The following is a 60,948-nucleotide window of genomic DNA, read 5'->3' as shown; positions in this document are numbered from 1 at the left end:
AGCAGCAAACAGAAAATTGAGGCACAGCCATGGAATCTGAACGTTGTTATTCCAAATAAGTAGAATTAGTTTGTTCACCTATGATGGAAGTAAGTTGAAGCTCCCATCTAAAATCAAAGTGGATTTTATCTCACAAAAACTTCATTTTAACATTTTCACGTAGGTATCATTCATCCCGTAGAAATCTCCACTGATTTATTTTCTTAAAGATTCATACACTTATAATCATGCAAGGAATGTTTGGAAAAGTGAGAAAACGTTCTATCACCCTACTAGGAATGATGATGAGCAATGATTGTTGAAATTCAATTACCGTATGAATCCATATGTGACTTCCCCGTCATGTTTCCGCTTTTTAACCATACTATCTTTTCTATCAGGTACTCAGATGAGTAAATCTAAATGCGACCTCGATATTTGGTAACAAACTTCGTATCACAACTCACTATCAGGGTTCTCAGGAGTCCACTCTATTCCATGATTGAATGAATTATTAAATGGATGAACCGAAATTCTAATACCACAGGCTCCTCAAGAGGAAAAATTTCAAGAGCGAATCTTCATCCACTGTGGAGTGAATAATAGATCGCAATCAAGCTTTAGTATCTAAAAGAACGATAACCTTGAAATCTGGAAGATCACTCAACAGATTGTCAGACAATTTGTGAAGTTTCTCGAATCGTGGATCAATTTCTATTGATATCGATCAGTTTGGACTCTGATTTCGATTCATCCTCTTTCATTTGTGCAGTCTCGTTCCAAACAATATTATTACCTCAAACAAAAGTCAAGAGTGGAATGATTGAGTTGAGATTTATGTCCTCAGTCTTGAATACTGATTTGGGTGAGTGTAAATTGTTCACATAAAAAGCGTGTATAAGGGGGTGAAGAGAAGGAAGATAAGGAAGAGAAGGAAGAGAAGGAAGAGAAGGAAGAGAAGGAAGAGAAGAAGAGAAGGAAGAGAAGGAAGAGAAGGAAGAGAAGGAAGAGAAGGAAGAGAAGGAAGAGAAGATCTATAAAGGGACTGAAGAAGAAATGGACGAGAGCAGAGAAGGTATGAATGAGAAGATTGTGGACAAAGAGGTGGAATCAAAGATCTGCTTAATTGAGAGAGCTCGATCGGGGTTAGCATTGAATTCGCTGTCACCGATAAGAACTATTAGGAATATCACGGAAAAAGAACAAACTAATCGAAACCAGTCCTACCATTAGCAGACTGAGCGCTCAAAATGGCGTGATCATTCTTCACACATAAATAGCGTATGGACTGAAAACATTCGCAAAAATGTCTCTGTTGATGTTCAGAACTTTTATCTCTTAGTAGCTGTTAAACTAATGTCATTTTGCCAGGCATGTCTTATCTTTTATTACCGCATTCAGAATAGATTTCAAATGTAAAAGCCATCCAGATCACCCTTAATTGAGACCTGCAGATGGAATTTTATTGCAATATTATGACATTAAAGCATATTACATCAGAAGATGAACAGATACGTTTTTGCAAGAGCTGATTGGATCATTGATCTTTAATGAAGCTCCAATCGTCTTTTATAGTAAAGTTTTTTTTCAAAATAGAAGAATTCGAGCATACAATAAAGTTATAATTTTCTACTTCTGCTCCAATACGGCTTGTTGGGTTGGCAACTAGAAGCTTTTATCATTAGGCTAATCTTAATTTAAACGATCATCAGTATTGAATTCTCATGTCAATTTTTCACGAGCAAAATGACGGATTATGATTACGGATAAATTTGATAGATCTATGAATTCTACTCCGATATTCTGAATCATTCATTATGAACCTCATTCTGGATCAAGAAAATGATTCTTTATCATAATTATCTTATACTCGTCTTATCAGACGATTAGCTCGGCTTTACATATTATACTTTATTCAATAAGCTGCATGAATCAAATGGGATTTCTCAATTCCACTAACTCTATTATTTTCAACAGGGACATATCTAATGTAAATTATTTGAATGTAACTGATAAATCCAGTACTGTTTTTTGAGAATAATTTCACCCAAATGACAGAAATAAGGTTCAAAATGACGAGAAGGTTAATTGTAGCATACTGAAATTGGAGCATGCGTCTTGAGTGCTATACAGTACTCAAATAGAAGCATGGTCATCAGCAATTCAAAAGTCTCACTGACACGAAAATTAAGATTAATATTCTTTTTCCAAGGTATTTCAGCGCTATTATATGCATGCAACATAACTAGGCTATTCATATTACTCACGTTTGCGTATTGGTCAATAAATACAGTCGTGTTTTGGCGTATTGTAACGGAAACAACAAATTCACCATGACATTTGGCTAGCACATGATACACCTCGCATGAACAAACTTTGAAATATAACTCGTAATTCGGAAATTATTCGGCCTCCAACTCGTTCAAGTCATTCAGACACTTCTAGTAGTTAAGTTTATATTAACTTTGAATTAAATTGATCAATCTAGCTCGAGGTTTTGAATTGCATCATTATTTTTTTTCGTCATTCTTCATGAATACCTTACTTCCCAGTCACTTCTTCAAGACTCTTCAAGTGTAAATTATAAGTGTAATTGACCGAGCGAAGTGAGGTCTAAGATTCAAGTCGACGGATTTGCATTTCTCTTTATGTTTATATGTTCCACATTTACAGCGAAACGCGGCAATATAGATTTTCATGGAATTTGACAGGTATGTTCCTTTTTGAATTTCGCGTCGACGTATATTATAAGGTTTTTTGAAATTTTGCATTTTAAGGATAATACAAAAGGAGAAGGAGTCTCCTTCTAACGCCAATATCACCGTAAAAACACCGACACGACATAAAGACAGGATTTACTCTTATGGACAGTATAAGAGGAGGCTGTGATTTATAACTGTGCGAGGTCTACTGTTCACAGAACTACTAGTAGTCTCCCAACAATAGACTATCAATTAATGTTCAATTTTTATAATAATTCATAATTGATCATAAATCAATTTTGGATTGAATATTGTGAAAAAATCATTAATCCTGACTTATTAAATCTTGCAGGCCTTCCAATTAGATTTATAGTAGCCCCTTTGCCTATCAAACGTCTTCTATAACGAATCAAATATGAGATGACAAGCTGACAATAATACTAAGATAGGATATAATAAACGCTTTGCAGTGCTAAAATAAACCTAGATTGCGAGCAATGTGCTACATACAAAAATAGTTATGAGGAAGGAATCAATAAACTCATCTGAAGAAAATATAATGCGCAATTGAAATAAGCAGGCTCACATGAATATGAGCCTATTCCTGTTTGAAATAAGCGGCCCAGTGTCCAACAACGCTGTTCATAGCTTTTGAGTTTGTTGTTCATTGAATAGACGGCGTATCAAATCACAGCAGCTTCACATGACTGACACAAGATGCCTTCCGTGAATGGACCTGACATGATATGCCGTGACAAGATATGAAATAAGAATTAGGTATGAGACAGAGAGATAAATAGAGGCGAAGTTAAAAAAGATAGGTCAACAGAAGCTGCTGTCCTTGTCATTAAGAATCCTTCTATAAACGCAACTATCGCTTCACTTAATAAATATTATTATACATAATTATAGGGCTTGAATTCGTGCTGCCCTTTTGATCACAGAAACTGCTTTGCTTTTCTGGCTTCTACATTTATTTTACGAACTGCTTCCCTCTGGCTCGAGTCTTCATCCTCTCACTCGTGTATTCAACCATATTTTTTACGCGTCTTGGTCTAGTTTGAAGAAGTGAAGCTACTCATTTTCCAGAAATGGAGTTACTTATCATGAGATGAATTTATTATTAACCACACTCATAGTGTATCAATCATATGAGTACATTATTATAAGGGAGTTGTTTATTCATTTAAATTAAGAAACTCTTGGTAGGGCACAACAGGATTATCTCCAGAAATTAGGCTAACTATATGAATTCATACAATAGTCAAAATTCAGGTTCTGTGTCACATTTTATCCTTTCAAATGACCAATTCATTGATTGACCATTTTTGTCTCCAAATTATTTTCTTACTTCTCACTAGAGCTTACTTATCAAATGTTGATTATTCATCCATTCTATTATTCGAGCTAATATAAGGTATCATCAACCAGGACTCCCTACCCATACACTATAGGAGGTCCTGTATTAACTCACTTACTCTTCAACTTAAACTTGATCCTCATTGATCTTGTAGAAGATTACTAACGAAGAAGACTCACTTAACTGAAAATTTATTATATTCTCTCGATTAGGAGCTTTGACTAATGGAGAGCTCCGGTCCTTGAATGCTCACTAGATGAATAATGAGATATTATCTATCTTAAACTGGAAATTCATCACATAACTCACAATTATTTTCATCATTACTTCATTGCACATACTTTATCGCTCAGCCCTGTTTATGTTATTTGAAATAATCTCTTTTCTTCCCCCTATCTTACAATCCTAAAATGATATCAATATACGAGGGTGAATCAAATAAAAACCTTAAAAGTGCTGTAAAGTTCCGAAAAGTTGTAGGATTGATCCGGTAGTTGGCAGGGATGCTCGTTGAAGCTCACAAAATGACTACCCGGTGCATCAGTGACCTTGCTACACACAACTGGCGGTGACTTCAGTTACAATATGGCCGCCCTAGTATCAATATGCACCGCGTTAGAACGGCTATCAGTCATTCGTTTCTTGGTCATTGAAGGTGTCAAACCAATGGAAATTCATTGCAGGATGACAGTACAGTATGGTTATTTATTTTTGTCCAGAAAAAAACATTACCATGAACCAGAAACAAAAAGAGCAAGCGAGGAATGGCGCCATAGCTCATCGCCAAAATCCCCGAAAAATCTAAACTCAGCGATCAGCAGGAAAACTCTTGCTGACTCCCTTCTGTGATGTAAACGGAGTAATTTTGGAGCATTACATTGACAGGGTAATGACAGTAAATAGTACTTATCATTGAAAAATCAACTTTGGCCAAAAATCAGAAGTAAACGGCGAGTACTTCTCACTTCAGGTGTGTTGTTACAGCATGACAATGCCAGACCACATACGGGCCCGTTTCTCAGTTCAAACTATACAGAATATCAAATTTGAATGCCTCCTTCACCCACCTTATTATCCAGACCTCGCTCCTATTGACTTTCATGTGTTTGGGAAGCTTAAAGATGCAATGGGAGGCAAGCATTTCCAAAGTGATGAAGAAGTGAAAACCGCGGTGCGCGAGTGGCTACAGGCACAACCAAGAAAATTATCGAAACGTTGTATTCATGCACCTCCAAAAAGGTGGAATACTTGCATAACAAGTCAAGGAGACTATGTCGAGTTTTAAGGTTTTCATTTGATTCACCCTCGTAGATATGGATATAGAGTAATCGAGTTATAGAGGTGAAGTGGATGAGAAAAGTATTGAGTAATCCAATCCAATATGTAATCTGACTATTCCAGATTAGTTGATGAGCTATGTGAAGTTCAATACGGTGGAGTGTGTTATTACCTATGATAACTGGCTGATAAAACCTGCAAAATGTTCTAAAAAGCTATGCATTAATTGTGAAAAGAGACTCTTCCTCGATAAATTCATGGGCTATTACTACTGGTTAATTATAAACCTTTACAATTCTTATGTCTAGTGTACACTACTTTGTAAGTTAGTACACAACTTTGAACCAAATTATTATCCTGTGACCTAAACTACACCTACTAAACCTTGCTAGTATAATTTATGCTCGGCCCCAAAAGAATGATGAGAGCCTGTTCTACTGTCTCGGTTGATAATAACAATGACAATATTGATAACTCTCATACCATTTCTGTATAATTATACTGAGATTCACTGGCCTCGACCAGAATTCAGTGTCTCAGCCGAACATTGGGAAGGTGTAATTTGGACTTACTGGTTGAAATTCAATTATTATTACATTTCATTTCAATTCCAGTATCATATACATATTTCAGTATTCATTGGGAACTTCACTCTTTTAGATGATGGTCTAATGTTGATAGAATGATCAATTTATTTTATATAAATAGTTAGAGTTCAATATTACGAATGTGTACTGTACAACTGTACCAGACCTTGAGACATAGAGTTGTATTTATTACTTAGCCGGAAGCACGACTTGGCTCCGAAATACAAAAATATCTTGAGTATTACTAAGATACCGAAAAAGCCTGGGCGAATAAGATATTCTCGTACTCAGCAGTATATAAGCAATAGAGGCGTGCTTTTCATTGAATTACATTCATGAATAGACCCCTAATTGGAGCTGAAAACTGAAGGTCACGTAACTCTTCAACAATCACATTCCTGAAAAATTTTGTATTTATCATCTTCCAACGTTTCTGCAGTTGGTTTGTATCAAGGATTATTGTTCGTATTGAACTAATATCATGATCGGTAGGGGAAGGATGAGATTTCATGAGAAGACAATGATGATATAAACGAATCTTTTATTAATTTACAAGTGTCGTGCATAAAGCTTTTTACTTATCACCTAATTTTGTACAATTCAACATAATCACCAAGGACACAAAAATCGTTGGAAAAGGTTTATTCCAGAAATAAATAATTTGTAAATCATTCTGTACAGAGAAATTTTTCCCGCCCAAATGTGACTCCAATAATAGTTTTAATTACAGAATTGATGAATATACAGATAAAGTTGGAGGAATTTCAATTATTTTACACTATGTTCAATAAATTCTATTCAAAATGTGACTTTATACAATGAGTTTGGAACTAACAGTGCTTTTGAATTTCATAGAAGATGTGAAATTTGAGATTCATAAGAGAATATTTTGAGAAAATCATTGAAATTTTGAGAATTTATACATCACTTTATCAACAAACAATCTTCACCTTATTAACGCAGCTTATATGAATATACTACAAAATTGAGTACTCCTCGAAGAACATGCATTTTATACTTTGAACCCAACGACAATATCAGTTGATGAGTAACGATTTTCTCATTAATACAATTCAACTTTCAATTGAGATGATAATTGAATTTATTTATTACATTCACTTTTGAATAGAGTTCTCAATGGAATATGGTTGAAAAATTGTATATTGTAGAGGTTTTGTCATCTTATAAATTCTCGGACATAATAATGTTTTAATAGTTTGAGAAAACCACAAGAACACTGCATCATTCAAACTTTTAAATTCATAGTATATTTCCTAATAAATTCCTGCTACTGTAGTGGGTAGATGACGTTAGTTCTTACTGACTTACATCAGTAAGTAAGGGTGCCTTACATTGAATTTATTTGATATGTACATAATTGCTTAATTGTTGTGAACATTGACCGCTTTTCCGAGTTTTTAACGTGAAGTTTGAGTTTCAGCGGCTTGTGCGACGATTGAAGCAACCGACGGGAGATCGAGAGAGGGGCGCAAGTATCCGGTAGGGGCGTAGAGAGGGTTGTCCGGCGGTGTCCGGAGGTGCGGCTGGGCCGGGAGTCACAACCGGTCCGGGTCGTATTTGGTGAGTTGGAGGGGCTGTTGTCCGGTAAGGGCGGCCGGCGGCCACGTCCGTACAACGGGAGCCGACGATCCGGACGCCCGGAAGCAGTCTTCGTCCTCATCCTCGGTGGTGACGTTGATCTCCTCGGAAGTGTCCGACGACGCATAGCCCGAGGGAGGTCGGTCGGCCAACGCCTTGAAAGCACTATGTTCGCCGCCCCACCGGCCTCCGCTTCCCGCTCCTGCCGCCTCCTGGTGGTCGCCGCCCCCACTAGTCTCGCTGCCTCCGGCCGCCTGCGCTCGCCGAGATTTCAGCAGGTTCATGCGCTGATGCCGCCTCCACTTGGCGCGTCTGTTAGAAAACCACACCTGAGAGGTCAACAATATATTATAATCAACATTATAAAATTAGCTAACATATCATATATTCTTAACACAACTCAGTTATCAATCAATGAAACAAAATTGAATAACGTTAATATTATATTATATTTATTACGTTTCGATAATATTATTCAAGTTCAGTCGAATCTCATTTTCTTTACAGTAATTTTCAATAACTGTTTAATTACATATAATGATTAGTTCATAAAATCTTTGGTTAAAGTAAGACTGCTGTTAATTTTTTCATAATTTAATCTCATGTTCAGACTTGATCTACTACTAAACTCATAATCCTACTACTCTGTAATAGTTGGCTATTTATAATATTTTTCAATTATTTCTCTCCATGATTCCATTTAATGTGTTAGAATTATCCACAGTTTCCATGAATCAATCAATAATAGAATGTAATATAGAATGGTAGGTTCTTTTGAAAGTAGTTTTATCACATTTTTCGATTGAAATGAAACTCTCTGTGTTACTCGATATGATGTTCAAAATTACAAATTAATTAACCAAATTGTAGTTTTGATCTGTTCATCACTTGATTGGAAAAACGAACTGCTACAAATTTAATGATTTAAACGGAACGTACATAGTTTATTATGGTGAACGAATCAATTATTCTCTAATTATTGTTTATGGATAATTAGCTTAGATATTATTGGGATGCGTGTTGGAAGGAATGCGGAGAGAAAATACAAACCTGAACTCTGGCTTCGGAAAGACTCGTTTTGGCCGCGAGTCGTTCTCTCGTGGCGACGCACGGATAATGACTCTTGTCAAACTCTTTCTCCAACTCATCCAGCTGATCTGGACTGAACGTTGTTCGGTTGCGTCTGAACTTGGGCGTCTCGCCACTTTCTCCCCCACTCTCATCGTCTTTCGAATCATCTAAAGGTAAAATCATTACAAGTTCCATAAGTAAAATTATATTGATGAAAAATAAAAAATCGTCATTGATAGCAGCATCATGGAACGTCAGGAAAATTGGGAATTATTTTTCAACGCATCAATAAAAGGTTTTTCTCAGATGAAATCGTTCTCTGGAATCTTCTATTCTGAGGGCGGTAATTTCCAGTAATGATCTTAGCGGAGCAGATATCAATACTGGTAACTGGTTCAACAATTTATTCGGATTGGCTATTAAAGCTCTGTTGGATAAGGGCATTTGGGTGAAACCTATCTCAACGGGGGCATGGATCGAACAAGGGAAAACAATATAACTGCGAGACCCTTTGGCAGGTAGATTTAGAACATTTCTGATCCTTCAGCAATGAAGCGTTGCCCCCTATCCGAAGTGACTTTAATCGGGGATTTCCATTTCCGTGGTCTGTAGAGGTCCGTTAGTTAATTTTGAAGTTTTTATATTGTATTTTAACAAAGTTCGAATATTTTAAATGAGATCATGATCAGGTTTTTTTTAATGATTATTGATTTTTCTATGTAGCTCTTACATAACAGTTATTTTTTACTTTCCTTGCCCTATTACCATAGGTAAGGAAAGGATTGCTTTCCAAAAAAAATTAAGGTACCCTTATTTCAAGTTTTCTATACGTTTCAAGGTCCCCTGAGTCCAAAAACATGGTTTTTGGGTATTGGTCTGTGTGTGTGTGTGTGTGTGTGTGTGTGTGTGTGTGTGTGTGTGTGTGTGTGTGTGTGTGTGTGTGTGTGTGTGTGTGTGTGTGTGTGTGTGTGTGTGTGTGTGTGTTGTGTGTGTGTGTGTGTGTGTGTGTGTGTGTGTGTGTGTGTGTGTGTGTGTGTATGTGTGTGTGTGTGTATGTCTGTGAACACGATATCTCCATTCCTAATTAACCGATTGACTTGAAATTCTAAACTTAAGGTCCTTATACGACGAGGATCCGACAACAAGAAATTCAATAAAATTCAGTCCAAAATGGCGGAAAAAAATGGCGGATAATTACTAATAAACCATGTTTTTCACGGTTTTCTCGAAAACGGCTCTAACGATTTTCTTCAAATTTATACCATGGATAGCTATTTATAAGTCCTATCAACTGACATGAGTCTCATTTCTGAGAAAATTGCAGGAGCTCCGTAATATTTTTGAGAAAAATGGCGGATAATCACTAAAAAACCATGTTTTTCACGGTTTTCTCGAAAACGGCTCTAACGATTTTCTTCAAATTTATTAAATGGATAGCTTTTTATAAGCTCTATCAACTGGCATGATTCTCCTCTCTGGGAAACTAATGAGGGGTCCACCCCATCCTTGAGAAATGGACTTAGTAACCTCCTTCTCGTGCATGAGGTAGGTAGGTAGCGCAGTTCATAAAAAGAACACATAGTCGAGATATTTCATCTGTAGAACAGCTGTTTTGACGACTTTAAAAAAATTACGACTAAAAAAATAATCGAATTTCACAATTTACACTAAGGAAAAAGTACTCTGAAAACAATAATTATATATACACATATACAGAAGTTTGATCGTAGTTTCAAATATGAGCAAGGAAAGTTGTGTGAGTGTACCACACCAGATTTTTTCTATTGGTCAATACTATCAATAGCCATCTAGTCTAAAGACTAATGAGCTATTTTTTCTATCCTAAAATACTACTTGGAAAATTGAACTGTGAATTTCTCATTAGAAACTCTTACTGGTATTGTTCAATTAATAGTCTATGTACAATTATTGACTGCACTATAGAAGCTAGTTTCACTCATTCACTGCTCTGCTCCTTCACTGGGCACTACATGAACAAGTTCAAAAAATTTAGCCTCCATTTATTACAGTACTTGATAAGTATTGCTTTTCTAGAACGTTCTATTTGTTGATTTTGTTGTTAGTCTATATTCTTGCATTACAGATAGTTGGTTGTAAGGCAGATAGTTGGTTTTAGATAGCAGATAGCTTACCGAGAAGTCGAGGAACCAGATCACCGGGCGAGCGAGGAGCCCGCCCCTGTGGGCCACCGGGATGTGCCTGCAAAGGCCAGAGTCCGGGTGCCGGCCAAGGAAAGGAGGCGTACGGATGCAGCCCGTAGCCGGCAGCCCTGGCAAACTCGGCTGCTGCCCTTTCAGCTGCTCTGTTCCTCAGAATTCGATTGATACTGCTCACAGAGGGCGCTGTTCCATTTGTGCATACACCTGAAAGCAATAAGAAAATACATTTCACATGAGATCCAACTGAAGAAAAGTATTGGACTTAAAATTTTGAGAAAATCACCATAGTATTTGTTCACTGCGGTGGCGGGAGGGGAGCCAACTGTACACGCCTGACTGCTGTGTTCCTAATATAAAATTACGACATGCTTGCTGGATACAAATCAGCTGGATGATCAAATGTTATTGCTACGCATAGTAGCAGAGAAAACTTAAGATTGTTCTAGTCTAAGATAGTAGCGTCCTAAAAAGTAAATTCGTATGGCTTTTAGCGTCCTTATGTTGTGGAAGGGTTAAATCGACCCAGAGATCTTCTTTCCAGTCCGCGACTGTATGTACAGTCAGTTTGCAAAGAGAATCTTTTTAACAGAGAGAATACTCTGTACTAGGAGTTGTATCGAGGAGCTCAGAGTATTCAATTAAAAGTATTTATACTTCTCTCTAATGAAATACACCTCTCTTCCCAAGTTCCCAATGACTCAAGAAGGATTGAACAGGTATTTGAGATTCCTATATATTGAAGGAGATTTAGTGAGTATAAGATAGAATTTGTACGTCCAATGAACGGATGTCTTCCAACTTATCAAGCTATGATCAAAAGTTTTAAGATATTATATAATTATCAAATGTCATTCCCCTATCAAACCAATCCTCCTTGGACCGTTCATCAATGTGATAATTTGATGTATGTATAATCAAAATCAAAGGATTATTTAATTCAATGTCTTGGATTGAACAAGATAGGTCTCTTAAAACTTAAAATAATAATTATTGGAGTGATTTTAAGTATTACTACTAGATCTGAGTTAACCTTGACCAACTATTCTATCATGAAACTATCAGGGTTAGGAGAAGCTATATCATTAATGAATTATATATTGCTTTTATTTAGTGTAACTGGGAACTGAGTGTTTAGGTTTTGGATGAGAAACTCAATGTAATGTGTCTCATTCAGAGAAGACGGACGGCAGTCATTGCATTGCATTGTGTTGTAGGTGGCCACTGGTCAGCCAACGTGTGCCTTGGTCGGCACAGATGTCTTTTGTTCGATATCTAGTAATCGATTTCATCTGAGCGCGTGACTCTCGATTTGACACAGAGGCTTGGACTCTTCTTTTGCCGGTTTTTCTATTTTTCGGCAGCGAAAATGCTTTTTTCGAATCAAATAACAAAGGAAGTGCCGTCATAACTTGAGCTCAGCACCGGAACAGTCGTTCGTGTTGTTTTCGATTGAATTCTTACCCATGGCGGCGATTACTCGATCCAAATCAATTGACCGTCGGCGGTGGAGTAAAGGGGCAGAGGGAAGAGGCTCCAGTGACAGTCGACTGCTGCCTCCTGTCAAATCCAACGCCCCCACCCACCGCTCACACTTACAAGCAACCTTCAACGAACTCGCATCACTTCCATTCACCAGCACAACGTCTCTTCAACAACATCAGGGTCATTTAACCTATATCCTTATCAAAGAAAAAAATCATTCCTGGGGAATTATCAGGCTACTTATAAAATACTTATAGGTGGTACTCCCTCATCCTTGACCACACGTTTAATAGCCCTCTGCTCAGTAGAATTGTTCAATTTACCTTCAAATTTATATTATTCGTATATCAACAACAATCATGACTTGTTCTCATTTGAGATCAGTGGCATGAATAGGTTAAATTGGAATTGATAAACTTGTGCTTATTATGAATGTTTTTCTCTTCTTTGAAATCTTTTTAGTCGATTGGGAAAGTTTGGAAGTTTTAAAGGGTATTTTGAATTAGGTGTGAGTCTCTATTAATATATATTATAGTTCCTAGAATTTCTGAAATCAACATTTTTGGACTCTGAATTGTGCATGAATGAGAAAAGAGTACACAACCTTATCTATTAAGTAGTTTTTGTTATTCGCCTAAATTGGAGATAAAAAAGGTACAAGTTCGTCTGTCTTCCCATCTCTAATCATATTAATGATTATTCCTCTCAATGGATATAATTCTATTCTGGAACAATTATTGCTACTTACACAATTTGAATTGCCACTTGAAAACAACTCAAATGATATTACCTGTATAACTTTCGTGATCTCTTATTATTTGAAAACTTGAAGAGATTGTTACTGCTGGTTTAACTCTTTTTCTAACTGAATCTCTACTGATTTAGAATATTTTTGAGTAGAGAATGATTACTGTTAGCTGTTTAGTATAAATAAGACTCTTCAAAACAAATAATAACAACTTAGATAGTGGAATTAACTATTTTATTAGCTATAATGCAATGGAACGTTAGCCCTAAATGTAAGTGAAGACATAAGATCAACCTCATTATTTCAGAAGGAATATTCAGAAACTCACATAGCATTTTATTGTTTTGAAGGCTAATAAGGACATTCCATTTATTTCCCATTCGTCTCTCAAAGTATGTAGTAATAGACCAATCTCCTCCAATATTTTAGCGTTTTTTCAATGACAAGAATTCGAATAAAAAATTCACAAGCTCTTTCCGTTTCAGTTTGTTATTGCTTTGGAAATAGTATTTATATGTTATTATTTGCTTTTCTGCAGCGATGGACTAATGTTTGCTTTGTGCGACTACTCTATTATGGCGAGAGAAATGGCAAGCGTGGCCCAATGCAATGCAATGCTATACAAGGGTGCCAGAGTTGGTAACTGCATTACCGCTGAAAAGGAGCTGTTATCTAGTTGCTTACCAGTTAGCACTCGGCATCCACAAGAAGGTGTTAAGGTCTCAGATTTATTGGCCGGAGAAGCTATTATCCGCCTAGTCCGTACACAACATTACTGGAGAGTCCTCGCAAAAAATGCACAGATAGATCCGAAGCATGACGCTATGCTTTTTTAACTTATTGTCCGGTTTTATTGGGCATAAATCTGCTTCGAGCCGAGGTGTGTCGGTAGCAGAGTATATAAATTACACTTGACAAGCTGATAAGTGCTTTAGGAGCCATTCTGCACAACCAAAGATAGCCTCTCTTTCTACCAATAGTAGTTGAGGGATTTCTGGAATCGAACAAACCTGACTTTTCCCCCCTAATCGTGCAGTGAGTACTTGCAATGTTGGCGCATCCTGTTCGACTCCAATACGCATCCACTTTGCGTGGGAAGCATGTACGCCTGTGCAGTGCAGACTGCAGTTCACTGCATACACTAGCTAAATAATAAACCCTCGCGTACGCTGTTCGCCATTATTGATATATAGACTTCTACAAAGAGAGGTCTCACACGGGTACATGGCCTCTCATTGAACATGTAAATAAATGTTCCACTTATTATCCACGTCTTTTGGAGTTGAAGTAGTAAACAAGTTACTTGGAAAAGAGCATGAATTTGGAAGCAGAATGTGTCTTGTTTTGTCCAGATCTAACAGAAATAGTTGGGATGAAAATGTGGAAGATTGTTTGTTTTGTTTCTTCGAGTATCAATGATATGGACAGGTGCCTCAGAAGTTGAAACTGAATCATTTTTCAAAGATCACGAATCAAATGGAAAAAGAACTAAATTTCAATAACTTGTAGGCCTAGGGTACAACTGAATGTGAATCGGATGATTTATAAAAAGTATACTTATATCGCTACTCTCTCTAATAATCAGAAATTCCAATTAATCATTTTGAATTGTTGCTGAATTTTTTAGTCATTTTGAGTCGTGTGTGCAAAATTCTCTCCAGTTTGTGGGAAAGTCAGTTTGTAAGGGTTTCGGTTTCACGATTTGAATAACAAAATTGATAGTGATTGATGTTGTGGAGTAATACAATACAATAAACCATATTATCATTTGATAAGATAGAAATCTTCATACTCAATAGTTATAATTTCCATATTCATTGAAGAAATCAGGCTATTTGCCATGTAATAGAAGAATATCCATTTACCTTCTGAAATCAGCCTTTCTCTAATCTCCCAGGCGAAAATCGTTGGGTTTTCTCTTTTGTATTGTTCAATCTTGGAGACAACAGCAGGTGTTGCAACTTTCGGTTTACTGCCTCCAATGAGCCCAGGAGGTCTCAAGGTACCTGTAAAGTAGGATTATGGTTAGAATATCAATCACCAAGTAATAGAGGATGAGATATTAGTTTGTAACTCTGCAAAAAAGGATACTGTTGATTAATTATATTGAGAATACGAACGAAGCATTCTTTTACACATGAAAGCACGAATGTGAGTGTTAAACCTCGAAGAAGGCGACATCATACTCTCACAGTGTCAAAATATAGACTATGTACTTACATCTACTGCGTTCAATTGATTCGATCGAATTTCTTTAGCAATAAATAATTATTTGAGAAAACACTTGTTAAAAATGGAGATGATTATACAATTATTAATTATTCTCTTCTCCATTTCAATCCATATTTTACCTCGTATACAATATCATAAGTTACTTAATTCAACTTGATACTGAGAGGAATAATATATGGAAAGGAGAGAACAGATCACACAATTGGACTCAAAACTGATATTTCATGTGTAACACTCTTATCATCAAGAAGTATTGTTTATTTTTCTTATCATAAATAGTAATGGAAACAGCGCATGGATCTGATACATGATTTTTAATGTTTCATCATCATTAGCTAATAATATATCTTGTATATTACTAATTATCAATTGAACCAACAAACTATCAGGTTTAGAAAGAGGCCATATTAGTAGTCTACTGGATCCAACCAAGCCTTGTACAAATTGGCCTGGTGTTGTCAGATTTGATATTGGAGTATGACTGCTTATGAAACTAATAATTGCTGTAATGCGGATTGGAGTGAAAAAACTTTCGAAAAACCAGTTTCTGACAGTTGAATTACAAAATTAAATCAGAAATAATTGTAAAAAGGAGAGGGGAAATTGTAGACATCCGTTCGAAGCGAATAAATATAGGTAGCCTGGCAATAAAAGCGGCCAAAATAATGAATATGATGAGCCCGATAATTAGTTTTAATTGGATATCGTTGTTTGCGCAGCTAGTTGCGACTGGCTAGTGGCTGTTGGTTTGTGCTTGGCCGCTGAACATGCAGCAACTCGTAATCCAGCTCGATTCATTATTCGAAACCGCAGTCTCAAAGTCCGTAACGCTAAGTAGCTTTGTGTGACTCGACGCAAACAATAATTAATATATCCTGAAGACAAAGCTAGTGTATGATTAATTTATTAGGTATTGTAAAAGATCCAATTAGTGGAAAAGGAAAATTACGGTAATCTTTGCGACAGTAATAATTATTGTATGGACAAGCTCCAAGCATGAAACTTGCATAAGAGAGAAACTGGGAAAACAAAGTGCTACAAGTGTCTTGCTGCAGTTTCCTGTCAACTGGAGTGATTGAGAGGTTCTGGGACTGTGATGTAGATTTACGGTAGAAAAATTGATCGTCATCACAAATTGAATGAATTCAAGCATACTGAACCGTTACATATTTCATGATTTATAATTTTTAAAGGAAACAGTTGAAAGTTTCTGAAAAGTTGAAGAGGAATTCATCTTCAACTTTAAATAATCAATTCCAGCTCATTCAGTTAGTTATATTGTGAACTGGAGCTACCCCAAACTAATTTTCACAAGACTCTAGATCACACTCTCCAAAATAACATTTTTCCTCAACATAATGTTGCATACAAGTGATAATGCCTCAATAACTCTCACTCAGTCGTGAAGGATGAACTGCATACTTCCCAAATGTTGTTTCAATACGGCCCAAAAGTGAGAAAATTGTATGTGATTATTAGTTCCATGATGATATTGATTCATTTTGAAACTTGACTTTGGCCTTATGTGTCGGAACATAAATATGTCGTCCTAAAAATACTAATGAAAGGGTACTAGTTGAACCATTGAGAACCTAAGAAGATACAGTACATATAAGTTGAAGATAATATTAGCTCATTTCCAGTTGGACTGCGTTCATATCTATCCCATTCTATCTATCACCTTATTAATATCCCCTTTGTTTGACCGAGGTTAATGTATTTATTGGAACTAAATCAAACTCAACGTCATAGTAAATATTTGGTTATATTACGAGGTGATAGAACGTTAATAAGCGGTAGAACGGATCGAGTCTTATGAATTCATCTCTCGATGAACTAATACGTGATCAAAATAATATAGAAAGTTCAAGATTTTTATAACAATTTGCTATTCCAAACATTCGCCGACGTTTCGCAAGTTTGAAAAGATTTAGCAGCTGTAGGCCTATTTGGCGCACGTTACTGCAGGTTCCAGTGACAGGTGCTTATTTAGCTGTTGACAAGAAAAACTCTCGCAAGACAGAAAAAGAATGATCAAACAGTTGGCCAACCGTGAAGTTATTAGCAAAGCGAAACAATTACGAGTAATCCATCAAGTTCGAAAACGAGTCGTTCACAGAATTCATGATAAGAGCAACAGGTGAAATCCCTAACAGGAAGTGCCGGTGTGAGGAATAGAAACCGAGAGAATCGGTATCAATATTATACTGAAAAGATAACGGAAAATATTCTCACGTCTCACTTTTCAAGAACAATGCTAACTTTTGTGAAACGGTGTATTGTTTTTTAGTGTGTTGAGTTTATGGTGTGGTCTACAGAGCATAATCCGAGGTGTACAGCAGTCTTCAGTCCATTGAATATCAAATGCATAACTCATCGTTACAATGACTGAATTGATTCTATATGAGGATACTGGTTCTCGTTTCACAATATCAAACTGTACATCACATGTATGTAAACTATGTAGCGTTGAATTATTTTGGATGACGAATACATGAGAATAACAAAGAATATTTCAAGTGTTGTTTTTTCACTCTTATCACTTCAATATTTGCCGCATATGAGACAACTGAAGATTGTCCAACTTAAAACTCACAGCCTATTCTCTCATTTTCCTGTTATATTCAGTTAGATTCTACAGGGGTGTCCACCCAACCACAATCATATGGACATACTCCCACCTGAAATTAGAAAAATCCAGCTAATAAAATTTGTCCAACCTCCCCTCTCCCCTACCATGAATTGGGAATCCAAATAGTAACTATCACCACCGATTCACCGTAATTTGTTAACTTGAACGTTGATATGTATCTATAAGATATTCTCTCATTCACGAGACTTGACAATTCAGAATGATGTAAGTTGATAAATACATCAAAAATGGAAGAAAAAAAACTTTCAGAAAATCTGTTGTGAAGGAACTTTACTCATTGCAGGTGAAATATTGTGTGTGTTTCAATAGAATCCTTGATCATAATTATCGCAAATTACAAAGGAAATTTGATGCACTGAAGCTCCTAGTGACAAGTTTCCCATAGATGTATCAAAATGTCATTGGTCATTGAATGAAAATTTTCTTTGATCACTTTATTGCTTGATTCCATGGATCCTTGAAAGGTCGTTATTCGTCGAGTTACAGATGGATTTACAGCTTGGTTCATACTCAATTTCAGTCCATATTTCATAGAGACACCAGTTCAATGTTAGTGGAAGTCCTTTATTTATCTGAATTGACGATCAAGACAAAAATATGTGGGTGTTCACTATATGCCTACATTATTACATGCTTGCATGATGGGGCAATTATATATAACAAAAAGCTGTTTGAAACAGAATAGGAGGCTTTCTCAATTTCAAAAGACATCTGTCAGACTGACAACACGATGTTTATTGTTGGCTTGCGTGACAAACTGAACTTATTTCAGTTTTTGTGTTCAACAATATCCAGAGATCACTCAGAGATTTCCATCAACTAATGAAAGCATGAGAGAAATCACCAAGATAGCTAATGTATCTTCAACTTTGTATCACAATTCAAGTCTCTTTTTCACTATGAAAAACTTTTGGATGGTTGAAGTAGGAGTCAATTGTGTTTGTCAATATGAGTTATGATGTAGACTAGCGTAAATTATTTTATTATTATTGTTTCTAAAAAGGCATGCATAGAATAATATTGATTATTTATAATTTTTCTAATTAGTTCATTAGCATTTGAATAATTGCAATATCTTAGTAATTTCCATCTGTAGAATAATATTGTTTTCGCACATGGAATTATATAGCGAATTGAAAAAGATTAAGAAAGGGCTGAAATTATTCATATTTGATGATACTGATCATGATCATTAGAAGGAGGGATCAAATAATATCAACAGAAAATATCAGGAAATTATTCCTATATTCTTATAATTCATACATTAGAAATAATAACAAGGAAAAATTAATTTATTAAGGGCTCTGGAAAAAAATGGTGTCTTTTCGAATTGGATATGGATACATCTAAACACGTTTGTCTGACCTGACGAGAGTCTGTGTAAGAATAATGTCAATGGCACAGACCAAAGCTAATTGGGGAGTGAACTCTTAGAATATGTCATTGCCTGTATCTGCATGATAAAGAATATTTTGGAGTAGTAATTGTCACTCAACAAACCAATATCCAAGATAAACCACAAGCGATTAATAAAACCTACTTAGTAGTTTCAAACTAACTTTATAATGTATGATTGCAGCCATCAAATTCAATTTAATCGATGACTCTCAAATAATTATAGCGTACCAAACTTCTCAATTGATGAATTAGAGAAGTACATTTGAGTTACTAATGACAATTTCCAACTCGATTATTAGTCTATTGTTTGAGGAGGGAGTGAGAGAGAGAGAGAGTTCTATGGAATAGTAATTTATTGAAACAGTAAGACTGTTCATGTTTTTCTTTGTGACTTGTCTCTTTTCGAATTTTGAATAATTTGCCAGGGTCTTGTTTGCAGACAGAGTTTGAGAGGCGAAGTTGGTGCTTGTGCTTGTTTAGCGATTGGTTGTTTGCTTGGAAAGTCGTCAATGGCCGCCCCAGCTTGGTATTGGAATACGTGATTCGAGTGAATAGCAAAGGCCGTCCAATGGAAGTTACCCTGTGTTTATAAATTGATTATGCCGACCCTGGCCAAGCCCGAGTCGACTCGTAGCCATCTTGAAAATTATCCATTGAATTATTCAGAACAAAATTGCTCCCTACCAAAAATGGCTGCCAGACTACTAATGGCCTGTGTCCTGTCCCCTTGTCGACACGCGATGCTACCCTCTCAAATTGGGGTGGAAACCCCTGCACAATACACCCTCTTGCCACCAAATTTCATGTATTGTTGAAGCACTCGATGGCTCGCTGGCAGGATACCACGATTTTCTCAGCGCCTCTCCACCGGTCTGGCTCATTGTTCATCAACCACACTTCTTTTGAATAACTCACCGACTCTTAAAAAAATTAACCACTTAAAATATCACTATTACTTCCTCCCTCACGCATCTCCGTGATTCATATTTTCTAATACATAGTGGAATGTTCCTTTTCAACATCACCTCATAATCTTCTTCTTTAGCTTCAATCATTCGATTGATGGCAGCTTTTCATCGTTCTCTGGTCCAGAGCTGTAGGTCTTCTTTTCAATTGGATGTAGCTATGGATCCCTAGATCTTTGGGAGCCTTCATAATACATTCCCTTATTCATTCGGAGTAGTTGAAAAAAGCATACATTCAGTAGAAAAGGTGTGTAGGCTATACTGCAAACTGTAGTGATTACATTGGCCTATTCTGTGGATAATAATGGATGGAGAGAAAGAAGATCTTTTTGTGTATCATGATCTTATTCTGTAACTGTGGAAAACGTATATCACAAATAGCAGTGTTAACCGATGACCAAAAACGTACGGAAATGTTGTTGAAGTGATTATCGAATCTTTTCTTAATATCTCATTCTTCTTATCTTAAGAGAAATTCTATTGAATCAGTTTTAGGTTTTCCACAAAAATTTGGCATGTTTCGATGAAATTATATGAAAATTATCATATTTCAACCTTTTCGTATACAAAAATCAAACTCGTCTCCTCCCTCCTTGTCACTGTTATGAGATTTGAAGTTCATAATCAGCATGATTTATTCAATGATCTTTGAGAAGTTATGAGGAAACATTCGGCAAATGACAGGGATTTTTGAGCTTTCATATTTTACGGGATAATCATGTACGTAAGACGCATAGTTTTCAAAATATTATGTGAAAAATGATAAAATTATCTCTTCAAACCCTCGAATTCCACACCCACATAGCATGAGGAGTAGGGATGAGGATTTGTTTTTGTCCACTGCAATCCTATCATCAATAACTGCTCAAATAAGGGTGAATGATTCAAATTATCATGATGTATGGATCGGAATCCCATATTAAAAAATTGCGGGCTGTAATATTATTGAATATTTATATCATCATCCATATACGATGTCATATAAGATTTTTCTTCCATATTGGAACATTTGAATAATTTCAAAGAGAAAAAACCAATAGTCTCTGAACCTCTAATCTGTGAATGATTTATCTTTTCTCTTTGTGAAAACAGGAGGGAGTGACTTCTTTGAATCGATTCAATTTCACGGCATAATTAACAAGTTTCACGATGGAATAGCATAGGACAGCGCCGTTAGCGGTGTCACCGGAAAGTAAACGGTGAAACTGGATATTGGAGCAGAACATAATCTCAAGTGTAACTTACAGTCAACATTGTTACGATCGATCTAAGTGGAATCAATATTTGCCACTAATGTTATTCTATCATTATCGTTTGTCACAATATCGATTGATATCTTGAAGATTTTCCAGTCTTTGGGTCAGATTTTGGTCAGCATAAGGTCAAGGGGTAACAATTATGACAAAAACATTGGAATTCAAGTATATAGAGAAAGTACATTGAATAAAAATTTGTTTAGCATGAGGTCATAGGGAAGAATGTAAACATAATTATGGTTCAAATGTTTGGAAAATTACATCAATCGATTGCAACGACTGGAAACTTGATTTGAAAGTCAATAAATGATCACACATGCGACAACAAGAGCTCACTTCACTAGAAAAGATATTATTATTTTCAAGTTCTTGGTGGTTCCCCACCCTTCACCGTGGTTCGGTACTCACCTAAAGCTGTTGGTCCTATCTCTCAACATCATCTTTCTTCCTATTACTTAAGCACAAGCCTGCAGCTTATGTGGGTACTCTCAGCAACAATGTTTAATGGTATAATCATTCATATTCATTGTTTCAAAAGCTATTACATTTATAAAATATTGATGGATCATTTCGAATGCAATTCATCCAAAAAGACGATTGAATTAGATCTGATCTGATCTCTGAACTGATCAAAACTTCTATTCATTTTAGAACTCCTCAGTTCATTGCACTTATACTTTGCAGATAAAATACCATGTCCCTATCCTTTAAACGTACTTTTAATACATTCTTCGATGGGGAATTCCAGTAATTATGAAGTAATCAATAAGTGGAGAATTTATTAGTCATCAACTTCATCTTACAGAAGAGTGCATCAATAAATTGAACATGTTCAAGCACAAATAACTATACTCAGTAATATTGCTGTTCATTATTTTTTTGTTCGTTACATCCACTAGCCAATAATAACGAAAGAAGAGCGAGCACAATGTAAAGATTGGAAAATCAGATGAGTTTCTTTCCTCCTATGCTGATATAAAATCACTGGCTCACAATGTTTTAAACGTCTTTTCATCTCGTCTGGTAAAGTGGAGTCGTCATTATGACATTATAATTTATCAAGACAATAAAGTTGGTGGTCATTAAAGTAACATTATTTGCGTGTGAATGAAGTGAGACAGATAATAAATTGATTGTGTGAGGAAGGGAAAGAACCTATAAAAGAGAGGTAATCGTGCGATTTCTTCTTTTTGACTTCCACTGTTGACTTTTTTCAAAGCACAACGCAAGGATTAAGTTGTTGAGAGGATTGCTGGAACGGCGGATGCCGGCTCACAAATTGAAATATATTGTATAGCATTCGGTCGAGTGCCTTCGACTACCTTCAAGTCGAACGAGCGCCGTCCGACGTTGGTTGTTTTGTTCTTTTACGTCTCCGACGACTGAAAAGTAACATCGTCTTCTTCCACTTTGCGATTCTTGTTATTTGAGTGCGGAAAAAGCAATAAGGGAGTGGTGTATTGCCGTATTGCCGAGTGGTGACCGCCTCTAATGACAGTTTAAGGGCAACGGCTACAGTGACGAGCCGAGCGAGCACAGCTCCAAGCACTAGCCTACAATCTCTCCACTACAATTACACAGTTTTTACGGGTTCGACAGCACGTCATAAAAACCATCGAGCTCCCAGTTTACGGCCGCAGTTATGACGCCTTAACTGTAATGGCTCAGGCAATGCGCACTGCGACTTATATTCTAGTTCGCTATCCTCACCAACCTCAACCAAGATGATCTATCACGACATTTCAATACTCTTGGCTCTCGAAACAATAACTTACGACCCGCGGCGAGTGCTTATTAAATTCCACTATGTAAACTTGTTTACTCGCCAAACCTCAACTCTTCAAACCATAACACTGAATGCTTCGTCTGAAATAACTCAATTATCCGCACGGTTTATAGCCAAGCTTGTAGTGGAATACATTTTCTCATGTTTTCTCACAACTCCCTTTACAGTGTAGTACTGTATCTGGAAACGCATGAGAACTTGAATATTGTTGCGTGGTTTATTGTTCAATTACACCATAACCCGAGAAGAAGCAAAATGCCTCACTATAAATCTTACAGTTGAAGTTTGTTTATCCAACGTAGCAACATGTTAGTGTATTTAACGACAAACCTAACGTTTCTTCATCATTCACCATTTTCAAGTTTGACAATCCTTTCCACAGTATGTCTTTTAATTGTTTCTGCTCTTTTCTGATTGATTTTGAAGGACCAAATTACTTCTATGTATAGTATTTTTCCTCAATATCCTGTCTTGAGTAACTCTTGATGATCATGAAGATAGGATTCAATTCCTTAAAACCCAACTGATTCGAATTCAGTTTATCATTTTTATAATTCTTTTATAATTCCGGAATTCCGGATAAGCATCATTATTCCCTCGATTTAATAAGATCACGAATAATTATCAGTGTCAGCTTTCTTTCTTGAAGAGAGATGTAACAATATTGTAATTTTCTACCAGTGAGTTGATTCGATAAGAGACTGGAGAATTCTATATGTGTAAAACTCCTTCCTCTTCCAAAAACACGGAAGTCAGCAACCGAACATACTTCAAGCAGATCACAATTTACTCATCATGAAACTGGACTTCCAATTGAAGTTTTAATAGGAATGATGCATCAAGTAGAGTAGATTGACTGACTCGTATAGTCTCGTATGACTCGTATGACTCTTGGTAGTTTAGAGTATAATTTGATAAACTACAGTGTCACTGTAGTTTAGTGTCACAGTATCGAAAACGTAACCGAGATGTTGTGATGTGGTTGAGACTCACCTAGTAGTTTAGTGACAGCACCCTGTTGGTGGGAAAGCAAGTCGAAATGCCTGAACCTGGAGAGTTCGAGCAGCCGTTGCTGCTGCTGGGTGACGAGAGTCGCCAGCGGCTGTTGACTGGCTGCCAGTGCGTACAACTCACGCAATGTCGAAGGAGCAGCTCCTCTTTCTGAAATTACAACCAAATAAGATGTTAGCAAACAACTCTTGGATGAAAAGTGTCCAATTCAAATCCAATGTTACTGATAATAAATCATTGCGCAGATCAGCTGTTATGTGAGTGCGCCACTCCAGATTCGAGATCAAGCACGATTCCAGTGATGTTCAACGTTAGTCGTGTAAGCACTACTGAATGGGATCTACAACACTGTATAGTATTTATTTCAAATATCCAATGAAAACTATATGAATAGAATCAAGGGCTTTTGCTACTGCAATTATTGACGAAAAAACTAGATGCCAAAAGCAAATTTGAAGGAAGTTCTATTTATATAGCTTACATTGGATGTTTGAAATAATTATTATACAGTAATAATATTCCAGCAGTTCGATAACTGCAATTTCTATTGGGATCTTCCATCTTTGAATCTACAATACTTTGGTGCATCATGTTCTCTCTTTATGTGTAATCATTGTCAAGAAATTGTAGGAATTGAGTTGCTTTATTGGACCCTCTCACAACGTTCTAAAATGAAAATTGGAAATCAAAGATATAACTTGGAAACAACACTTCCAAGACACAACTTGTGTCTCTCAACACTTAGAAAACATTTCAGTCCTGGAGAAGTGAAGGATAATCAGCATTTGAAGAGGAGTTCAAGAGACTCGTATAATTGAAGGATTATTTTTATTAATGCGACATTTCTACAGTAGAGAGTAGTGAAGTCTGATCCAGGATTGATAAAAAAGAATTCAATTCCTCAGTTCTGGATGTTTTGTAGAATACGGTATGCGAAATAGATTCTATAGAATGTTAGTGCGAGCTAATTCATAAAACTATCCGAAGTATCCATAACAAAGCCTCACTCATCATAACTGTGCAACCTGGATAGTATTATTGTTAGGGGATCAGATTCAGGATCTGGATGTGACTGTTAATCAATAAGTACGGCGGAAAGAGCAGGTATCCAGATGATATGCATTGTATCCCGTTTACATTTGAATGACTGTGGTACATGATGAGGTAGTGATTCTGATATGATTACGTTTTCACGGCGAGAGGAGACGTCCTGCGCTGGGTGGGTACTGAGTAGCCAGATTTGTTCCGGATTGTAATTGATTGCCAGTTCTTCCGGTGGTCCCACGGCCTCCGAAACACGAAAATTGTTTTGTTGGTCGCTATGGGGCGTCCCATTATGGAAATGGGAGTCTCGAAGACAGCATCATCCTCGGAGAGGAGCATCCTCGCGGTGGGGCGTCCCATCTCACTTTGCATGCCTCGCCGTCTCCAGCCTTCCGTTACACACGTCCCATGATAACGCAACGCATGCCGGGTAGTTCACCTCACTTGCAATATCTGCCACCATTAGTCGATGGCACAACCAGACACCGTTCACCACAACTCCAGTGGTTCCGTTACCTGTCAAACGGCAGCCAGTGATTGCGACATCAATTTGCTAGACTATCATACTTGCATTATTTATAATATCAGCCCTCCCGATTGGCACCAATGATTCAAATGGAGCAAGATGTGGCCAATTGAATCAGAGTTAGACCGAAGATACTAATCCAAATTTTTTCATACCAAAGTTACCAATTTATGACACAGCATAAATGAATGACATTACATTTTCTAGCAGAGGAATATGACGATTCAAATAGAAAAAATATTTATCTTTTGTGATTTATGTCTCTGTGAGTTAAGGGCCTTCTTGCTCGTATAGTTGAACCGTTTGTAGAAGAGACAAAACTTATCAAAGGAAAAGTAATATATTAGCTTTTGGAAATAATATTTCAAATAATTTGACGATATGAAAATTTTTCTATCAGGTATACAGAAGTCATCAGTAGTTTCTGGAAATTGAGAGCTAGGGTCTTGAACTCAGGTGTGGAATAGAGTTCCTGTCATGGATGTAACTAGAGTTCATTTCTCTAGACTGACAACTGTTACAAAGAAGATATAATCCACACTTTTGCACAGCTCAATCATCCAAATTCTTTTCACAACAATAACTAAGAACTATTGCCGAGGGTTGAATAATAGCGCTTATCAAACTATGTCCTCTTGCTGAAGAAGTAGAAAATTTACCGTTTGGCTGTGTTATGTAAGTAAGTTTTCTCGCCAAAAAATAAACATATACGAGTGAACTTTCTGACCATATGAAGGAACGAAGAAAACGGTCAGGTCGATGTCCAGTGAAGGTCGCGATCGGATCGACCTTCTTAAAACACAAGCATATTGTGAAACAAGTACTGTTAAGTCTTGATTTCCGTTCAGCAAGATGACATTCAAATGTTTAATCATCAAGAGCGGATTAGTATCATCGATCGGAACCGAAATCTATTCCGGTGCTCACTCGTTCTGAAGTCACTATACTACACTACCTAACTATGTGCTGTGCTTCTCATCGATAGGTTGGTTCAATGTCCCCCTCGAATATTCCCGAGGACGGAAGTGATCGATACAGTTGCAGAAGAGACGTCAATTTTGTCAAAGCAGATCAAAATCAATTAGGCCGAAGTCAGTGGCAGTTGTTGAAAAGCTTTCGTCTCTTTTCATTGTCCAGCGATTATTATTGGGATCGATGATATTATTGCGGGTAGGAGAGGGTGGGAGAGGATAGGATGGCCGTGACCAAGAAGCAGGCAAAAGGCCGGTGGAGAGGGCAAGCGGAGACACTGGACCCTGGACCTGAGCAGCGGGATATTGCACGCTCGGCTGCTGCGATGCGATCTGCGCGGATATGTGCCGGCTATCGATGCGGCATGTTTACCGGAATCGCTGTAAAATAGCCGCGGATCACAATCGATATGACTTATTACCGATTAGACTCGTCACGTCCAAATCTAATGACGAACGCCTTTGTCGTTGTCCATGTGAAATAATCCAGTTGCCATTCGATTTGGTAGTCAGTCGGTGCTCCAGATGGGAAGAAGCAGCTACTGTAGTAGAGATCAAGCAGCCGAATAAGCTAACGACCGCACCGCGACCCATTCGCACTCTTGATCTGCGCTCAGCTCAGGAATGTCGCAACACCTCGACAATCACTTGACTTCTTCCTGTCACCTCACCCCTCTCTCATACTTCAAAGCCATATTGATCGGATTTGACCGTGCTATTCATACGTTATTGTGTGGTGTCTTCCTGTACTACTGTCTCTTCAGGCCTCAAGATTTTCACTGCCGTGGATTTAAAATTCTCATAGTATAGTTATGAAATATAAATAATGGTTGTAAATAATCAATTTAAAAAAAAGGGTACTTAGATTTTTTCCCTTTCTATAGTTATAAAATATTATTTTCTGTAAACATAGGCCTAATATACGACAAATAGTTGTAACATGAAAATCAAAAGATCTTATTATATTGGGATTTACTGTTTAAATTATATAGCTATTGTTGCTACAGTAATGAGTTTGAATCATCTACTGTCACGAGTCAAAGCACTTATTGTGATATAGTCAAAATTATTTTACGAGGATTTTGTAATAGTATCTCACGTCACAAGGACGGGAAGGGGCCTTTTTCAGGCGAGAATGATGTTTCTAGTCGAGGCGTCAGCCGAGACTGAAATTTTTTCCGAGCACTGCAAAAGACATTAACGTCCAAGTAGCGTACACTATTTCTCGTCATAATAATCTGAAGAAGAATAATTGAGAAATAGAAAAAATTAGCTGCTTGTGTTGAACTTACTACATGCATTCTATAAACATATTAACCTAGTTTACAAATTCCAAATCAGGAATTTTGTGGAAGTTGACAAAACATCCACCTGGAGCGCTGAAGGTATTTTTTGTAGCAGTTTTGCTGTTCCTATTTCGGAACTAAGAAACATACTCGACTGTAAAGAAAACATATATGGTTTCATTACAGTAGAGTATGCTGTAATGAGTATCATTTATGTTTATTTGCTCTGCAAACAGCTGTTTACCGGCTTTATTTCATGCATGGAAAACAGCTGAGATTGAATGATTGACAAAAAGTTTTGACTTGTTTCTGGATACTCCACTACTGGATTAAAGAGAATGACTCAATTGCAATGTGATTAACCATTAGCTTCAAATACAGACTTGAATTTCCAAATTCCCATTCATTTGGGATTATACCTTCTTGTACTACTTATCAATCATTATAAGAGAATGTCTAAATGTTCACCGTGATAAACACCATGATTTCCAATCTATAACACGATTAACACCTTGATTGAATTTCCTTCAATTAAATAAAATGCCTTTCTTATTTCCAGCATAGGATATGGAGATAACATTGCACAACCATACTATAATCTGTTCATCGGTAGGAGAGACTAAACATAAAGTTTTTGCTTTTGTAAGTATAATTTAATTACTCAGATCAGCTCATTTCTTGCTTAATAAGATGATATAAGTCATTACTATTATACTTTATTCTTTAATAATAATTATTTATTCTTTTTTGATTCATACAACAAGTACATCATCAAAAATGATAGGGAGAGAAAAATAAGGTAACCTTGTGATATTCCTCTCCCAAATTTAGATAAGGTTTCACATAGTCCGAAATAGGTTAAGAAAAGTTGTTCACTCGACAAAATTTTCAGTTCTTAATTATTTTCACAAAGAAGATTTTTAAATTTAGATGCTTCAAAACCAAACATAGAATAACAAACATAGAAGACAAATTTCACATTATCACTAGAATAGGAAATATTCACATATAAAGAAATAATTTTGAAGGACCAAAAGAACAAACTCAATTCTAAAAGCACAGCAACAACAAATAATAATAATAATAATACTTACTCGATAACAGACTTCATGTTTTGTCCCTCCTTTGTACAGACTATAATAATTATAGATATCGATGATAATATCACATCTTAATCGTTCAAATAAACAAGAGTCGAGACAATCTAGTTCATGATTACCAGAAATCATTGTTTTTCTTTATGCTTTCATTATACTTTAATATTCCGACTGCATGATTATCAGCACCAAGTACCCACATGATTGGATTCAACTAGCCAGAATAGCCTATCACAAGCTTTGACCTGAGCAGAAATATGCAAATGAGGCAACAGAGCTGTGGTCCCCAGTAGCCGCTAGATGCATTGAACCAGTGTACTGAGTTCGGTTCGTATGGCAACCAGTTTCTTCCCCCATCAGAAAAGAAACCAACCTTGGTGGAAAAAACGCCAAGTCTGAGGAAGTTTGTCTCGTCGGTTAGTGTATTTCTTAGCTGGAGCTTAGCTCTCCTCGAATAGGTCCAAGTTAATGTGATGGAAAGGAATGGATGTAAGCTTCATCGATGGAGATAGCTCCTACTATCTGACTAGAATCGAGCTATAACAGCTCCATTCAAGCTTAGTCCATCAGTATTCTCTCTTTGTGATTGTAATGTTATATCAATTATTATTTATTCATGTACAATAAAGTTCTTCTACAAATACTTAACACAAAAATATTGATTTATAAAAAGAACTTATTCATAGGGATTGATTCATACCAAATATTTATTACGTAGACCCATTAGGTATAAAATCTCTCTTGAAATAAATTAATGAGAGAACTAATATTGATAGCCTGAAACAATATTACAAAAATGCGACTTTATTCATTCACGACAATATGATATAGTACATCAGTAGACTATTATGTAAGTGAACAGCATTACTTTAGTTAATACTAGCCAAAGCTACGTTTTGGCCCGACGGTGAGTTGCGATGGGTCCAGTAACTCAGTAATGCAGTGCATCATTGAAAAATATTGCCCAAAGTGATTTGTTTGTTTATTGGTTGATTTATCAAGTTTGAAGTTCTATATTGTTTGGGAAGGTTTGGAAAATAAGCAGGGATACATAAATTCATTTCAACTTTCAGCTTTGTTGAAATTTAATTCAACAACTAATTACACAGGTAGTTCTCTCCAGTAAAGATGCTTGAGAAATTTAAGCGACTGACTTTAAGGATAAATGTGGATCAGTTGATGAATCATTTAATAAGGATTCTCCATTAATACTGGAAAAATCTGGCTACTCATGGAGAAATTCTATTATTCTCGCATTCTGGGAAGGTATGAAATGGAGAACACCATAAAGTGTGAGCGTTTGTAATCCAGTCTTTCACCAAATTTGAAAAGCTGAGAAAATGTTTTGAAAACATGAAAGTTTGTTTTATCAGAACATCATCAAATATGGAACGACCTTAATGATAAGTTGCAAGAAAATATATGAAATATATACTACAATGTCCATGAACCACAACTAGCGTTCAATTATACTCTGATTATGTTTTATGTTTTGAATTAATTACATCTAATCTGTGATCGAATCAAGAATCAGCATCCCCTTCAATAGAATGTGGAGAACGTATTACATTCTGATGTACTGAATGCTAAAACTTAATTCTTCGTGTACATAAGGCACTATCTTATCAACAATATTAATAATGGCAAACTAATAAGCACTAGCCATATTGTAACTAAAAAAGTGTAGAATATCTAGAATATTGTTTTCCCTGCATAAATATGGAAGGTGTTCAATAAAACATGATATCGTGATTGAGTAGACATTACTGTCCTTACTTCGCTACGTCAACAAATAAAAACGTCATTTTATTGTAATCTATATCGATGATTTCTTCCAACTCTATCAGAATTCTTAATAATGTTTAATTCCCTATCAAATCGTATTGAGAAAAGCAATAAACTGAGATGAACACATTTAATGATAGAGGATTCAACACGAGTCCGATTCTAACCCCACCCACACATTCAAATCGCACTCCAATATGGGAAAAGTATGCAAATCGGTCCTCTTTAGCAAATCATTCGTATTCATTGCGGTGAGTAATTGGAAGCGTGTGTCAGATACTAAAACTTTTATCACACCATAAAATTTCCAACTCACTTAACACTTAAGATTATTATTATTATCATAGCATGGAGCAGATTTATTGAATTTGGATATGAAACGTTGAACTTCCACACACTATGAATGTGCGCGGGCTGTTTTTTTAACGAATCCTCATGGGACATAACACTATTTTCATCGATGCGGTGATGTGGGAATAACATATTTACAGATTTTATTGGATTTTATTGAACTAATATTTTGAATGAAATGAATATACTGTAGTAAATACTGATCGAGAGTTGTGTAATCAGATTCTGAGCGAGGGTTGCATAACAAGAAAAACAGTCGCATCCAGCTATTGAAAGATAATTTAATAGAAAATAAGGAAATTTGAAGGCTAGAGAATAATGAAGTCCAATGATGATTGATAAGTGTTATTCATACTCGCATTCTAGAAAAAGGGAGGAACGAGTTTATACTCGATTTAAGATATATTGGGATATTGAAGTGAATGTAGATCTTTTCAAAATGGACATAGAAACTTCAATAAATTTAAAATTGAACATTACCCTGATTTGAACTTAATCGAAAATAATAATATCAATGAAGTTTATTCATATTATCATGGCTCCCAGGTTCGTCCAAGATCCAGTGAATCAGTGGATCAATATACATCATAATCTAGAATGTGATCTTACATTCATGCAAATGAGAGGATTTACCTCTTGTGAAACTCCAGATTACACTTAAGTCGTGAGAATCCATCGACTCTAGTTTGCTGCTTGTAGCTCATTTTTCATAAGTTCTTGTGAGTTCATTTTTCTTCCTACGTCATGTGGCAACATCTGTACTACTCTTGTATAGATTGAGAAGTAGTATTTTTCTCAAAATTTAGGAGTTCTACGAGGTGTTCCGGTGAACTGAAAGTTCGAAAGAGAAGCTGAAAAAATGAGCTAGCATCAGTAGGTGGGCGTTGTTGTTGAGTCTGAGTGTACCTGAGCAGTGGAACAGTGCACAGTACAACGGCAGACAACATAGAATCCGGCCGGGAGAAGTCACGCCTTTTGAGCGCATGTACTTATCATAATTCAACAATTGAGGAAACGGGATAGGAGCATACGCGCATTCATAGTACAATGCTCTCCACCAATGCTCAACAACCAGCATCCATCCATCCGGCGTGCCATGGTTGGGGGGTGGGAACTGAAGAATGGTCACAAAATACTCCGGAATTCCATTTTTGACGTGAACTGGGAGATGGTGTAGGCACTGGCAGCTCATTATCTTTCCTACGTGAATCATTATCATGGTATGGATATGGATAACTTGTTAGCTGTCATTTGAATGAGGGATATTTGCAGTGTTATATTGCTTTGTCGCTACTCATAGAATGTAAACTACCTATCTATTAGAGAGTTGAACACGGTTCAAAATTTATATCTATGTGATCGATATTCGGACTTCTTATCATAATCGTAAAGACCTATCAACAATAAATCTTTACCATACCGAACATCAATATTTGAGACTCCAATGACAAAGTTTGTGTAACTCACACGATTGTTCATTTTTAATGTTTTTTTCATATCCAAAATAAATAATTTTACCCTTTTCACTTAAATAGTATATCACTGAACGCTTCGAACGTTCAACAGTAGATAAGAGCTTGTTAATTTACGTAAGTCCGACTATATCACTCAAAATAATGTCCTACATACTGCGACCCATACTATTTTAATCTTATCTATATATCTGATCATTCGAATATCACTTATAGGAAAATAATTATAATGATAGTATTTAAATAATTATTTTGTTAGGCCTTAATATTCTCTCAAATCTTCATTTTGGAAGTAGCTTTCCTGAACAAAGACAGGGAATCATTTCAAGAGCTAATGAATTCTAACACTTCGGTCCTGATGAGATCGCACGTGGCTGGAAACAACATTCTTTATGAAACATGATATCAAATTCAAAGCAAAATACTACTACATGATATACGGACACAAATGACAACTTTCAGCTCATTTACCCTAAAAATTTGAGAATTTTCATTACATAGATGCTATATAACTTAAAGTATTATTATACGATTTCTTATCAAGGAAGATGGTGCTGATAATCTTCATAGCAATAATTTATTGATTGGATTGTGTCTTAGAATAATATTATTGATACTTACATCACTAGGAGTATTTCCGTCTCATCAACGAAATTTTTAAATCAAGATTCGTTTTTACTGAGATTTATTGTTGAATTATTATGATCTCCGCGAATTCAGCTGTGAATGAACTTTTGATAACCCTTCTCAACGGGTCAATACAGCAATATTAGTTAACAGAATCATATTTCCAGGTAGCTGCCGTTCAACCAAGATGAACAATATAAATCTGAATGATGAATTTGCAATGAACTTTGTAAATCGATTCATTCATGAACATCATTAAATTTGTGAGAATTACACATTGAGATAGACTGAAGGAAGTTCTGTTTAGATATGCCATCTGGAGACAGCCATATCAGCCTCACAAGAAGTAGAACTCTTCAGTAGCGTTACTACTGAACCCCAAAAATCGATTTACATTAATTAGGTGTCGACTTGCTGCATTTTTAGTTTTGTGAGCGATAATTGTTTTATTGTTGCCAGCCCTGCAAGCAAGAGACAATCGGCTGGGTTTAAAGAGAGAGAGGACAAGAGAGGTCATTATTATAACAAGGAGCGAACTAATAGAAAAAAGAGCAAAGTGTTGAAAATTGAAGCATTTGAGCGGCGCAGGAGCGGTCGAAGAAGCGCGAACTATTACAGAGGCGTGAAATGAGGCAGGTGAATATTTATGCAATGCCACTAATGTGTTGCAAATTACAAGAGAAAGAGTTCGTTTTATGAACTTGTGCTTGAAGGAGTCGAGTTTTATGGATGTGAGCGACTCTTTCTCCACGAGTCGTCGCCACAGCCAGGACGCTGCCTGCCTGTTCACAGTCCACTAATGAGAGTAATTTGTCTGTCCTGTCTGTTGTGTTGTGCTCTTGTTTAGGATGATGGCTGATGGCTGATGGCTGATGTTACACTTTCTCGTTGCCATTGCCACTCCTTGAGTAGCTCAGCCATCCAATGTGTTTGTGCAATATCTCCAAGCAAACAGATATTATTGCTAGCGAGTATTATTGAACTTTTTGGAGCTCAGATTGGAAGTATTCTCGGTGGAGTTCAAATATTATAAGGAGTCTGATCAAACTACATATTTGAGAATGTTCGAATATCAATTGGTCAAGAAATCACTTATTACAATTTGTATTTGAAACTGAGAAATTATAGGATCATATGGAGACAATATCATGCAACATGTTACATCATGACATACCATGGAAGCAGAAATATGAGATACAGTACCATACTGGTTGAGGAGATGAAAGATGATTTGGTGCGAAAACAATTATTCTCGAATCAATCAACCGGTTGCAAGACGATCAGTAAGCAATCGGTTGTCCTAGAGCGAGCCACGTGGGCAGAAATTAAAATCTTGTTAGCGGATCGTTGGTCATCGCCCATCATAATCTCGTTTCCGGCAAGCTTATAGATCATAGAGAAAGTCTAACGTGTTATTGAAACGATGTTCGTAGCCATTAAGCATGTTCCAGATCATAGAGTTCACAAATAAAGCACGAACTGAAACTGTTTTTCAATGTCTTCTACTCCCATTCATCCATTCAGTCGGATCATTGGGTTCACAAACGAACTCGTCCTCTGTTGATTCAATGAACGTGCATTCACGATTCTCGTTTGTGAATTACGTGAGGTGTTTCAATTCAATAATTTTTCTTCTGTTCATAGCTTATTGGTTACAGCTTAGCCTGAATTCTACCTCAAGGAGTCACTGTCAAGAATTTTGTGCAGCAACTTCATTACATTATTTTGCATTATTTCGATGACATAACCACACTCTCAAGAGCTTGAAAAATAATGTATTGAGCTCTTTTAATAGCATTGTGGAAATCTCTATCGTTTCCAATAGAATTTCAAAACATCTATCAATCTATCCGTTCTCTCGTATCAACTAACAATGAAAAAAATTTAATATAAATGTACTGATTCAAGTTCGAATATGTTCATTGTCAGTAGAAACAATTTTCTACAGAGTTAATGAATTGAATAAATCGAGAGAAGGATTCCGATCCCCCTTGCATTATCAAAACTGCAACCTAAAAGACGTGTTGATGGAATCCGAACATGCTTGAATCCCAGACTCAGATCAGTATCAATAATTTGAATAAAAGAATCTGTACAATTTTTCGTAAACCCATAACCAAATGCGTAGCTATTTGATATTATGCCACACGTTAGATTAGTCCAAATGCCATGAGCCAACCAACTGGTAGCTGGCTATTGGCGACGCTTATCTACGTGATCAATCGAAGCGAGCAGATTGAGAGTCGGCCGCACTCCCTTACTTGCGGTAGAGGCGCCCGCCTTCTCTGCCCATCACAACCCAGTTGGGTGGCGTTACAATCCAAGAAAGAAGGTGGCCGCCGCTCACATTCAATAATAAAGGGCAATAAGCAATTAATTAAGGAGCCGGATTTAATGCCTGCTGCTGTATTTAAATTGTTCATATCGAGTAATCCACCGTGCCGTAATAAACTGTGGCGTCCGGTAATTGCATTCCTCCGACTGGTGTAGGAGAAACAAGGATCGCGCGCATTTCATAGCAACCTATTGATTCCTATACATTGAACACGTATATATTCAAACAGTAATATTAAATGTATATACAGAAGTCTATCACATCCACCACCAATTCAGCAACGATTTCAAGTCGCTGATAAACAACGAAAGCTACCGGCTGACTTTTACCCACCAATTGCCTTATTCCCAGCTAGCCTAGCTCTATTAATTCGTGTGAAATTAATGAAATAACTGCCGCCAATCCTTGTGTGCTTTTCTGCCGCCCATCAGGCAATATGAGCTTCACGAGCTAAATCTGTTTGATCGCCCGCTTCGCATCGATTCATCGTTTTAATTGTTGATTGAACTTTTCTGATATCACTTACCGATGAACTATCTCGACTTTCAATCCAGTATCATATAAAGAAATGAATAGAAAACAATGCTCAACTGTGTGTTGAACTAAAAGAATATTCCTCAGGCGCACACAAGGAATCTTCCTTCTGTTCTGTGTTTTTTGTACTGTACTGGTACGAGCATGATAATTATTACAGACCATAGTAACTATGGACCATAGTAACTGTTACTGTTAGTAGGATAATTAAATCTGGATTCCTTATTCCTCTGTTCACAGCTCATCTACATTGATTGATTAAGGAAGGATCAATGAAGTGTATATTTGGGAGGTGAAGACCATCTATTGACAGCAATCAACAACACTATGAAAACATTAAATTCATCTTTGGAACACTGGTTTAACCTACCGGTATCTACTTTTTTTACTGATAGATATTACTACCAATTGATTGAGAAGAATATGTTTTCGGAATAATAAATGCTGCATGACTAAGCACAAAGGAAGTCCGTATTGAGATGTAAATAAATAATAATATCGAGTGACCTGGCTGGCTCAGGTCTGGTGTCAGAGTTTTCAGGTCGCAACTGATCAATTTCAGGGCCTCTGACATGACCTAACGACTGCTTTTTAGGCAGCCGGGACCGACGGCTTAACGTGTCCATCCGAAACACGGGAGTGGCTCGAGATAAATATCTTGCCCGGGCCGGGATTTGAACCCGGGCCTCTGAATCATAAAGCCAGCATCTGATCCACTCGACTACGGCCACTCCAGATGTAAATGAAAATATTGATTGTCAGATAGATTTCATGATTCACCAAATAAAGTCAAGTGTGACATGAGATACATTGACTTTTTGGCGGTACGAAGTTCGCCGGGTAAGCTAGTGAGTTATAAAAAGACGACGATTGAAGGGGTTATGATAAATGGAGCTGATAATGTGGAGAGTTTCGTTTGATAAGGTTGATTCTGATGTTTCACATGAAAATTAGAATAAACTCCTAAAATCGAATTTCATTAACTGGAAATATCAATTTCGAATACTTCTGCAAATAATAGGTTCAATCACATAATCCCTGGTTCTCTTTACAATAATGACTATTGATTTTTTTTAAGTCGTGTTTCGGAAAGGTTGATCACGGAGATGAAAGAATTGGAAGGACTCACAAAAAACAGCTTTATCTCTCAAACTTTTTAGCTACTTTGAAGGACGCTTATGATCCTTAGTACTGATATGGATCTCTATACTCGGAAGCAAGAATCAAATAAAATTTAATTAACAATAATAATATTTTTCGTCATTATACGGAATTAATTCAATATAAGTGTAAAACTTTTTTACTGGAAAGTTGATTTACAAACATGAACTGTTTCTACAGTATCATATTAGTGTTAAATTAGTCATTGTACTCTAATTATTTCTTTGGAATTGAAACTGAGTTTAGCTTCTAAAATCCGAATTTCATTCAGTTTACAATTCATTGTATCCAGTTTCAATTCTCTTCAAGCTCCAGCTTCCAGTTTGCTATTTTATGGAAGTATTATATGATTCTTATATTCTGTACAGCACTACAGCACAATTAATTTCTACAGCGCATTCGTCTAAGTGCATTCTTGGAGGAGTTTCAGTGACTCTATGAATGTAAAGTAGAATAATTCTGCTTTGAGTTTTAATTTTCACATCGTAATGAAAATCTTTCAAAAAATCAATATTTGTGATCTGAGTTCGTCCATCATTTAAAGCCGTCCTCAACCACTCCATTCTGCCATACACTGATCAGGCACTTATCGGTGTTTGATAATATTCTTACTAATATTAATAATATTCTAGACTCTATGCTCTTTGATAATATCCTATTATTATTCTCTGCACAAAATTGTTAACCATTGTAAGAAAGGGACAGCGACAGAGAAGACAGAGACTGCACAGAAAGACAATCAAACTGTTAATACAAGGTATGTGGAGAAGGAATCTTACTGGCTGCTAGTAAACAATCTATGTTTGATGGCCATGTTTAATGACAAAATCTGTCTGGATAGATTTTATCATAGAGAAACAATATCGTAAGTAGATATCCCATGGTATAGGGCGTTTATGTCGCAACTTTTACTGTTATCTCAAGCCGATTACTGTCGATTGTTGTCGATTTCTACTGTTTTGTTGGGGTGAGAGTGTATGAACGGCACAATATGAGAGACTACCAGTGTCACACAGCTTCACGGAAAAGAATTACATGAACTGTCGGCTTGAGATAACAGTAAAAGTTGCGACATTAACGCAATATACCATGGGATATCTACTTATGCTATTGTCTCTCTATGATTATATCAAACATCTGCTGATGTTTGATATATGAGAATTTTGGATGGCAATAGCTTGGCGTATCTACTTTCCTCGTCAGTAATCAATCATTCACAATTGTCATAGTAAGAGTAATCATGGATTATAATCTAATCTATGCTGAATCAAATACTTGATTTGGTTACAGAGAAATAATTTTATCGAAAGTGGATGAAAATGTTGACTGACCTGTGTGAGTGGGCTGCTGTGTGGGGGCAGTGACGGCGGGAGGTGGAGGCAGCGGGTCGAGCCTCCAGTTGCTGCCTCCGACCACCACAGCAGGACTGTCCTCGCTGTCAGAGGCGGCTGACTTCAGGTCTTTCACCAGGCTGGACACGGAGAAGTCGCTGCACTTTCCCGACATTCTCTGTTCTGTCAGCATCCTCTATACATCATATGTATCTGTTGACACAAGTGAGCATTGTAATAAGAGCAAAGCACCAGAAACAGATGTGATTTGGATTAGTTATAGTACAGACCACGGATACTAGAATACATTATTCTAGTATCCGTGGTACAGGCGATGGCTTAAGCACCGCACACACGTATAGATTTTTGTTCGTACGGTATTTTTCCATCCTTATAAATTCTATCAGATTAAACAGATGATGTTTGTCAAGTACCGTTCAATCTGATTGAATTCATAAGGACAGCAAAATATCGAACGAACAAAAATCTATGTTTGTGTGCGGGGCATTTCATTGAGCATACTTGAGAGAGACAAAGAATTTGACTTCAAATTATTGCCAGGGAGTATTTAGTGTATATGAAACATGATGTCGTAACGTCCCAGGGTGGTCGACAGATTAATGGGAGGGTGCTAAGTTGTAAAAAACGCGCGCTCATAAAATCGCACTGTCCTGCAGTTACTATTCATAGTACAGCTTCGACTTTTTTTCAATATTATATTTTATAAATGATATAACATGGAGTATCACCATCAATGGACTTTTTTCCATATTTTCAATGTTTTTCATGTTCAATAAATATCTCTGATATGGGTTACATTACAGAGAGAAAAAAATAATGAATTTGTATGAATAAACATTGATAGATCTCTATTGTATTGGTTTCATGATTTGCATATTTCCTAATATTTTCAAGATTTTTTTCCAATTTTAAAGATTAGAATGAATTGATTATATCTCTATCATTCACTCATGAAACATATATTATTATTATTGAGAATTGATATCTCATGGAGAATAACGGTATTGTAAACTTCTATTCTAATGCGAGTATTGATATTATAGTATCAAAATTGAAAATTGTATTGGATATATATTAGTATTTTCCAATTCATCAACGTATTTCAATTATCAATATTATGAAGATATCTGTGTTCCCAGCTGCAGTCAATAGAATCCAAATTGCATTGATGATCGCCAATCTCCGTCGCGGAGCCGGCATATAGAAGAAGATGGAGATATAAACGATATTGATCAGTTACGAAAATATCACAATTATTGATAATCATAAATATCGGGGGACCGAGCTTTGCTCTGGAGTGTAAAAGCACAGAAAATTTGTAACGAAAGATTGAAATTATAGTTTATATTTATTTATTCATTTTCTCAGTCGTACAATTATTTTTTACAGTTATAATATGAGGAGGCACAACACAGGCTTATGCCCAAAACTGTCCCTTTTCAAATTATACTACAGTTCGAACCAAAATCTAAGTTAAGCTAACATCACTCATCAAAATAACAATTTATTCACACTTTAAAAAGCAAACACATCATCAATTACAAAAATAGATATATGTACTATGAATTGGATTTAGAATGATATACTATGTTTGCTACAATATTTGTTGATATTATACTATGTACTATTCTACACTAACAGCATCTAGTTACTATTTTGGACTTTCTGAAGTGAACATGTTTTCTAAAAAAAGATAAATAAACGAAAATGAGTTGCTGAATTTTTCTTCTCGTAAGATCAGCTGGATGATCCAACACATGCACTCGTCCACACTCTTCCATTACGGTTTCAACAGACGATAAAATTTCCAGTTTTTTTCCCAAGGACGTATTTATCCTTTCAACGTTCTTCAGCGAGTTATCCCTGGAATGAGACCTAGTGCAATCAAATCTTCATATCATAAACGTACTATGTTCCAAATTTGGTAAATCGTTTTCGATATCCGTTGAACATAAATATATACCCATATAGCCATATAACCATATAAATATATATATTTATATATACTATATAAATATATAAATTATATATATATATATATATATACAGAAATCGCTCGCTTTATATAATGGGATATAATATTCGTTTGTCTTCTATAGGTGGGAAGTCAACCACAATAGTCCACCAGACATAAATATATTTTCTAGTCGAAAATGGACTTCACGAATGTTGTACGTACTGCATTTCTGCCGGAACCGGTAATGTATGGTCATAAAGTATAGTCACTCTTTTTTAAAATCGTTTGAAGCGCCCATTGCAGGATTTTTTTTCAACTTTTGCTCAAAAATATAAGAAATTTTTCAAGTATTGAATTCTATATTAATAATTTTTGAACTTGAAAATTACCTAAGTTAGGGTCAAAACTAGACGTTGTACTATTTGGAAGTTTTTAAAAAATAAAGGGAACTACAAGATTTTTATATCGTTTTTATTAATTTCTTCAAAAATAGCCCAAAAGTGAAGTGCTTTTTCGAAAATATAATGTTTTTTACACGCACGTACTACGCAAGCCGTGTTGCTATCACCTCCCTATCAAACCATACAAATCAACTTTGTATGTCGTAAAAAACAACTCAACCCACTACAGTGGAACTCCTAACAAGCTGAAATCAAATCGGTAACGTCTCGCCGCGTTTCCATAAAACGGTCACTCCTATTTGGCAGACTTCTTCGCAGGAGAGTCGAGAGGCTCAGGTGACGATGACTGACAGAGATAGAAAGGTGGCAGAAGAAAGAATCGGACACCAGAAAAGGTCAATCGTTTCTTCACAGTTCGATAATCACAATAGGAGATCATAGCTTCGATCGATTGTTGTTTTGATTGCCACAACAACTGGAAGGCCATCGGACTCAAGAGCCATCCCAGGCACTCAGCATCACCGTTCCTGATTGAGCGAGCTAATAAATCACACATCGCAAAGCATCAGGCTACACACTAGCCTCCAAATCAGCCTCTCATTAAGGGTCGCCCGGCAGTCTGTCAAATTTGTGTTATCAATCACCTGGGTATATGAGCATAAGAGGCAAGCACACCTGTGCACCTTCAACCTTGCTCCTTCTCTATCCTTCTTACTTTCTCCATCCTTCTTCAATAACATTGTCATTCTCTATTCCCCCTCTTCCCCCCTCAATCGTGGACATTACACCCACGTTCATGTGACATTCCATTCTTCGCACTCACCCTTCTTGCACAATCTCCAGTCCACAATAATCGTTAGGTTCTATTCCACCAAAGATGTTTCCTGGCTTGCCAAACCCTTTCGGATCCATCATTGGAATGATCAACTTCTATTTTATTACTAACTGCTATGACAGCTGAGTTGAGGGCAGTAATGAATTGTAGCAATCAATCAATGAGCTTCAATTCATATTAATAACGGACTTCATGAATGGTATTCGTCAAATAAGAGAGAATCATGTTCGTAGGCTTCATTGTGCTTGTATCGCTGAGATTATCACTTAATGATAATTTTATAGTGATTGTCTCTATAGTCAGGACTTCAAAAATTTCCTTCCACATTGTAAAAAAAGGTGAGATACATCGAAGGAAGATATATTAAGAATAACACACAAAATAACAATAAAAGCATCTTGATTGAATTGGTTCATCAATAGCTATAATGATTTATCATGTGAAATGACAACACTCCATTGAGAACAGAATGAGTTCTTGTTGTTTTTGATAATTCATTGATGAATAAATGAACGTGGATATCAGTTTTCCATATAGCATGTGTTGGTGTTCATCAATCAAAACGTTTATTGTATTTATTTATTCCCATCGAAGATATAGCTGATGAAAGCAATAATGATTTTACTACTCAAATTATTTTCATCAAATTTCTTCACTCATTTATACATAAAACTTCCGTTCAGTGATTGGAAATCGATAAGAATGAATGAATGAATGCGCTTAGTCCCCAATGAAAATGTTTGTCATAACTATTATGAATATTTTCATTATTGATGAGTGGCGTAGCGAAGGAGAAGGGGGTTTTCAGGCTATAACCCCCCACCCACCACTAAGCTCAAAAGGCCCAAAAATCCAAGATCCAAGATTCATTATTCAAAATTAACTCAAAAAATGTTGTTATCGACAATATAATTTGTTGAATGTTGAAAATTATTAAACCAATTCCAATTATTTTTGTAATTGTCTATAACAATGACAGAATGTCATTAAAAATATATTGAAACCAGCTGTCTCCGCCTCCTGGACCCCCGGCTGACCCATCCAGAAACACTAGGCGAGCGAAGCGAGCCTACATTAATTATTTAATCTTGTTTCATTCCAGAAATAAGACCAGTAGGCGAGCGAAGCGAGCCTGCATTTATTATTTGATCTTGTTTTATTCCGTCAAAAAATCAAGAGACTATTTTTATTTGTTTAACCAATGCACAAATCAAATACATGATTTGAAAAGGACCAAAACTGTTCTCTTTCCGAATTTTGATAGTACTAAGCCAATGTCTAAAAGGTAGGTTATGTATCTTTCGACTATCAGGCAAAAGAGACAGAAAAATCGTTATTTCTATCAGAACTCTCACTGTCACATATAGAGACTTGCATGAAATTTTAAAATAATCATTTTATTTCAATCTATTAACTCGAGAAAAAAATTTATTCTGATTCATAGTTTCAGAATGAAGATTTGGTGTTGAAATTGATGTGAACATAACCTTACATAATATACCTACATAATATTTGTACGATTTGTGACAAAATCAGGAAATTGAAGAAGTTTTGGGCAATAGCCTGTTTTTTCTTTTCCGACTATTGTATTGTTCGCTCTATCTAATAAATAAATATATAAATAAATAAATAAATAAATAAATAAATAAAATAGATTTGAGATAGAGAACATTCAGAATTAACCCTTTCAAGTTTCAATTGACGAGAAATCTTGATAAAAATAGGAAGAACTCGGGAAAATAAAATATATAATTCAGCACCATCATTACCTAAGCTGAACATGCATATCGAGTTGAGACATTCAAGTTCAATCGTACTTGAAAACCCTGGAAAAACGTAGCCCACTCCAAACTTCAGAAAATATTGGGCAACCTGTCCATGAAATATAGGAAAAGCTGTGAAAATAAAATATGAAACATCAATTTTCAGTGTATCCTCAGCAAATTCTGGAGTCATCAAAACATCAAATTTCTTGACCCTAACTGAACCTCTGAATCAACCAGTGTTAAACAGGGAGGAGAGAGAAGAGATAGGAGAGAAAAAATGGTAACAAGTCGACTCATATATATGATAATATTTAGGCCTAATACTCGAAGGTATTGAAAGTAGACTAATAGAATTATAGAATGACAATAAGTATTCAATGAATTTTCAGTGAGTGAGTTTCTCGAAAAAACATTTTCAGTGCCGTTCACTTTTTGTTCTATCAAACTTTTAGTTTTAACCCCCCTTCCCCGCCATCAACTACAAATTAATGTTGGCAAGGTCACAAGGTGAGGTCTATAGGGGGCCCAAATTTTATGGTTAACAACTCACCCTCATTATAAAATCCTGGCTACGCTAATGATATTCATGACAATTATTGTGGAGAATTTATCAAGATAAAATCGCTTGTTGACTCACATCCTTATTCAACAAAGATGAGGTATAGCTTCTGATTATCTTGGATGGATCAAATAGTTACTTGGTTATTGCATAATCAATTACTTTTTAATATTTTTCTCTGGAGGAGTTAAGCTTCTTAGTTCATTATGATATTTTTATTGTAGTTTGAACATTGTCAGAGAAAATTGGCTCTGGCTTACTCACCGATAAGGGAGGATAAATACCCACAGAAACCCCTTCTGAATACCCCCGAGACATAAATCCCATAAATCAGAATGATTCCTTTTAAATTATGAATGTGGACTCAGATTCTCATCATCAGTTAGTTCTTATTTCTATCTTCTGTATAATGAATGGGGGGACAAAAATTTTCTCACAATTAAAGACTGTTATCTCATAATATTGTCAACTATTATTCAAATGAGATCTGTGCTTTGGTATTCTGTGAATATTCGGTATAATATCCTGATCAATCGATTCACTTATCAGTTTGATTGCCTGCAGAGTTTGTGGAGGCAACAATAAACAGTTCATAAAGTTGAATGATTATTATGTAATCATGAAGCCTAGCCATCCTACACTCTTATCAGCCCATCAAAATAATTCAGATCGCTTCGATATTACAAAAAACATTATTTGAAGTCCATGCTCTCCAGTTCTGTATGATAACACGTTTGTAATATGTTTGATAAGAGCCACGAATACATTATCATTTGGTTAATTAAACATCATCAATATTGAAGCAGTGCATCACATAGTCAATAGATTTTAATAAAATCTACTCCTTTGGAGGAGAACCTTTTCAAGGCTTCTTAATATTATAATTATCGCTTTCAACAATAATCCAATTGGTATGTTATGAATCTGTATAGGAAAATTTGAAGATAATTTTCTCCAAATAGAAATTTTCAGCTTTTTTATACACATAGTATGAGCCGAATTACGTGTAAAGATTAAACATGAGATTTAGGGGATCTACACTGACATTTATTTGATTATCTCCTATTTTAAAACTTTGGACAACAGGCTTCTCATTACTGTGACATTATCGTTCATAGATCGTGGACATATCGTAGACATAGACATATCTTAACGTTCATAGATCGTAATAGCATATATTTCGCAGATTAGGACGAGATAAAAATTTTCATTCACCTCGAAATCGAATCCATAGATTTCCATTGAGATTATCTTTTTAAAGAAGTTGAAAGTTTCTCAAGCTTACTCGAATAATTATAACTTCTCATAAAAAATTTAATCAAAGAATTACTTATTTCCATCTTGATTTTCATAACACCACAAATCCCTATGATGAATCATCCAGTTCAAATTTGATTCGTGGATATCTTGTTATCTGAAATTTCCTTCCCATCTTCAACTATAATGCAAAGTTATGCTTGGAATGCACTTGAATACTCTACTAGTGAATTTCAAATAAATAATTGGCGATTTCAATGAGTGTCTGTACGGTCAATAAATAAGAATTAATCTACTATTTTGGGAAGTTCTAGTCGATTCATGCTAGATATAAGTTATTCAAATTATCATATGCACTATTATTGATTGTATTGATAGTCTAAAAATAATAATTATTATTCCAATAATAATAATCACAATATCCTGGGTTCCACCCTTATTGGAGAAAACTACAGGATTCTTTTAATATGAGAAAACTAATGAGTTGGACATGCGACATTTGTAGAAAATAGTTGTTATGCTTCGTGATTACAACTGATTTTCATCCATAATAAGACTACGAATTAGAAAACTTAATCCTTGAACTCTTTTGATTTTTTTAACGTCTTCTCAATTTCTCAGTAGTCAATTGGACACTTTGAGAAGCCATAATAATATTGTGAAGTCCTATTCTTTGAACCTAAACAATATTTGGGATTTAGAGACAATGCAGAATCATCCATTCTAATGAGATGAATGAAGAATCGCCTACTCAATGATGACCTTTCCAATTTTGAATGGTTCCGGAGATTGTGTGAAAAAATAGAAACGAATTACTCGGAGCTGGCGGTAGATTGGGAGTCACGAACACAGGTCTAAACACTTTGAAAAATCAATTATAATTGATTACTAGGTGTCGAATAACACTCAGACTGAATAGAAGGAACAGGTTCCCGACCACATACAAGCCGAATGAGAATGAGTTCGAATGTTTTAATCTTCATTGATTTAATTAACATTTATAGAATTGTTGCACCGCCTCCTCGACTTATTTATGGCGATCATTAATCGAAGGCGCCTTATCTGCGCGGGACTCCTCGGATTAGTTTCGAGACTATTAAAAACCGTTCAGCCATGTTTAATCAAAACGTAATTGCTCGAACGTGGACAAAATTCGTTTCCTTTTCAAAAGCAAAGACATCGCGCTGAGAAACTTTTGAATCTCATGAATAAATAATATTGATTAACTTCATAAATTGAATCATCTGGAATCTATTTCTGACGTGACTGGATTCCTGTCGACGTTTTATCGAAATGTACGAAATTAAAAACACACATTACATTTGAATAACTCTATTCCAGGTAATTTTCAACTGATAGCAGAATGGAATCATGTCCAACTGGAGAGCACAGCAGCTTTGAATAGAAATAACGATACCAGCAGATTTCCTACTCCAGGACATGATTGGGCTATACATTAAATCAAGATGATGATCAACTTAATTGGATAATTTTAACGCTCACAACTCAATTGAAAAGCTCTAATTGCTGGCAGGAGTGTTCGTTGAGGTGATAAACGACAAACAAAAATCAGTAGATTTAAAGTGAAGCTACTCAGATTTGATGATTATTAAATTGAGTTTTGTGACCTGTATGGAAAAGAGTGGAATATAATTATTTTTCACTTAACAATAAAAGAACCGCATCTGTATGTAGTAGTGTTTGCTGAGCCTCCTCCAGCTACTTTATCTGTTTTCAATTATCTTAGAGGAATTTTAGGGGTTTTGGTAGCTTAGCTAATTCAAATATTCCTTCCATTGATAATTATTTATTTGTTGTCAACTAGGCAATATGCAATGAAGTTGTAAATAGAAACATGAATATAGTAGTGTTCAGATGAAATAGTAAAAGATGAAATAACAATGCATTGAGCTTCACAAATTGTCAAATGAAAGCTTTTTCATAAAACTTTCAAAATCAACAACTTAGAATCAACAAGATTTTTCACAATTTCACTGTAACTTGCACTTCAAAATCAGATTGTATGTTACTCGAATATAGTTTTCTATAACAAGCAAATAAATGTCACTTTGTCAATCGAATTATTAAAACAGAATGAAAATGGTTTGAAGCATGGATAACAAACAACCCTACAGTTGTAGTGTCGCAGTCCAGTACCTAGGCCTTCATTCAGTAAGCAAACAAAGTTGGCCTATAGCAGTGCGGCCATTGAAACAAGTAAGCCTACACGTAACCGCTTCTAGTGTTTCGTAAAATCAATAATAACGCTTGAGCAAATATCTGTCGGCCGAGTTGAATTAGAGCTAGGCCTACCCTTGTTATGGAGTTCTTTTTAAACGCATCTTTGAATAAATCATAACATAATCATACTGTGCGTTTCCGGTAAGTAGCTGTTGATAATTCAAAATGTCAGACGAACTGAACAAATTTAATAACTGGTCCAAATAATGTGTCTTGAGTAAGCATGAAGTTGTTCACTAGATCAACAATAAATACACCCGTATTTGAATTAACTTTCATGAACACTGTCTGTTTTTTCGTAAATAAACAATGCCAGCTCTTTCCAGGGATGGTACACAGTTGAGCTCTGTATACTACCTGTATAATTGTATACAGTTGAGCTATATTATACTATTCGAGTTCTGTCAACATTGCTTTTTCATCGTTACTCTTCCAAGTGTTTTATCAATTGATTGACAATTATTATCGCTCAACTTGAAATCGGAAAAATATACTCATAAAACTTGAGGTAAGAATCAATACTACTGAAGTGGCATTTTCGCAGAGCTGTGACATGTGTTACAGAATAAACCCTGATTCAGGAATGTCAGAGTTGTTAAAAATCATGAAGGATTCAGATTAATGTTTCAAGATGTGTGACTCAGCTCAGAATTCCTTCTGTCTTGGGAACTATACTTAACTTTGGTAGCAGATGATATTTACTTGACATCAATAAATTACTAAACAAGTGACTAATCATTGAAAAAAAAAATAAAAATTGAAATCTGGTAATCTTTTAACAGTCAAAAGGAGTATTTGAGTCATTTCCTATTGAACTGTGGAAAATATCAGGATATAAGAGACCGGTCGATAGAGATAAGGTTCTAGTTTTACTCCCAAATTTCTGGGTGCAAAAATATTATATTCTATTCGTACACTGTGGAATCATATCATACAAGAGGATATGCTCTGGTTTGCCATAATTGATGAATCTGCATTGTGCAATCTTTTAGTGTACCATAGCTATAAGCTTATGTGATTGTTACCTGATGATGCTATTAATCCATGAACCATTTGTCAAATCAATTCTCTATTTTCGTGCTGATGTTATTGTGCTTCCGTGATTATCAATTTTTTCCTGTAGGCCTACTTTATTTTGATATTTTTGTAATTTATGTATTTATTGGTGATGTTTGTGTGCCATTCTTCGTATAGAGAATCGGCCTTAGGACAAATAAATATAGTACTCATAGTAGCATTCCAGTTAGTTCAATAAATTGCACGAAATTAAACTACATTCAATTGATATAGGCCTACTCAATTTTAATGTTTCAATGTTTGTGAATTCACCATTCGTTTTCAACTTATACTCATCTTTTTCATCGCTTTGCTTGAACCGAATAATCAGATAAATTCAATTTTTCTCATATAGTTATCATTCATGAGTTCCAAAATTTATTGAAGTGCTCCAAATGTCTGTTAATTCTTTACAAATTGGAAATATTTGTGCTCTGGTAGCCGTTATCTTGATTTATTCTTTTTTCCCAGAAAGTGTATTTTCTTCCAATCACCCTTCTCTATATCTCTTTTCTCACCCCTTTGTAATACTAGTTCTATGTTCTCACTATCAACGTCAAAATATCATCGATTGGTTTATTCAGCCTACGAAATTCTCTTGAAAAAGTAGCTTGTTACTTCTCCAATATGACCTCAACCTAAACTAATTAAATAGAAAATAATTACAGAGTGATCTTGAGAAAGTTGCCAGTGAGTATAGAATAGCATAGAAGAGTCTGTACAGAGAAGGCCTACTACAGGAGAGTATAAAACTCCCATTATTTCCATTTTCATCGAATTTCAGCTCATTCATTGCAGCTCTGCAATATTTGAAGATTTTGAATCAATAATGTGATCCTTGCTTGAGATATAAGCCTAATGAGCAGCTGGATCTATAACGGAAGTCTACTGAGCTTGAAACTTATCCATGCTAATTTCATTCATGCTCACAACTCCAGTAACAAAGTGTTGAACATGTTTTTCAAATTGTCGTTTTCTCACATATAAACATATAAATCAGGGAGATTATCTTGCACCTGTTCAAGAGAAAGTTTACTATTGACTCATGTTAATACTGAATTCACTTGAATTTGACTAGTAGTTCTGTAAACAGTAGACCTCACGGAGTATTCTCATCCACAAGTACCTGATTGAAACTATAGACCTTATGGAAATACAGCAATAGACTGGCTTCTCCACACATCTGTGTTATCACTTGTCAGCTGATATGATGAATAATTCTATAGTCTGATTTTTACTCTAATATTGGCGTATGAAGGAGGCTCCTTTTTCCTTCTATATTATCCTTGAAATGCAAAATTTCCAAAAACCTTGTATATAGGTTTACGCGCAATTAAAAAAGGAACATACCTGGTAAATTTCATGGAAATCTATTACCGCGTTTCGCCGTAAATGCGCAACATAAAAACATCTAAACATTTAAATAGTTAAACATTTAAACATTAAGAGAAATGCCAAACCGTCGACTTGAATCTCAAACCTCACTTCGCTCGGTCAATAATCTGAAGCTGTATCAATGGAAGTAATGTATTTGCTGTTTAGAAAGACTCATGGGATGAAGATCCTAAGCGAGGGTGATTTCCAGTTCCAATGAAGGGGGTCATGTTTTTGGAGGGTGTATTTGGTTGAACTTCAACTTTCACTGGAACAGATACTTAAATAGAGATGAAATTTTAGAACTGATCAATTATACAATTATCAAAATGTCTGATCATTTGTCGGCAAATAACCTAATAAGACCTGATAAATTGAAAAGATAACTGGAATTTATTAATTGTATAATTTAGCTCATGTCTACTTGTTGATGTAGAAGTCCTAGGGATACTTGAATACGGTCATTGCTATACTGAGGAGAGTGTATCCTCAAAATGCATGTAGTTCAAAATGCAAATGAAACGAATAAATATTACTAGTTTCAAAAAAATGGACTGGGTACCGGTACATGAACTTCAATAATCAACTGTAGGCTACACAAATCAAACCCCATTGTCTTTCATAAAATGTCTAGGAGAATTTTGAATAATTTATCGACTTTGATATTTCCCGCAATGCTAAAAATGGAATCAATAAATGCCAATAACAGAATGACACTAATCAGGGCTATGACTTTGGAGCAAATATTTGTTATAGTTGTTTATCAATTTTCTATCAATTAGGCTACTTTCAGTATTATGAGAGAGCGTTGTGCCCTCGTGGGCTCTTGAGACTCATTATATGAGTATTTGTTGATGATTTTTTTTTATAAATCTCGGTTATGTATTTATGTGGAGTATAAACTTTGTTTCATAAATCAATAAATTTCATTGAATCATCATATACCATTTCCGTATCTATTCTATAATGTATATCTATATAACGCCTGATCACATTTGTTAATATCCTAAGACAAGGCGTTATGATGCATAAATTTGTGTTATTTATTTAATATTCAACTATTCGTGGAAAGATGGAGATGCAAGCTTGTGACACTCGTCCAATCTTCTGTGGTGGAGTATTCCCATTGAATAGCGGAGAATTATAAATACGAGTACATAATGTGATATTATGCTTGTAGAGCACACGAATGTATAGAAAATTGTGATTGAATCACCTTCCTCTTGGTGAGTATTATTCATGAACCAGTTTCGGTAACTCTTTCCCTTTCCTTATGAATGGTTCTTGATTGGTAGAATGGTTCTTGAATGATCAGAGACTTAGATCAGTCAATAAATCATGAGCAAGGTTCAGATCAGTAGTTTCAGACGAATAGCCATCAAGATCTATTTATGAACTATATTCCAATGAACATTTCTCTTTGGGCTTCCATTCTCACTCGAGTTATGTAAGTTTTTCATGTAAATTCAGTTCACTTATTTTGTGAATGGTCATACTTCCACAATCCATACATTTCTCACTTTCAAGCTTAATTAAAGTAATTTTTTTCAATGGTCTTGAAACTAGCCTACAACAATCTCAGAATAATTCCTGTCTTATAATTCCTATCAGAGAGATCATCATTTAGGTTACACTTCATACTTACTTACTGAAATAACAAGTTGAATATCGTAATGAACTAGACTTTATTCAACATTCAAAAATCAGTTCTATATCTTGAGCGAATTCAAATTCAGAGTTACAGTATCACCGATATATTCATCGAGTATCATTTATGAGTCTTTTCCTTGATGATAACATAAGTTACCGTATCACTTGCATTGATTTTGATTTTGAGAGCTCTCAGGCTCACAATATCAATAATGAGTATTCCACAAAAAACTTCTTTCCAAACATCACATCACATAAAGCATTGCAAAATACCTACGACATCTGATGTCACAGTATTCCTGGGTCCAACAATATACTGAGGAATTGTCACAAGTGGGAAGACTACGAGAAAGAGTTCAATTCTACTTACATGATCTCAAGTCGCTGCCGGCACTGATGCTCGGGAAATTTTAACGAACAACCGAAACAGAAGTAACTCGCGTATTCGCGCGCTATTCTCAGTCTCAATTCAGGAAGCGATTTTCGGCAAGTCCAACTAAAAGTTACTAACGTCGACCACAGCAAAGTCCACAGGCGCGTTGCACTCACAATAAGTAAAACACCCCCTCCACTGGGGAGCGACAAAAGGTCACTTGGCGCAGGACAGAGTAGACTACGATAGAAAAGCAGAGCAGAGCCGAGCCGCGCGAAGCCCAGTGAAGACCACTTGACGGAATGGTTAGCGCGTTCAAGCTTCAAGCCGAAGGAAGGGACTCCCCTGTCCCCTCGCGGCGGCGGGCGGACTCTATCCCCACCAGCCCAACACAGGCCCAACCCCTCTTTGACCACAACTCTAGTTACCGATCGCTGCTGACAAACTATTGCCCCCTTCTTCACAGCTCATGACCGGCTTCTGCCGTGGGAAAAAATGCTGCAACTGACTTGGGCGAGCCTATAGAAATAGCTTCTTGAAAAGGTAACTCAAACTGGTGAGACTGTTCGTTTTCTGCTTCCATAATGAGATATGTCCTGGTCTCTCACCACTGTTAGGTGATTCAGCAGTCTAAAAACAAAAGATAATAGAGAACACATCGTTTACTCTTAAATGTCCCAATATGCAAATTGGTGGAAGAGAAAACAAATGAGCATATTATGTAGCCTGTATGAGTATATGGTCTTTTGCTTAATGACTGGTACGAATTTTTGAAAAGTAATTTATTCGTTTCATTATCAATAGCAGGAATGCCATGTAGCATGATTTGAAGTAGCCTAACCCACACACGACTAGACAAAGTAGCTTTCTTCATTGCATGAATGTTTCAAGAATAATCTCATCTTATATTATATCATAACTATCCAAAATAATTTGCTCCTACATATTTCTGAAATTCAATAGCTCTTAATACTTACTGAGCCTATCACTTAGATAAAGTTGTGGAGAATAATCAATATTGTTTTGAAAATCAAATCAGTTTAATATTAGAAGCATTTTTCTAGAAAACTCATGTCCCATTAATTATGATCATGCTAGGCTACACATTGAATTAGTAGATGACATTTATCATCTTCGAAATTCTACATATTCAAACATATAGCCTGATGTCAGATTCATATCGTAGACCTGCTACAAAATCAGAAAACAGAAACTCAGATTCCAATCATCCATTGTTAGTAGGAAAAATATAATTTGAGAGCATCTTACTGGAAGTTTAAGGATGTTATAGATACTCTTTAGAATGACAAATCATATGACATTCTTCTTCTTCGAAGACTCAAGACGATTTATTGTTATCTTGAGTGCGAAAATAGGCATATATTGAGAAACGTTTTTCTAGAAAATATGTATGGGTCAGCAATAATTATTGTCTCCAGCAATTTATGGTTCATAAATTCATTAATGTATTTTTCAATGTATTACAGAGCTCAATCTCAACCATCACTTTACTGAGAAATTCCGATCACTTCACCATCAATTTATTTTTCCTACAGTTACCTTGAAAGTGGCCATTCCTGCACTGATTACAGAACGCAAAGAATAACTTTTCCGCTCTAGTGCGGGAAAAATTTTTCTGCACTCCAGATTTGTAACATGACAACGCAAAATAGTTAGTAGGTTATATGGAGCACCAGTGCAGCAAAATCAAAATGAAGTTGGTAACTGCAGTGACTGTGGTATAGTGTTGTGGTGCACGTTTTAATAATAACGATGGACAACGAGGACAGCGACAGTCACCACCCACACAGCACATAGCCGCCCCTTCATTCAAACACTACTACATTATTCAATTTGACAATAAATTAAAGTTCTTATTAATAATAAAATTACACAGAAAAAGCATTTGATGCATTTCAGGCAATTTTACCCATAATTACCCACTTTTCATATTCAATGGTAACTGTAGGGAAAATTTAATGTCAAATACGTGCGCAAAGTTCCTCTGCTGCACTCAAGAAACCATTCCGCCCTCGCCTACGGCTCGGGCGTAAACGTTTCTTTCGGTGCAGCAAACTGTCTCTTTGCGCACTAGTTGCACAAATAACTATTGTCGCTTTCACGTACAGTCCGCTATTTTTCTTCCTAGAAAACGTATTAATGAATAGATAATTCTTACAAGATCTTCATAGGCCCAGTGGATTTCAATAAATGTAGATTCATTAAAATTGGAACGTTTCTTGCATAGCGGAATAATGTAGACTCCTAGGAGACAAAAATTAGGAAAATAGCAAACATAAACTTTCTCATAAAGCGATAAATTAATACTCAGTAGAATGGTTAGTAATATAAATGGTAGTTGAATATTTATATTTTTTTAGAGTGAGGAGGGTTCATTTCATAGAACACAAGAAGAAAGCTCTAATAATAAACTCCTGTTTGCAGACAAGATTTTTCTTAAGCAAACAATATTGTATCCAATGATCTGTAATACTGTTTATGTAACTTACTCAATATACTTGAAATTCAAACTCAGAAAGAAAGTTGTGAAGGGGTTAGATAGGCTACACGCATCACTTCGCAATTAATGCTCAATGAGCATTTTAGTACATTCGATATTATGGTTGAGGAGAAAGGTAGGCTTCATGCACATCATCCTTTATAAATCTATTGATATTGTGGACTCAAAGTAAGAAGATAACTCTATGATGAGACCTACTGGAATTGAAACAATCAATCAGGACTTATCTCTCCATATTTGCAAAAATCATGTCTCATTTATTTGAGCTTTCATCATCATCATCATCATCATCATCATCATTCACGTTCTCGACAGGATGGAATTAGGTAACAAACAAGGGTTGACAGCAAGTGCATTTTATTAAAATAAAATTCAAATTCATTTATGTATTTATTTCGTAATTGCAATCTAGTTTTTTCAAGGTACCCTCTTCTTTCAAAATTTATTTTCAAGATTTTTAATTGGAAATCTATAAGAAAATAGGATCAGATATTTCAACTTGTTAATCGAACGAAAAGAGCTTGTTAGTCACATCTTTTGAGCTTGTTTTCAGCAAGCTAAAAGATCTGATCTACTCATAAATGAGATGTTGTATTCATTTCACATGAATGATACTTTATTGCCTCACATTTTTCGTTCTCTGTTTTTCTGTAGCCTACTGTTAGAAGTAGAGTTCCAGAATAATAAAACTACATTATATAACTTTTCACTTATTTGAAGTTATCATGTAGAAATGGAACATGCGTCGTTGCTCTATAGTAGTTGACAAAGGACTTTTCGGGGATTCAGTTCATTAGAAAATGTGTGTTACTCGTGCTGCACGTTATAAGTTATATGCAGCTGTTGATACTCACTTCTCTATAAGAATTGATTGGTAGCATGAATAAAGAAGTACTTACAGATCCAAAGATTCAAAATAAAACCAATGCAGTGTTAGTAGACTGAATTGAATCACGCCTGACGCCTAAAAGATGAATCTTCCCCCATTTTTATTGTTATAGTGGAGTGATTCTTGTTCAATTTATACATCCTTCAAAATTTCTATAGTGATATGACTCATTCATCACATTGTTTACTCACATCTCACATTCCATACGAGGAATATCATTCCTTATTTAAAGAGTTTCATAAATTTACGACAGAACTTGAGTTTGTGGCCTAGGCCCGACTTAACATTAAACACTGGTGTTTCAGATCATTGCAGTATCAATAAATGGCCTATGATTGAGGATTCCAGTTGAATCGTATGGAATCCAACTCAATCTAATTCAAGGTGAAGTTGGTAAAATTCGAAGAGGATTAAACTAGTACCATCATCATAGAATGTAATAAATTATTGACAATCAAAAACATTATTTTTTTGAATGATGGAATTCTTTTCCTAATATCGAGTTATTGTTGTAAAAAGTTATTCGAGAGAAACACCACAGAAGCTAGAAGCAAGAGAAGAATGACAAAGAAACGTCTGTAGAACGGAAACGGAACGATCTCAATTGAATGGTTGTCCAAATTAGAAACGGAAACCAAATAATAAACTCGTTCTGACAAAATAGTCACCTGAAGCTGCGGCTACGGCTAGCTACCCGCTAGACCCAAGGGTTAAGGGTTAAAAAAGAACTCACAGAATTCAGATGGGAAATGAGCCACGAAAAGAAAACCGAGCCATCCGTACTAATTCATTGATCCTTTATTTTGGGTGTGGCACAGTTACTACATTCTATCTACTGATAGTCCGGCACTACTCAACATGCATAGATTACAACACCTAGTTTTGAAACTCTATTTGGACATTCATTTAATAGATGTCCGCTTGAAATGTTCATTTACTATTCACACATAGTACTGCTGGAATGTGAGAAGAAGATCGGTTATCACATTCAATTATATAAGGGAAAGATTAGTGACTAGTGACTGGAAGATGAAATTAGAACAATAATCCTGTTTAAAGTTTTTTCATAGCTCATTTGGGGCATAAACAATTGAAATAGGATAAAATATTTTATTAGTGTTTGTTACCTTCAAACGTACTAAGAGGTTGGTATAATATCAGTATATTAATAACAGAGTTAATGTGGATTGTGAACTTGAGAGCGAAAGTATATCACAGCAAATTTAAATTGGAAAATTACATGCTCAAAAATCCAGAAACTTTGTTCAGTTTACATTTTTTAAACCGTCTCTTGAGAATTGAAGTCACTCTAAATAATTTACAAATTGTCTATATTTCAAATAACTGGAGAAGAACGAGAAAAGCTTATTTAATTTGGTAGCCGAGTCAATGCATAATTATTGATTCTTGTAGTTTTTCTCATTCCTCTGGCCGTCTTGGAAATATTCAGCCAAGAACGTCAATCTGCGATGTTCATGTTTGAACACAAACAATAGATGGCTATTATCAAATTGAACTGTAGGCTACACTGTAACTGTATGATACACTCAATGGCCTATGCATTTGAAAGGGCGAACAAAACGATTGAGTCGCGATGTAGTTTTAGATTTTGATCGCTGCCACAAAGTAGCTGGCAATGATAAAAACATTTGGATTAATTGTTGTATAGATATAAGGATAATTATATGACGTCGTTCGCGAGCGCGGCCCACGCTTCATAATGGACCAGACTGATTGTACCAAAGGTGTGAATCACAATATGAGGCTACTTTTAGTATAATCTTACCGTGTAAGTCAACATGATCAAATAGAGAATGAAAATGATCCTTTAGACGTTATTTGAGGATTTGTAACGACTCATTCAACATTCTCTGCTTGTGGAAGAGTTGAATAGCTTAAGTTCAAAATTGGGTGATAAGAAAGAGTCGAATAGATCCAACATGCGTCGTGGTCGCCTGCTATTCCATGATAATCGTAATGAATTATTACGTATAAAGTGACTGATGCGCCCTGCTTCACGAAGTGGGTTATTACTCAAGATGAATATCCCGAAAATATCGAGTCATTCGATGAATACGAAATTTTCCGGTGATCGAGAAAGCCTAGCACAGTTTTCCAGGCAGGTATGGGTAGGCTAACATATTATTATAACATGGGTGAGAAGTAGGTTAGGGGTCCGCTTCGTTGTAAATGAGCGTACATCGAAGGGTTCTTGATTATAAATGTTGCAGAGCGGTGCTGAATAGCGAATGATGCACGAAGGCTCATTGTTGGTAAAGCAGATAAAAGACATGTAGACTATGAAGAGGACGTGAGGATCATTTGTTATGGGGCGCCAGTCACCGAGTATGCAAGCAACGCCAGACCGTGCATGGGTGATCGACCGAACACCGTTGCGTTTATATGCTGGATAACCTGATTACTCTAGTTCAAAGCTGCTTGAGCACGTAAGTGGATGACAAATTGATAATGACGCTTCTATCATGTAGATTTTAGTCAATAATTGGGAGAAGGTGAACTCTATTGTTCCATGAATCCATAATTCTATCGTTCAATGTTATAAAATTTTATTGATCAAGTACGAGCAAGAATTAAAGAATTAAGCGATTTGATGAGATTTTTCCAACTGCTTCAACAGAACTTTACTTTGAAACAATAATTCAAATAATGTAATCAATCGGTTTTTAGTAGTGAATGCTGAATTCAATAATAATCTAGTGTCTCGATCATAAAACATCAGTCATAAATTAATATCAAACACTCAATATCTACGAGTATATTAGAAAGTAATTACTATTCAATATGAAACCATTTCCAAGCCATATTAATTACTTTTATGTGACACGTAAATTTCAATCAATTCCAAATTTATTCTTCATTTGCCTAAGAGCATGTATTAATCATTTCCATCTAATACTACGACTATTTCCAGAAATACTATTCAGTATGAAAAGTTTAAGTTCCAATAATCGCAATCAATGTTTGAAAGTATTTGGCAACTCACGATTACAATCAATGTCAATGTTCGCAAATAATAAAACATACTGAAAAATTTACTGATATCAATGAATAAAGAATGATGATATTTCTACATCCTACAAGCCATAACGTTTTGTTGGAGAGTGAATTGTGAACAGCCGATTTTGGCTGGAATGATTCAAATACCTTATTATTATCCCCTTATTATCAGTTTTCATCATATTCCATTACAGATATTCGAATGATCCACCTTCCCGTTCTTGAAATTGAAAGCTGTGAACTTTTGATCTAAATTCTTTTCAAAACATGAGTTTAGAAGCGTTTATGCATCCTAAGTGAAGCGATTGTGAATAAAAAAATAACGCAGTGGAAAAACGCTCATCTGGATTCAATATAATTATACTAATCCTACATTACTTTATATGATATCGTATGGAATCATTGATAACTGGGCTCGTGCCGCCTAGACAACTAGGCGCTCGTCTGGAATCGCTTGTCTGGAACCAATATATTTCTTACTAATCCTACATTATTTCATATGATATATCTTATGGAATCATTGATAACTGACTTATATTTACCAGCTCGTGCCGCCTAGATTCATGAACTACCAAATCAGATTTGAATTAATGGGTCAAGGATTTTGAGCAGTCACGCCGACATGGGTATTTGCTGAAAATAGAGTGTTATCAGAAGCTTTAAGCCATAAATATGTGTTATATAACACTTTTATAACTGAATTAGTTATGCAAACTATATTCATACACGAACCACTGCTGTGCAGCACTCCCCTTTTCTTGTGATGAAATGCTGCTTCATGACTTCTTGATAAGGTTTTTCAGCTCGCTCCAGTTCATTTGATTTATTCAATAAGATTCGACAGATCTTTTACAATATGCAAGAAAAACTGTTTCCCGTATTATCTACCCATTTCATAGTATTATTGATGCATGTGAAAAATCTTCCCAGTCTCGATTCAATGTTATTATCTATCCATTATTGATGAAAAATTGAGAAATTCTATAACCTAATATGCATTATTGTAATCAGCTCAGAAATTATAAAGCTGATTAAGGATAACTTTCATTTGAGCCAAACCTACATGGATAGATTAAACTATTTGAAATTATTAGGAATTATCGATAAAGAAATCACGAACACTAGAAATATCAAAATGTGAAACTCGATCCTTAGAAATGTGCACAAAATTCCTATTCCTTTCACCCAAATAAAGACATTTTTAAAGATGTGCATCCCCATTTTAGAAAGGAAACTTTATCTCATTGGGTTGATAGAACATAATTCTAATGCTGACTTTCTGATGTATTATTCCAGACTTATGTACCTGGAGAATAGACCCCCGACGGTACTTCAATGTCTATCAGCGACATAAGTCTCAAACCGACATCAGTAAGTCTAATAGACGACACACCTTTCACAAAAAAACAGTTATTTGGCAAAATACAACTGAATTTTATTCTGTAGTTTCTCGATCAATGAAAACTATTTATCCCACTCAATGGATTATATTTTCCGCCTTTTTAGCGAATCCATAGACAATTCCACCATACATCTCAGTTCACAAGAAATTCAATCACAGAGTTCTTAGTCCTTCTCTCTTTGAAATTTCAATATACATAAAATTTGTCTCGATGCAGGCAGTTGCTGATTTCTCTCAAAAATATTTTTTGGATATACTCAATAGGGATTCTGTAAGGCTTATTCAGATGTCAAAGACCGAACAAGGAAGAATAACTAATGGGGCTTCCGTGAGATATGTAGATCTCATAGGTTGCTCTTAGAGTGGAAAATTTCAAATATCTTTTGAAAAATCGTACTTTTTGCGCTCTTGAGAGTAAGGAAGCAATATCAATCCAAGATGTCTCTCGGAACACCATCAATAATCCCAGTTCTACAGAAGCAATTGTTTAGTAATAAAATTGCAATTCAATGCAATAATAGCGCCAGCTAATTGAGTAATAATGCGCGAACCAGTTTCATCTATCGCAAAATCTCCCTTCATTCATTCATCTGTAGAAAAGCAGTGCAATACGAGTGGAGAGCTCATAGACATTTTAGAGTCGATAGCGTTAACAAGGCAGGACAATCCTTGAATTAAAGTGGAGGCAGATGTTGCCGTGACTGAGGACTGAAAGGCAAACATGTGATTTGCGGCGCCTGTTAGAGGGCTAATTAAGAACATCAGCTGGACAACGTTTGTGGGCGTAGAAGTGGTGTGGTGTGGCTATGTTGTGTTGCAGA

General features: G+C 35.8%; 1 protein-coding gene across 1 annotated transcript; it reads right to left on the bottom strand.

Annotated features, from left to right (window-relative positions):
- Nucleotides 1-6,430: 6,430 nt before the first annotated feature.
- LOC111060467 (paired box protein Pax-6-like) lies at nucleotides 6,431-52,614 on the bottom strand. The gene is made up of 7 exons (XM_022348135.2): nucleotides 52,295-52,614; nucleotides 38,808-39,020; nucleotides 24,270-24,437; nucleotides 14,852-14,992; nucleotides 10,730-10,960; nucleotides 8,556-8,743; nucleotides 6,431-7,834 (listed from the first exon to the last, which is right to left on the bottom strand). The coding sequence occupies exons 2-7, from the start codon at nucleotides 38,998-39,000 to the stop codon at nucleotides 7,463-7,465; spliced, it is 1,293 nt and encodes a 430-aa protein (XP_022203827.2). The 5' UTR covers nucleotides 39,001-39,020; nucleotides 52,295-52,614; the 3' UTR covers nucleotides 6,431-7,462.
- Nucleotides 52,615-60,948: the final 8,334 nt, after the last annotated feature.

Source organism: Nilaparvata lugens, chromosome 3 (genome assembly GCF_014356525.2).
Source record: "Nilaparvata lugens isolate BPH chromosome 3, ASM1435652v1, whole genome shotgun sequence".
NCBI classification, from domain to species: domain Eukaryota; kingdom Metazoa; phylum Arthropoda; class Insecta; order Hemiptera; family Delphacidae; genus Nilaparvata; species Nilaparvata lugens.
The sequence above is the reverse complement of the archived record's forward strand: the minus strand, read 5'-3'. Positions and strand labels throughout refer to the sequence as shown.

Excerpts from the sequence above, each read along its gene's own strand:
- LOC111060467 (XM_022348135.2), bottom strand. The coding sequence starts at position 39,000 with ATGCTGACAGAACAGAGAATGTCGGGAAAGTGCAGCGACTTCTCCGTG. Across the intron at positions 8,744-10,729 it reads TCTGGTTCCTCGACTTCTCG|ATGATTCGAAAGACGATGAG; the intron begins GTAAGCTATCTG and ends TTTTACCTTTAG. Across the intron at positions 7,835-8,555 it reads TTTCCGAAGCCAGAGTTCAG|GTGTGGTTTTCTAACAGACG; the intron begins GTTTGTATTTTC and ends TTGACCTCTCAG.